This window comes from Podarcis muralis, chromosome 5, assembly GCF_964188315.1.
Source record: "Podarcis muralis chromosome 5, rPodMur119.hap1.1, whole genome shotgun sequence".
Classification (NCBI taxonomy): Eukaryota; Metazoa; Chordata; class Lepidosauria; order Squamata; family Lacertidae; genus Podarcis; species Podarcis muralis.
In genome coordinates this window covers 96,564,744-96,635,635 of record NC_135659.1, presented here as the reverse complement: position 1 = coordinate 96,635,635, position 70,892 = coordinate 96,564,744, and the positions used below count along the sequence as shown (strand labels likewise).

General features: G+C 48.0%; 2 protein-coding genes across 4 annotated transcripts; one reads left to right on the top strand and one right to left on the bottom strand.

The window, feature by feature from the left end:
* The first annotated feature begins 2,901 nt into the window (after nt 1–2,901).
* On the top strand, nt 2,902–8,115 carry FNDC11 (fibronectin type III domain containing 11). The gene is made up of 2 exons (XM_028735510.2): nt 2,902–3,047; nt 7,087–8,115. Exons 1-2 carry the CDS (start codon nt 3,034–3,036, stop codon nt 8,036–8,038), a joined length of 966 nt encoding a protein of 321 aa, XP_028591343.1. The 5' UTR covers nt 2,902–3,033; the 3' UTR covers nt 8,039–8,115.
* A 4,229-nt stretch (nt 8,116–12,344) lies between these two features.
* HELZ2 (helicase with zinc finger 2) lies at nt 12,345–63,962 on the bottom strand. 3 transcript variants are annotated; one of them, XM_077929410.1, is made up of 21 exons: nt 63,725–63,962; nt 50,057–51,175; nt 48,844–49,027; nt 47,899–48,006; nt 46,183–46,709; nt 44,681–45,313; nt 42,897–43,683; nt 40,367–40,414; nt 39,314–39,389; nt 35,139–38,655; nt 33,448–33,533; nt 32,068–32,202; nt 31,552–31,710; nt 28,860–29,004; nt 27,709–27,825; nt 24,451–24,646; nt 22,812–22,946; nt 20,459–20,680; nt 18,775–18,931; nt 17,014–17,181; nt 12,345–16,407 (listed from the first exon to the last, which is right to left on the bottom strand). In XM_077929410.1, exons 2-21 carry the CDS (start codon nt 51,055–51,057, stop codon nt 16,283–16,285), a joined length of 8,526 nt encoding a protein of 2,841 aa, XP_077785536.1. In that variant the 5' UTR covers nt 51,058–51,175; nt 63,725–63,962; the 3' UTR covers nt 12,345–16,282. The 3 variants fall into 3 exon arrangements, with proteins under 3 accessions (XP_077785536.1, XP_077785533.1, XP_077785534.1); XM_077929407.1 differs by lacking the exon at nt 63,725–63,962 and adding an exon at nt 63,373–63,674; XM_077929408.1 differs by lacking the exons at nt 40,367–40,414; nt 63,725–63,962 and adding an exon at nt 63,373–63,674.
* Between the last annotated feature and the right edge of the window lie 6,930 nt (nt 63,963–70,892).

Below are 70,892 nucleotides of genomic sequence, written 5' to 3'. Positions count from 1 at the left end.
CTTTAAAGGTCAAAACCAGCACCGGGAGCCAGTGCAACTGGTAAAGCACTGGGTGAATATGCTCCCATGGCAGGGACCCCGTGAGGAGCCTCGCTGCTGCATTCTGCACCCGCTGGAGTTTGTGGGACAGTTTCAAGGGCAGCCCGGCGTAGAGCAAATTACAGTAGTCAAGCCTGGAGGTGACCGTCGCATGGATCACTGTGGCCAGATCGGGGCAGGAAAGGTAAGAACATCCAACCCCTTTTGGATCATGCCAAAGGCCCATCTGGTCCAGCATTCTGTTTTCACAGATGCCCCAAAGCAAAGCCAAAAAGCAGCGCATCAGTGCTCTATGGTTCCTGCCACTGCTGAAAACCCCAGCAGATTTTGAACCCATGTGTGGGACAAGGCTTCCCAAGGATGATGGTCCTGGCCAGCTCTTGTTGTTGTTGTTTAGTCGTTTAGTTGTGTCCGACTCTTCGTGACCCCATGAACCAGAGCACGCCAGCACTCCTGTCTTCCACTGCCTCCCGCAGTTTGGTCAAACTCATGCTGGTAGCTTCGAGAACACTGTCCAACCATCTCCTCCTCTGTCGTCCCCTTCTCCTTGTGCCCTCCATCTTTCCCAACATCAGGGTCTTTTCCAGGGAGTCTTCTCTTCTCATGAGGTGGCCAAAGTCTTGGAGCCTCAGCTTCAGGATCTGTCCTTCCAGTGAGCACTCAGGGCTGATTTCCTTCAGAATGGATACGTTTGATCTTCTTGCAGTCCATGGGACTCTCAAGAGTCTCCTCCAGCACCAGCTCTCACCAGGTCCTAAATTTTGGAAGTTCTTAAAGCACAGCTTTTCCCAGGAGGTTCATTGATCATTTGAACTCCCCTTCATGAGGATCAGAGAGATTCCTAAAAACACACAAAGAGCTCTGCAAGATCACACCGAAGATCCATTTTGTCCAACTTCCCGTTTCCGCCAAATGCTTTTTGAGAAACTCCAAAAGGCATGAAAGGAACAGGTCGCCCATGCTGTGAGCCCTCTGACAAATGGTATACTGAACATGGAGGCTCCATTTCGGTGTCATGGCTAATAGTCACCTGTCCTTCAGGAATCTGTTTGTCTAATCCTATTGTGCTAAGCAGGTAGTCTAATATTTTAACCAGGACACAAATGAACTACTTCAGGGTGGGAATTATGGATTCCCACATTTCACATTCTAACATGTAAAATCCATCACTGAAAACACTCCTTTTCAAAATGTCCTGGATTTAAAACTTATGCGAAATGTCTGGCTCCCCGACATTTAAGGCTGCTTCTTTTTGGGCCTGAAGCCACAAAATCATTAAGGCTACAAGAACCTAGAAACAACCCAACATTCAAAGCCAGTTCAGAAGTGGAAAAAGACAACTTTGCTGCCCTCTCGTGGGAGAAAAAAACGTCCTTTTGTAAGTCAGGACATGGGAATCCAGAAGGATTTGCACAGAAAAATGCTTTTTGGGCACAAAGGGACCCTTCTACCTTTGCAAAAGGTTTTGGTGTGGGGATTGAGGGGGCAGTTGCCCCCCCTTGGCTAATCCCATGATGATGATGATGATGATGATGATGATGATGATGATGATAGGCGTGGTCAGGATTTTGTGGGGGGGGCGGGCTTTTCTTAGGAGGGTCAGAACCTCAGTTAAGGATGATGATGATTATTATTATTATTTACAGATATTTATTCATTGATTGGGGGGCACTTGCCCTCCCCGACTAATCCCATGATGGTGGTGGTGGTGGTGATGGGCGTGGTGAGGATTTTTGTTGCAGGAGCAGAACCTCCCTCAGTTAAGGATTTTTATTAATTGTTATTGATTTTTATTGAGCAGTCCCCCCCCCCCCCCACCGCTTGGCTAATCCCATGATGATGATAATAATGAGTACCGGTAGTGTAGTCAGGATTTGGTGAGGGGCAGGCTTTTGTTAGGAGGGGTAAAATCTCAGTTAAGGATTTTTATTATTTTTTAACTGGTTTTAATTGATGGAGGGCAGCTGCCCCCCCCCCCCGGCTGATCCCATGATATTGATGAGGACAACAACAACAACTGAATTTTCCAGTGATGATGATGATGATAACTGAGTTTTCCAGTGAGTCGTAAGTCAAGCGACCTGCATAATAATAATAGAGTTTTCCAGTGAGTTGTAAGTCAAGTGACCTGCATATTAATAATAATAATAATAATAATAATAATAATAATAATAACTGAGTTTTCCAGTGAGTCATAAGTAAAGCGACCTGCATAATAATAATAATAATAGTTTTCCAGTGAGTCGCAAGTCAAGCAACCTGCACACCACCAACAACAACAACGTTGGTCTGTAAGGTGTTACCGGACTGCGTCACATCATAGAAAGCACCACACTGAGCTGCATGCTGCCTCAGTGTATCTGAAGAAGTGTGCATGCACACGAAAGCTTATAACAGAACAAACATAGTTGGTCTATAAGGCGCTATTGGACAATTTTTAATTATTTTTATTTTTAATAATAATAATAATAATAATAATATTTATTTATATCCCGCCCTCCCCAGCCGAAGTCGGGCTCAGGGCAGCTAACAACAATCAAATAATCAAACAGTCAAATAATCACACATTCTAAAAATATTTCATTATAAAAATTAATTAATTAATTTTAATAATAATAATAATAAGAGTTTTCCAGTGAGGCGCAAGTCAAGCGACCTGCATAATAATAATAATAATAATAACTGAGTTTTCCAGTGAGTCGCAAGTCAAGGGACCTGCAGCGACACAGACGGACGGGCCCCTTCCTCATGTCGCCCCCTCTGAAGCCTCCGCTCTCCCCTCTTCCCGCCCCCCTCCCCCGCCGGCCCCGGGTTCAAGCGCGGGCCTCCCTCCTGGGCGCGGCCTCGCGAGGCCTGCGGGCTCCAGAACGCGGCCGCGCGGAACAATGGGTTGCCATGGCGACGGGCGAGGCCTGCGCGCAGCCCCGAGCCTGGCTCCGGCCCCGGGCCCGGCAGATGGGGGGTGTCGGGTGAGCGGCTGCCCCGGGAGCAACCATGCTAAGCCACAGGTAAGGCTCCCGGGGGAGGGGAGGGGGAGAAGCCTCGGGACCCGGGGGGGGGGGGGCGAAAACGATGGGGGCTGCATAGGTGGAAGGGAGGGGAAAGGGGCGCCTCCCCCCCACCCTCATCCCTGGGGCAATTGCCATGGGGCTTCCCAAATTTGGGTCTCCAGCTGTTGTTTTGGACTACAACTCCCATCATCCCTAGCTAGCAGGAGCAGTGGTCAGGGACGATGGGAATTGTAGTCCCAAAACAACAGCTGGAGACCCAGGTTTGGGAAACCCTGCTTTATGGCGCCTTTGCAGGTGTCCCACCTCTAATAATAATAATAATAATAATAATAATAATAATAATAATAATAATTTAATAATAATAATTTATTTATACCCCACCCATCTGGCTGGGTTTCCCCAGCGACTCTAGGCGGCTTACAGCAAAATATTAAAAAAAATTAATTCATCAGATATTAAAAGCTTCCCTAAACATGGCTGCGGGCGTCTGAAGTGGAAGTAAGGCCGCCTTTTGCAGAAAGGAACTCACCTGTCTCACAGGTAGGGAAGGAGTCAGGTGAGGGAGAATATCTCTTGCCACCTCCGCCCAAATCCATCGAGGGGTTCAGGGGGTGCAAAGTGAGGTACCCACTGAGCCGAAAGCACAGCGGGGCTACAGAAAGGAGTATGGACCCTAGGCTGCAATGTTCTGTTCGTTTAATTTCATAAATTGATATGCCGCTTGGTTGTACTGGGGGGGAAGACGGCGGACCTCAAAGCGGTTTGCAAAGAAAGAGGAAGCTCTTTTTTTTTTTTAATCACACACACAAGAATTGCAAGCATAATTTAAAATGTACCAAAAGGTTAAAGCCACAAATGGCACGGACTAAAACAAATTAAAACTCATGCATGGAATGGTAGATAGAGCCGGAAGAGGAATCCCAGGGTCCTTTAGTACAACATTGCAGGAACTGTAATTAAATCATGCATTACACCTGGGCAGGCTTGTCTAAATGAGAAGGCCTTCAGCCCATGCCAAAAATATATATTGAAGGTGACTGCCTATTATCAATAGGCAGGGAGTTCCAAAGTCTCCGTGCTGCCACACTAACAAGACCACACACCAATATATGGGTAAAAGGAGGGAGGCTCAGGTTGGTTCATGCAGTCATTTTGCCCGCTGTACTCATACAAACACCTTGCATCCATTCTTAATGGGGAAATGTGCCGTGTGAACAAGGTGTGCACCAGAGAGCAGCAGCGAGTACACCTTGGGTATGATTTTCACATTTCACAGTTTTGCCAAGGTTTGGCTGCCAGGCAACCAGCTGTCCAGTTGTGCTTTTGCACACACTACAGTACTTTCTCCCCCTATGGCTGTAGTTTTGATGCACAGAGGAGCCAGGCTGAGAAAGTTCAAGGGTAAAAAAAAAAAGACTGCAGGCAGGCCCTGGGCGCTCTCTGGTTAAATGGCCATTGATAAACCAGCAGGTTCCAGTCTGGTTGTTTCAACAGATCACAAGCTGAAGCGTTTGTGATCTTTAATCTTTAATTGGCCTCCTCCCCCTGCCCTGAAGGTTGAGGAATGAGAATATGGGACATCCTGGGGGATGAGAAGAAGGGGTTCATAGAAGTCCAAGGAACAGGAAGGTTCATGGTTAAGTCAGCTTTCAAGTTCTTAGGATTTTAAAGGCTCAGGATATAGCCAAAGGCAAATACAGCATTGAAATTAAAGTTATTTTGGGGAACCCTCAAGCTGCCTACTATATGTCCCCTTGGCTTTCACAGCTCTTTATTAGTGCTTTATAATTGGCATTGGACACATTTAGCCTTAATTTATCTCTTAAGGCAGATGATATTTTAAGTAGGTTTTGGGATCCTTAGCTAAGGAGCTGAGCTATGAACCAGTTTACCATTCGAGTTTTACCGAATGGTGATACGCCATCTTACCAAAAAAAAATACTGCCTTTGACTTTTTTTTTTTAAGGGAATACAGTATGTCTCTAGAGATCATGGCTGTGGAGATGAGTAAAAAGCTGAAAATAGTGAGAATTGAGAAGGCCTGAAAGAAAGTCACAGAGTGACCATGCAGATGATCCTTGTTGATCTCCCTAGGCTAGCTGTTCTCTACATACCTAGACTTCATCATCTTGTTTATTTATATGCCACTTTCCTGCACAATTGTGCCCAAAGTGGCTTACAAAATATCAAATGAACAATAGCAATTCAAATACATGAAATAACCATAATCTTTATAAGTTAACGCAAAAGAAAACCCCACATGCAGCATTGCATAAAATAATCTGAATGACCTAACCTAATTTATTCCCACAGTTTAGCCAGAGAGCACTTTCCACAGGCCCAGGTAAACAGCTGCCACAGAACGCCTCTAGTTTCAAGGTTATGGTGCATCTTTGCATGATACGCTCATTTTACTGGAAAACCTGCAGAATGTGTCATTCAGGGTCATGACATCTGTCAGGCTTGCAGGAAACTACTAGTGCCTGTGTTTCAACTGAGCTAAGTGCTCAAGTGTGTGTGCCCCTGGCGCTGCCAAGAGAAGGAAACATGCTGTCACAAGAAGGTACATTAGAAACATCTTGCAGCCATTCAGGGATGTCTCATGGCAGGGCTCCCTGTCCTTACGCACGCTTCAGATTTCCTGAGAGTTCTGCTGTACAACAAAAACACGAGTCCATCCACCATTTTCAGGCTTTGGGTCACACTGACATATTCCTACTCCCAAGCGCCTATGTGTTTGCCTTGATATTGCACTCCCTGACAGGCACTCAGAAAGGCCAACATAAGTGGATTCCGCCCCCGCCCCGAAAATGGAATAATATAAAGAGGAGATGTCATAAGCATAACCCCTGCTTGGTAAAGGTAAAAGGACCCCTGACTATTAGGTCCAGTCGTGACCGACTCTGGGGTTGCGGCGCTCATCTTGCTTTATTGGCCGAGAGAGCCAGTGTACAGCTTCCGGGTCGTGTGGCCAGCATGATTAAGCCGCTTCTGGCGAACCAGTGCAGCACACGGAAACGCCGTTTACCTTCCTGCCAGAGAGGTACCTATTTATCTACTTGCACTTTGACGTGCTTTCGAACTGCTAGGTTGGTAGGAGCAGGGACCGAGCAACGGGAGCTCACCCCGTCGCGGGGATTTGAACCGCCGACCTTCTGATCGGCAAGTCCTAGGCTCTGTGGTTTAATCCACAGTGCCACCCGCATCCCAGCTTAGCCATACCTCTTAAATAAAGCAGAGTGTAGCGCCACAAAAGTGTGCCAGGGAAATACCTTGTTCCAGGATGAGCAGCAGACATTATTGTAGCCTTGAAGGATTGTTGCATCTTGTCTTTCCTCCTGCTGCTTTCCACACATACACTATAAATGCACTAAGGGATTGTCTGATGGTGGTAAGGTAGCCTCCGGGAGGAATTAGCTTAGTTGCCTGCTGGTCACTGCAGAGCTACATAGCCAGAAAGCCTCTAGCTCCCATTGGTGCAGATTCTCTTTTTCCTAAGGATGTCTGGCTGGACTATCGACTGGAAGTATGCATTGGCAGAACTGCTCAGATCCTAGAAAAAGGTATGCGTGGCTTTCCATGTATATTGTTTTACTCTGGCTCCCATCAACCACAGCCAGGATGGCTCAGTGGTCAGAGATTATGGGAACGGCAGTCCAACAACCTGTGGACAGCCACAGGCTCCCTATCCCTGCCTTAGGCATATAGACTAAGCAAGAGCCCTGGAAAGGAGAACAGCAGCCAGCCAAGGAACCCAGAGGAGTCTAGGAAAGTAGGGTTCCCATAGGGAGTGATCCAGATGAATAAAAGGGTCAGTGGGAGGAGTTTGAGAGGCGGAGGGAAACCAGGAGAGGAATGGCAAAGGGTCCAGGAGCTTCAGAACAGAGGAAGACCCTTATCACATTTGTAACTGGACAAACTTTTGGCTGCAAGCCTCTGAGAACCAAAATTAAGAGGGGTTAAGAAGCCGCCGCAATGGCAGTCTTTCAGCTGACCTGCTCTTCCTTTGTGTGCCTGTTTTGTTCTTGTGTTCCAGCCCAGGCATGATGAACATTGGAACTATTGATGTCTATTTGAACAAGTTAGGGGCCAACCTCCAGACGGTGGTGTACAGCGAAGAGGAGCAGGAGAATGAAGCCTGGAGGATGTACATGGAGAGGAAGAATGTCGTGCTGGAGTTCCTGCACTCAGACCTCAGCCTCCACCTGCTCAAACGCCATCACAAGAGGATTGAGCTTCTGAAAAAGTGCTCCTACTACATTGAAATCCTGCCTAAGCACTTGGCACTGGGAGATCAGAACCACCTGATGCTCCCCACCACCATGTTCCAACTGATAGACCCCTGGAGGTTCCAGAGGATGAAGAAAGTGGGGACCATCCAAACCAAAATCCAGCTGCTGCTGCTGTCTGACCTGTTGGAAGAGCTGGAGAAAGGTCGGGAGGAGCTGGTCCACTTCCTGGAGACCCACGACATGATGACTTTCCTCTCCAGATGGGACGCTGTCAAACCAAGGCTGTCGAGTCTCTCTGAGCAGATGGATTATTTCCTTGCTATGCTGGTACCTGGGAGGCTGTACGTCAAGCACCGCCTGGTATCGGACGTCGGGATTACGAAGATCCCTCACATCAGGCTTGTCCTGAGCACAAAGATGCCCGTGATGTTTGACCGGAGGGAGTCGGTGGCTCACGAGGACTGGGTGAGTCTCAAGTGGTTTGTTACCAGCCAGCAGCCGCAGCTCGAACAGTACGAACTCAGCTTTAAGCTGCTGGAGCCCAGAACTCCCCAAGAGCGGGTCCACTGCGGAATCATGCCGGTCACGTCGCACACCTGCGAAATCCACAACCTGTTGCCCGACCGTTTGTACAGGTTCACTGTCAAAAGGGCAGAGACTTACACACTTGTCTATGAACAGTGGCACGATTCCATCCTGCTTAAGACAAAACCGTACCTTGAGGAAGAAATGGAGACTTCTATGTCTGAACCCTGACTTTCCCATCGTAGCAATTCACAAGGAATGTAAAATAAGTCAAATTAAAAACTTATTTTTAAAGGTTTTGCATCAAACCACCAGCTTTTTCTGGTCTTGGGTGGAAATTTGGCAAGCCTTCAGCTGCCAAAACGGTAGTCTGTAGACCACTGAGGTGCCCACAGCAGTGGGGGAGAATGTCGCCCAGTCCAGATTTACCGCCTTTAAGGCACCAGACCCACATCCACCAGCCACCCACAGGCAAGAAAGGAGTCAGTAACAGTGTACCTATGAAGGTAATTTTTGGTAATCTCATGGTGCTGACTGGTGATTCTTAAGGTTTTAAGGGGGACAGAGAGAAATGAAATGAACTTCTGACATTTCCCCAAAACTTTCAAAACTTTACTTTCGGTGTAGGTCCAGATATCATCCTTATTTCTATTAGGAACTGGCAAAGATGTAATTGGCAGAAAACAAGCTTCACGGTGCATTTCTAACATTTCCTTCTGGACTTCCTGAAATTGTACCAATTCACTTTTTTCTTTTTTTTACTAGAACATGTAGATAGCAGGGAAGACCTGGCTTTGTCTTCTCCAGTTGGATGGTTGGCCAAGGAAATGCTATCCAAAGGGCTTTCAAGTTAGGGTCCTATAGATTGGGTTGCGGCGGAAAGAGTTGATAGTAGCCCTGGTGGATTTCACTTGTGGGCCATATGAAGACATGCAGCTCTTGGTCACATAAAGAGATATTCTTGGTCTCACCTAGTGTAAATGGAACTCAGCAAAAGCCAGTGTCTTTTGTTCTGCGAACCCACCACTGCCCCCAAGATATAAAGGTAAAGGTACCCCTGCCCATACGGGCCAGTCTTGACAGACTCTAGGGTTGTGCGCCCATCTCACTCAAGAGGCCGGGGGCCAGCGCTGTCCGGAGACACTTCTGGGTCACGTGGCCAGCGTGACATCGCTGCTCTGGCGAGCCAGAGCCGCACACGGAAACGCCGTTTACCTTCCCGCTAGTAAGCGGTCCCTATTTATCTATTTGCACCCGGGGGTGCTTTCGAACTGCTAGGTTGGCAGGCCCCCAAGATATAGCAGTGGTCTTTAAGATGGCTACTAGTGGTTAGTTTGATGCTCAGAGGCAAAAAGCCACTGAAACGACAGATGAGGAGGCTTATTGTTTTCACAACCCATTTTGAGACTTTCCACAGACATCTCAGTTCTTGGCAACCATGACATTTTTTAGCCATGATGGTATTTGATTGTTTTCAATTTATTTTAAAAATATTTGTTTGGTGTCACCTTGGGCTCCTTTGGGCAAAAGGGCTGAATAAAAATCCAATAATCTAGTTTGCCATAGTGAGAAACGGACTTGATCTAAACCATCAAGGCTCATCTTGGGCCACTGCAAGCCTCCTTTGAACTAGCAGCCCAGTGTTTCTCAGAGAGATGCTGGAACTCAAACTGATAGCCTGGCTTGCCTCAGGGCCACTGCTCTTTTCTCCCAGGCATGGGGAACATCCTCCTGACATGCTCTAATGCAGGGATGGGAGAGCTGTGGACCCTCTGGTGTTATTGGAGTCCAGCTCATCACACCAGCCGACATTGCTTATGGTCTGATGATGGCGGCGACATCTGCCTTTTCCTTGCTGTCCAGGAAACAGATGGTGGCTTGTGCTCCCTCTGTCAGCCATATTTAGACACGCGGTTCTGTTTATTCTGCCTTCTCTTGGGTCTCCTCCAAAATTCGCGCCAGCTTTATATGCAACTATAATTTGGAGCCTGGACAGCTCAGTTGGTTAAAGTATTGTGCTGAGAATGCCAAGGATGAAGGTTCGCTTCCCGTATGGGACAGCTGCATCATGGGGTTGGATTGATGATCCTTAGGGTCCCTTCCAACTGCACTTCTATGATTGTTGGGTCCTTCCACCCACTGTGGAGTGTCAGGCGTTTCTTTTATTTCTGAGCTTCTCTAGGCTCCAGACTGCAGGAAAAGAAGAAAGTTTTACTTGAAACACCTCTCTCTTTCACTGGCTTCCTACAAATCACTATTGTTGTTGTTACTACCCCAGGGCACCTGAAGAGCAGGCAGGTCACTAGCTCTAAATACTGAGAGCCAAATTCTTAATACAGATCTGGTTATATCTCCAGTCCCCAAAAGCCTCCATGGGGCTACAGGGGTTAAGTAATTCCGTTCCAGCTAAACACCGGGAAGAACTTGCTGGCAGTAAGAGCTGTTTGACACCCCCCACGAAACCCACACCGTGTTTCTGTTGTTCATGATTTTGCTGTCAAATCACTTGGTGATGTTTCATGGGAAGGGAAATGAATAAGTAAGAGCTGTTTCACAGTGGAACGGACTCCCTCAGGAGGTGGTGGACTCTCTCCTTCACTGGAGGTTTTTAAGCAGAGGTTGGGTGGCTGTCTGTCATGGATGCTTTAGCTGAGATTCCTGCATTTCAGAGGGCTGGGCTGGATGAACCTGGGGGGTCCCTTACAACTGTAGGATAGAATTATTATTATTATTATTATTATTATTATTATTATTATTATTATTTATATCCCGCCCTCCCCGGCCAGAGCCGGGCTCAGGGTGGCTAACACCAATAAAATTACAGTAAAAACTTAATGGGGGGGACCCCAATTTAAAATACAGTTTAAAATACAGGTTAAATAAAAGGCCAGGCGGAACAGCTCCGTCTTACAGGCCCTGCGGAAAGATGTCAAGTCCTGCAGGGCCCTGGTCTCTTGTGACAGAGCATTCCACCAAGTCAGGGCCAGTACTGAAAAGGCCCTGGCCCTAGTTGCGACCAATCTAACCACCTTGCGACCTGGGACCTCCAAAATGTTGTCATTTGTGGACCTTAAGGTCCTCCGCGGGGCATTCCAGGAGAGGCGGTCCCTCTAGAGAATAAGGAGAGGGAGATCAGCCCTTTCGCCCAGCATCATTTTGCCCCTGAAGATGCTCATAATTGTATGTGTAAATTTCCCCTAACTGGGCCAACAGCAGTTTGGGGGACAAGGGGATCACTGGGAATATGGTGGGAGGGATTCTCTTATCCTCCCCCAGGGCCATAGTCCCATGCCACATGCCCCAGTCCAGCTGCTTTTTGCAAACATCCAAGGAGGCCAAAGCTATCAAAGGCTATGCCCTCCATCCATCCATTATGCTTCTGAATCACAAGTGGGCAAAGTGCATGCCCAGCTTGCAGGCTTCCCTCGGGCATCAGGTTGGTCACTGCGGGAACAGGATGCTGGACCAGATGCCCAATGGCCGGATCCAGCAGGCTCATGTTCTTGACATGTACAAGAGCTCCCAAAACCCAATCACAAATATCTATTGTATTGTGGGGCTCTTGTGTAGTTGTCTGCCGATTAACAAATAAGCCTGTGTGTGCTAAGGGCATAAATTCCGTAGCTTGGAGTTCTATAGTTTCCTGCTTGGCAGGGGGTTGGACTCGATGGCCCTTGTGGTCTATTCCAACTCTATGATTCTATGAACTATGAACTTTGTAAAGAAGTATTCTTTTATCCTGGTTCTTCCAACATTCAATATCATTGGATGCCCATGAATTCTAATTTTACTTTCTCTGTTCCATGCATGATTTTATAGACTTGTGTCACGTTCTCTCTTACTTGCCTTTTCTCTAAACTAAAAAATTTCCCCCAAAGCTGCAGTTTTTTCCTCATAAGGGAGTTGCTCCACCCCTTGGATTATTTTCGTTGCTGTTTTCTGAACCTTTTTCCAACTGCAATACCCTTTGATGCTTTTTGAATGGTGCTGGAGGAGACTCTTGAGAGTCCCATGGACTGCAAGAAGATCAAACCTCTCCATTCTGAAGGAAATCAGCCCTGAGTGCTCACTAAACAACAACAACAACCTTTTATAGGTGGGGCAACCATTAGCTTTCACCTTGTGGGGGTTTATTTAGTTGGGAGCATTTTTTTAAAAATGTGATCCCTCAAGTGAGGGGGCCATAACTCAGAGGTAGAGAGAACGCTCCTACCTTTGTATAAGGAAGGTCTCAGGTTCAGTCTCTCAGCTCTCCGGAGTTTGCTGGGAAGGACTCCCCAAATAATTCACCACCCCAGTCAGAATTCAGAAAAGTTTTATTTCGCATAATACAATCAGCTTCATTGAAAACGTTAAAAGTTCATATAAACATCACAGAAATATTTTAATCAGCCTGTAAATTGAAACACACACAAAAAAATAGTACAAGGAGCCATAATTTATAGACATTAAAGCTTCAAATCTATTAAACTTAATTTCAGGCCCTCAAAATGGGTGCTTAAGAAATTGTACATGCAAATCCAGTTTTTTTAAAAAAAAAAAAAATTACAGTGCATCCTAAAAATGGAATCCAACAGATACAATCAAAGCCAACAAGTAAAGATAGCAGTATATGTATAAAAACAGCGTGTCACTTGTTTCCTGTATTTCAGGGCGTTGGGCTAATGACCCTTTGGGTCTCTTCCAACGCTTACAATCCCGATTCTATGGTTACGGCTCATCTGTCTTTCAGTCCATTTCACAGAAAAGCAACATTTCATGCGTTGGAAACTCATTCAGCTGGAAACTCATGAAATGCATGGGGGCTGTGCAAGAGCTAGGCCCCACTCAGTTCGTTAGTGGGGCAGGGCTGAACCGTGCACTTCATTTGTGTTTAAACTACATTATTGCACTAAGTTTCTTGTTTTGTTTTCAAATTGCCTCTGCATTTATACTGATTGTCTTAAGTAGAAATGTATTGGGACGATACACGGCACAAACCTCTAAATACTTAAAAAAAATACTCAGTGTTGAACATTTTCTTGAAGCCACGTACGTTGCAGCTATTTGAAGATAAAATTCTACTGGCGAAAAGCAAGTGGATCACTTGCAGTCGCTGGATGCTGAGGCTAGGATGCAGCCAATTACTGCAGCGTTTGCAGGAGGAGGTTCTCCTTCGCGAGCCCCACTGAAATGAATCAGACTTGGAATCACAGAATTGTGGAGTTGGAAGGGACCCCTGAGGGTCATCTAGTCCAACCCGCTGCAATGCAGACCTGTGCACAGGTCCACTTACATACATCCCATTCATTTCAGCAAGTATGTGTAGTAGAAGAGCCCAGGGGTTTGCGCCTAGCAGTACCTCTCCAACAATCACCAAACACAGCCACGTAGAACTGTAAAAGGTCCCGACTACAGACCTCCAGCAGGAATGGGTACCTGAGGTCACTGCTACAGGGGAACAAAGATTTTACCTTGTATTTCCTTGCTGTAACCTAGCTTGTGCCCTCTGGATAAAGATATTGGTCAGATAGGGGAAAGCGGGAGTCAACAGCTTGCTAACCTAGCAGAAGGGCGAGGGAAAGGTGAGGCAATTGTGGTTTGGGAAGGAGCAACAGTGCAGGTTGTAGATTTCTGCCATGTATGCAGCAGCTACTGTATAAGGCACAAAGTTGGAAGTGGAAGAAAGGAACAGAATTGGCCAGGAACAGAGTACCGTATTTTTTGCTCTATAAGACTCACTTTTTCCCTCCTAAAAAGTAAGGGGAAATGTGTGTGCGTCTTATGGAGCGAATGCAGGCTGCGCAGCTATCCCAGAAGCCAGAACAGCAAGAGGGATTGATGCTTTCACTGCACAGTGATCCCTCTTGCTGTTCTGGCTTCTGAGATTCAGAATATTTTTTTTCTTGTTTTCCTCCTCCAAAAACTAGGTGCGTCTTGTGGTCTGGTGCGTCTTATAGAGCGAAAAATACGGTAGCTAATGTAGAATGGGCAGAAAGAACACAACCTGGTGTCTCCCATAAGAACAGCCTTGCTGGATCAGGCCAATGGCCGATCTAGTCCAGTATCCTGTTCTCACAGTGGTCAAACAGATACCTTTGGGAAATCCTGAAGCAGGATTCGAAAACAAGAGCCCTCTCCCTTCCTTTGGCTTACAGCAACCAATCTTACTGCCTTCCCAAGAACTCCACCTTTGGGGCCGCAACTCTCACTGGCCATGTTGGCCAGAGTTGCCAAAGCACAAGATTGTGGAAGGGAGACAGGATGCGGGCGGCGAAGATATCAAGTCAGGGCACAGAGGTGGGAGAGTTTAAAATGAAAATGTAAACAGCCATATGCCTAGTCACCTGTGGCGAGTAAGGATCGCCCTCTGGGTAGCCTGCAATGGAAGCTTTATTATTCTATGTAATAAAATGTGGAGCTTATTTTCTTTTTATGCCACTTGCTACCCATGTGGTAAGCATGAAGGCTAGTGAAAATGGGCTGGCAGCTTTAATTTCCAAGGCTGGCTTAAAAGCTTCCATCACCGTTGCACAAAGAAAGGGCGAGTGAGTGCCAGGATACGATTATGTCTGTATATTGACTTGCTCTTTCTTTATACATCCGCTGCTGTTATTATAAGATCAGCACTCCTGTCCAAAACTTCCTTCCCGTTCCGGAGCAAAGTGATTCATGAAGCTGCATTTGCACTAACAAAGTTCAAACATTCACATTTAAAACAATCGAGGTAGAACTAAGGGGAAAAGAGTCTCCCCCCCCCCCCTTTTTTTTTATTGCTATTAAGACTCCTGACAATAAGTAAACATTTCTAGGGGGGGAAACCCTCATGCTAAGAGAAAGGGGATTCCAAAGGTTTGCACAATAATTAGGTTTGCTGCTTGCAGAATTCTAAGACCCTCATCCCACCACACCTGCTGTTAAAAAGCAGCCCCATATATACATCACGACAATATAAAGACAGTGGAGAGGTGCCGGAACAGAAAAACAGTCCCCACAACCCTCGTTATCGAAGAAAAAGTAGTCTAGCTTCAGCAAATTACTACAAACACGGCTCAGTTCACCTCCATGGGCTTTGCAGAGCTGGATGAGGCCAGGCCAGAACAGCCGAGTCCAGCAAAAGCTGACTGGCAACTCGTTTTGAGCATCAAGGTCCCTGTGCATCAAGCCTCATGCAGACTTTCTGTTTTAAGGTAGGCACTTAATGGAATGATAAAAGGTAAGCCTCTCCTCTGGCGCAGTTCACACAACCCGTGTGGAAACAGTGCAATGCACATGGATCTGCTGAACTAGGTTCTCAAAGCCATGCGATATTGGGAGACGGTACCCAGCAAAGCTGGGCAGCTACATTCAGTTATCCTAGCCTGACCAGGAAACGACATCATCAAGGCCCATACAGAGATCATGGGCGGTGTGTGTGGAGAAAAAGCTACTTTGCAACACCTGGTCATTCTCGGCATGCCAGGTTATTTTCTGGAGACTTGCACTGCATGTCCAGAACTGCTGGTGGATCCAAAAGCACAAAGCGTCACAGGGTTTGCGGTTCTACAGTAAGTGCAACTTTTTAAAAGCAAGCTACAAAAAATATATATTCTTGCCAGGAGGAAACACTTTTCAAGTAAAAAATTTAAAATGGCCACCTTAAAAACATTTGTACAAAAAAGTTCCCCAGGAGAGAGGCCACCTTGAGTAAGCGATTTGGGTTTAATGGCTGTGATGGCCTCATTGTTAAAAAAACAAAAACTTAACTTGGGCTTGGTCCTCTGTACATTGCGGTGTCTCTCTTCCCCAAATGCACTAAGCTGGCCTGCTCGCTTTGAGAAAGGAATTGGTGCGGCAATTGCAGCAGGGCTGGTGCAGTTTCCATTGGCAGATGGGTGGGATCCTGAACATCCTGTTTTGGATCTCCTTTTGGTTTTCTACAGCATCCATTTGGACCCCAAAGCAAAAAGCTAAGATGCACATCCCAAACTGGACAGAGCCACAGAGCCACCCAGCATTTTGCCAACCCGCATTCTAAAAGATTCTCTACACATATACACAAAATCGAAAGGAATGCATTCAGAAAACAGCACAGTGTGGCAAGTGGTGCCATCCAGAGAAGTCCAGCGTCCAAGACAGCACCACTGACGCAGCCCCCATGTCCCTTGGTTTACGAGAAGGCAGCATGGCAGAGTCAGGCCCACCCAGGCACATCACAAGCTCATGCTGCCTGAGCCATGTGGTGCTGTGCTGGCCACAGTCTAGTGCAATCACCAAAATAAGGTTGGAGGTCGGTCGTTGTGCTTTCTTCCCGGCTGAATGGCTAAAACGGTAGCGCCTTGCATATCATCCCAGAGGCGTGTTCTTTACACAGTAGCTTCTGAGTAGCCATTCCCATGAGCTAGACAGGCCGCTGGTTCTGCCTCTGGCCAGCAATTATCGTGTCAGTTAAAAAGGTGCCTGTGAAACAGGTGCCTTAAAAAAGAAGAGGGGTTCTCCCCCAAGAGCCGTTGGTTCTCATCGGCGAATTGCCTGGACCTTCATGACCTGGATCTCAGTGGCATCAGTGAAACATCTGCGGCTCCTGTAGTGTTCGAGGAGTCTACGCCACAAAGGGTTGCTCTCCAGGAGGTAACGGTTTCCTGTAAGCAAAGCCGGGGGGGGGGGGGTTGGGGGAAAGAGAGAAGAGTTAAGCAACAATGAAAAGCAGTCCATCCCTCTCTTTGCAGCTTCATCCTCTGAAGAAGGCATCTTTTCCAGCAAGAAAGGGGCTCCACAGCAACGGACTTGCCCACCTCTCACTGTTTCCCTTAAGCCACGTACCTTTAATAATAATAATAAATTTTATTTATACCCCAGCCAAGGCCGGGCTTAGCGCAGCTAACAAACAATAATAAAAACAAGTTGAGTGAATACAACTTAAAAACAAGATTAAAATACAACATTAAAACATTAAAAAGCGGCCTCATCAACAGGAGGAGAAAGGAAAAAGAAAGAGGGAGAGGGAATCAAATTGACTCCAAGCCAAAGGCCAGGCGGAACAACTCTATCTTACAGGCCCTGCGGAAAGAAATCAGATCCTGCAGGGCCCTGGTCTCATGAGACAGAGCGTTCCACCAGGCCGGGGCCAGTGTTGAAAAGGCCCTGGCTCTGGTTGAGGCTAATCTTACTTCCCTAAGGCCCGGGACCTCTAGGGTGTTGCTATTTATGGACCTTAAGGTCCTCCATGGGGCATATAGGTCACCTACCTATAATGCAGAGCCCTTCCTGCGCCCGAGTGATGCAGACGTTGATCTGGTTCGGGTCGGTCACAAAACCCAAGTGTTTCTTTTGCCAGCTTTTGGTAGGCTTCCGGTCGACCTCGGAACGGGAGCAAGACCGCACGGTGGACACCAGGACGTACTTCCATTCGCTTCCTGGAGGCCAGAAATTGCAACATGGTTAAGCCCTGCTCCACCCAGGAACCTTGTAGGAACACAAGAAGAAAAGCCCTTCCAAAGTTCGGACCACAAGTGCCTTCTAGCCCAGCGTCCTGGTCTCACAGTGGCCGAGCAGGGGCACATTATGGGGAGCGCATATGAGTGCAACAGCATCCTCCTCACTTGTGATTCACTTGGTATTCAGAGGAGAACTGGATACCGGCAAGCATGATGATGATGATGATAATAATAATAATAATAATAATAATAATAATAATAATAATAATATGGATTATGGAAGATCCTAAGGGATCTAAAGGGATGGAAGGGAGGAACAGAGGCAAAGGAGAATTAAATAACAAAAGAAGTGTGGTTTAGGCGGTGGAAGTCTTTTAAGATATTTTAATTCAGATTTTTATTTTATAATGTATGTAAGTGTAATTCTGGAATTACTGTTTATGGAAAACAGCATTTTCTTTTTTCTTTATTTTCTTTTTTCGTTTCTTCTTATTTTCTATCTTCTTTCACAGTTTATGTTTGGCAAATATGTAAATAATTGTGTTTTTGCAGATATATCTGGAAATTTGATTGTATTATTCAATAAAGTTTTATTTTAATAAAAATTATTTGTTTGTTTGTTTGTACCCCACCCATCTGGCTGGGTTTCCCCAGCCCCTCTGGGCGGCTTCCAAGAAAGATTAAAAATACATTAAAATGTCACACATTAAAAACTTCCCTGAACAGGGCTGCCTTCAGATGTCTTATAAATGTCAGGTAGTTGTTTATCTCTTTGACATCTGATGGGAGGGCGTTCCACAGGGCGGGCGCCACCACCGAGAAGGCCCTCTGCCTGGTTCGCTGTAGCTTTGCTTCTCACAATGATGGAACTGCCAGAAGGCCCTCGGCGCTGGACCTCAGCGTCCAGGCAGAATGATGGGGGTGGAGACGCTCCTTCAGAATACTGGACTGAGGCCGTTTAGGGCTTTAAAGGTCAGCACCAACACTTCCCAGGCTCCTCCCTTTTCCTTGCGCTATCAGACAAAGATAGCCCCAAGTGCGGTGCACTTCACCTTATCAAGAGCAGTTCCTTGCTGCAGCAAACGGAACTTACAAACTTCGTTCCTTTGCACCGCTCACACAGCTAGCCGTTGGGAGTGGGAAGAGCAGGGAAGATTAGCCGTAGGGATAATTATAAACGCTTGTGTGCAGACACAGGATGTTTTTCCCAGTGCAGGGTGGCTGCTTCTCAGGTCATAAGAGCCTACTGGGCCAGGCCAAAGGCCCTTTTAGCTCAGCATCCTGTTCACAGATGCTCGTGCAAAACCTGCAAGCAGAACTTAAGCCCAAGAGCCCTCTCTCCCCTCCTGTGGTTTCCAGAAACCGGTATTAATAAGAATTGCTGCCTCCAACAGTCATCACGGCTAGTTGAATTTGTCTAATCCTCTTTGAAAGCCACCTAGGCTGGTGGCCATCGCTGCTCCCTGTGGCAGAGAGTTCCACAGTTAACTCTGCACTGCGTGAAGGCCATCAACGCCCGGCAGGTCGTGCTGGCTAAAACACAGTGCCCCGTGTCACACGGGCGCAACTTACCTTGGCTTTTCATGATGGTGCAAACGGTGACATCTCGCAGCCCTGCCTGGAGAAGAAGTTTCTTGATTTCGACCACCTGGGCATTGTAAGGAGTCAGGATGGCAATCTCGGCAGGTTTGGTGGTTCTGTCCAGTGTCAGCTGCTTCGCTATCCTCACCTGAAAGGCAGCGAAAAGACAGCATCTTTGTTTACTTCAACCACAGTAGTGTGACTCAGAAACAGAAACCAAGATGGAGACCTGCTTCAGTCTCCAATTTAGGGCTGGCTCTCCAGATGTCGTTGTGACTACAAAGCCCATCATCCCTGACTGCTGACTGGGGTTGATAGGCAATGCAAGTCCATCAACATCTGATTGCCCCTGCAAAGCTATCCCGAAGCTCAGTTTATTTTTATTCATTTATTTTGACAGCTTATATACTGGCTAATTGCAATACTCTCTAAATGGTGTACAAGGAATTTGATGAAGATAAAAATGAGTCAAAACGGTAACAGTGGAGAGCCTGCTGCAATATTTAAAAACAACAACAAAAATCAAATCACGCAAAGAAATAAACTGTGATCTTAAAAATCTGGGTTCTTATCTTTTTCTTTGCAGGCTGAAAAGGGTTTATGCTGGCACAGTCATACCTCGTGTTACAGACGCTTCAGGTTGTACGTTTTCAAGTTACAGAATCGTGGAAACCCAGAAGTACCGGAACAAGTTACTTCCAGGTTTCGGCACTCGCGCATGCGCAGAAGCGCTGAATCACAACCCGTGCGTGCACAGATGCAGCGCCGCGGGCTGTGAACACTGTGGGTTGTGAACCTGTCTCCTGCATGGATCACGATTGCAACCCGAGCGTCTACTGTATATACTTCTTTGGTTCTTCTACTTTAATGTCTTATTTCTTGCGAGTCACAGAAATAGCATGTTACTAGACGACCTGTATAAATACAGCAAATAATACAGTGGTACCTCGGTTTAAGAACAGTCCTGTTTACGAACGATTCGGTTTAAGAACTCCGCAAAACCAGAAGCAGTGTCCCAGTTTGCAAACTTTACCTTGGTCTAAGAACGGAATCTGAACGGTGGAAGGGCACCAGTGGCGGGAGGCCTCATTAGGGAAAGCGCGCCTCGGTTTTAAGAATGGTTTCGGTTTAAGAATAGACTTCTGGAATGGATTAAGTTTGTAAACCAAGGTGCCACTGTCTTAATAACTGCTGGATGGCGGATAGATGTGGGCATTCGAGGCTGAAGTCAAACCGCTGGAGAATCACAGCACCTGCTGTGGCTGTAGAGGAAGGTAACTTGTAACTGCCGCCTTCCGTGCTGTTTTTGCTGCAATTGGCAGCACCAAGGACACCTCCCTGGGGTGCAAGGCTGGGCAGTTTGTCTGGAGGTCCTAGGCTGCCTAGATAACAAGACCCCCCTTCTCAGCCTGGCTGATGGGGTCCAAAGGAAAGCAGAGCAAGACGTTGTGGCACCAGCTTGGCTGCAGGAGTTGCTGGAAGGAGGCGGACAAGGCGCCGTCCAACCACCTTAGGGACTTCACTCCAGATCTGTGCAGGGTTTATTCCTTAGCCTTATCTTCTCCCGAAGATGTCCCATAAGGGAGGGTAGATTTTTTCCTCCCTTGGGGTTTACTCTCAGTGCATTCCTTACGAGGGGCAACTGAAGGGAGCCAAACCTTTACTCCTTACTCACCACTTGCTCCGCTTCTTCCAAGTTGGCCCGAGAGTTCTCATTGCCGTCCTCTGTGGAGACCACGAGACTCTTCTCTCGCCCCTCTATGTGGCCAAAGATTATGGCGCAGCAGCCGGCCCTGTCCTTGTGGAAGAGGGTGCTGTGGCCGCGGGCAGGGTTGGCACAGGTCTTTAGCCTCCTGTTGTAAAACTCCTCAGAGGGGAACTGGCAGATGTCCTGGTGCTGACGGGAGGAAAAAAGGCAGGCGTTTGTTGTTAGTAACAACAGCAGCAGCAAATTTATAAGCCGCTTACGTGCCAAAATGGCTTCTAAGCAGTTTACAAGTCTAAAAATCAGTTATAAAATATCCACATCCATAAACTATAGGGTAAAACAAGAATGTTGAGGGAAAACACACACTCATAACCACCAGTACAGTTAAAGGAATAATTAAAAGTATTATATGGGAAAGTCTGGTGTAGATTCACCACAGGGTTGTATAAAGGCATCAGTAGTTTTATTTCCAATCTCTCTCCTCAGGATCCCAACATGGAACCTGCCCTTTCCACGATGCTGGGCATCTCTTAGCCATGACCGCTAAATGGAACTGCCATATATAGTGACATTCTACTTCTGAATACCAAATGTTGGGGAGAGTGGTAGCAAAGGGCTGCAATAATTCATTTACCGTATTGGCCCGAATATAAGCCGCACCCACAAATAAGCTGCACCTTTAAAATTTGGACGTTTGGGAGCAGCAGGCAAGCTAGGCGCCATTGCCCCGCACTCCCGGGCTGCTTCGGGGGGTGGGGGTGGCGGAGCCGCATCGCTTTGCCGGCAGCGTAAGGTCAAGAACGTAAGCCGCACTTTAACTTCCTTTTCACGATCAGAATTTGGGGGGGGGGGTGGAGTGTGGTGTGGGGAATTCCCTGGTCCTGAATGGGGTAATTGTGCCCCTGAAGGACCAGGTGCGCAGCCTGGGAGTCATTTTGGACTCACAGCTGTCCATGTAGGCGCAGGTCAATTCTGTATCCAGGGCAGCTGTTTACCAGCTCCATCTCGTACACAGGATAAGACCCTACCTACCCGCAGACTGTCTCGCCAGAGTGGTGCATGCTCTGGTTATCTCCCGCTTGGACTACTGCAATGCGCTCCATGTGGGGCTACCTTTGAAGGTGACCTGCAAACTACAACTAATCCAGAACGCGGCAGCTAGATTGGTGACTGGGAGCGGCCGCCGAGACGACATAGTACCGGTCTTGAAAGACCTACATTGGCTCCCAGTACGTTTCTGAGCACAATTCAAAGTGTTGGTGCTGACCTTTAAAGCCCTAAACAGCCTTGGCCCAGTATACCTGAAGGAGCGTCTCCACCCCCATCGTTCTGCACAGACACTGAGGTCCAGCTCCGAGGGCCTTCTGGCAGTTCCCTCATTGCGAGAAGCAAAGCTACAGGGAACCAGGCAGAGGGCCTTCTTGGTAGTGGCGCCCGTCCTGTGGAACACCCTCCCATCAGATGTCAAAGAGAACAACAACTACCAGACATTCAGAAGACATCTTCAGGGAAATTTTTAATGTGTGACATTTTAGTGTATTTTTGGTCTTTGTTGGAAGCCGCCCAGAGTGGCTGGGGAAACCCAGCCAGATGGGCAGGGTACAAATAATAAATTATTATTATTATATTATTATATTCGGGCCAATATGGTATTTACTGGTGTTCACCTGCCTCCCCCCCAAAAAAACAAATGTGCCCAGGGCAGCTATCAGCACTAAAACTCATGCAGAATAAAGAACCATATTGGAGATAATGTGAGAAACAGATTACAGTGGTGCCCCGCAAGACGGAAAACCCGCTAGACGAAAGGGTTTTCCGTTTTGGAGGCGCTTCGCAAAACGAATTTCCCTATGGGCTTCCTTCGCAAGACGAAAATGTCTTGCGAGTTCCTGCGGGTTTTTTTCCCTTCCCCCCCCCTTTTTCTAAGCAGCTAAGCCGCTTATCAGCTGATCCGCTAAGCTGATAAGCCGCTAAAAGCCGCTAAACCGCTAATAGCGCTAATCCGCTAAGCTGTCAATGGGCTTGCTTCGCAAGATGAAAAAACCGCTATACGAAGAGCCTCACGGAACGGATTAATTTCGTCTTGCGAGGCACCACTGTAAAACAAACAAAAAAACCCCACACCAATTATCTAGCACAGTACCCCCCAATAAACCAGCACAAGGGGGACAGATCTAGCAAGAAACAAAAGGCAGAACAGGTGAACAAACTATTGTGCATCTTGCTGCAATTCCTCCTTTCCTCCAAAGAACCCAGGAGGCGGCACGCCATGTTTTGCCAGCCTCGCCTCAACTTCGCAACAAGCAGCTGTGTCCCTTACCATGCGGTACTGGATATCCAGCATCAAAGCCCAGTCTTTGTAGCGTTCAAAGAGCGACGTCTCCATCCCAAGGGTCTTGCAGAAGTCACTGTGGACCACGGGTCTCAGCTGCTTATGATCTCCCAGTAGGACCACCTGGAAGGAAATAATTGTGGTGATGCCCGCTATGTTGAAGAGGAGCAACCGGGGCAACTGCAAAGCGGGCGAAACTTGTTGGTGTGATGTGAATGGTTTTTGGGACTAGGGGGGAGGTTGAGGTTTTGTCGATTTGCTAATTAGTGAGTCAGAGTATCGCTTTGTTTATTATTTGAGCGCTGCTAGTGTTGTTCTTGAGAGTCCCATGGACTGCAAGATCAAACCTCTCCATTCTGAAGGAAATCAGCCCTGAGTGCTCACTGGAAGGACAGATCCTGAAGCTGAGGCTCCAATACTTTGGCCACCTCAGGGGAAGAGAAGACTCCCTGGAAAAGACCCTGATGCTGGGAAAGATGGAGGGCACAAGGAGAAGGGGACGGCAGAGGACGAGATGGTGGGACAGTGTTCTCGAAGCTACCAGCATGAGTTTGACCAAACTGCGGGAGGCAGTGGAAGACAGGAGTGCCTGGCGTGCTCTGGTCCAGGGGGTCACGAAGAGTCGGACACGACTAAACAACAACAAAGCTGTTCATTACTATTTATATGGCTGCTACGGGGTCTCTCTCCCCCCCCCCCCCCCATGGAGTTATGTGAAAAAATTAATGGATTATATAAGTTGTTCGCAATTGGCGAACCCCCAACTTCTGAAAATATTGATACCTCTGTGGTAGTTTTTGGTATGTGAATATCTTGATTTTATTCTGTGAACCACCCTGAGACCCCCGGGGTATAGGCCGGTATATAAATTCAATAAATAATAATAATAATAATCTCCAACATGTCCAAGCACAAAACAGTTCACGTGAACTGAAAGAGAGCACGAAGCCCTAAAACACACATTTTTGGGTGCTGCGATCTCAGAGCCCCTCAAAACAGGAAGTTCCGGACAATAGACAGGTATCTGTCATGGATCCCTGTGGTCTGCGGACCACCAGTTGAGGACCACTGTATGATACGATTCCTTATCCATCGTATTATGTATCGTGCCTTATTATTTGTTGTAAGTCACTTGGATACCTTTGAGTGACAAGTTTAATTATTTTGATTCTGAATTAATTTGATTCTGAACTGATGACAGAATGAATTGATTTTAGAATGTATTCCTATTAATTGATTGTGATTTTATGTAAACTGTGTTATGTAAACTGAGCCCGGCTTCGGCTGGGGAGGGTGGGATATAAATAAAATTTATAATAATAATAATAATAATAATAATAATAATAATAATAATAATAATAATAATTTGAACAAATGAATGAGTAAATAAATTGGCGGTTGGCAACGTGCCACCCGTGCCCCCCCCCAATTCTGCTGGACTCCAACTCCCACCAACTCTCAAGCGGCTTGGTCAGTTGCAGGAGCTGCAGTCCAGCAGCAGTCTGCAGAGGACCCTGGCGGCAACCTCGTGAAATAAAACAGGAGCCCGTCTGGGCGTTGAGGGATATCTAAATAAACGAGCCATCAGCATAACCGCCGTGGCTGTAATCGCAAGCGGTCGGCTCACCTTCTCCATCTTCTTGTAGCTCACCAGGGGGATGAGGGTCTCTGGCTCGGTGGACATGGCGCACTCGTCAATCAGCACCTGCTTCACCTGCAGGTGGTCGATTAGGGATGTGGCGGAGGCCGTGGTACATGTGCACAGGATGACATCGTGGCGCTTCAGCTCATGCGACCGGGCTTTGGTTAGCAACTGCTTATAACTGCAAGACCGCAATGGAGACAGCTCAGTACCTTGACATGACCCAAAACCTTACAGGGAGGCAGATGCCTCTATATCCCCTTTAAATCCATTAATAAATAGTAATAGTAATACAATTCTGCACTCTGGCAGTCTAGCTTCCCCTACCCCAAAAACCTCTCCTAACTGATTCCACTCATTTTGACCATCTTGCCCAACTTTTTCTAGACTGGTGACTGGAAGTGGCTGCTGGGACCATATAAACATCGGTCCTGAAAGACCTGCGTTGGCTCCCAGTACGTTTCCGAGGAGTGTTGGTGCTGACCTTTAAAGCCCTAAACAGCCTCAGCCCAGTATACCTGAAGGAGCATCTCCAGCCCCATCGTTCAGCCTGAGGTCCAGCTCCGAGGGCCTTCTGCTGGTTCCCTCACTGCGAGAAGCGAAGATACAGGGAACCAGGCAGAGGGCCTTCTCAGTAGTGGCGCTCGCCCTGTAGAATGCCCTCCCACCAGATGTCAATAAACAAATATCCGACTTTTAGAAGACATCTGAAGTCAGCCCTGTTTAGGGAAGTTTTTAATGTTTGGTTTTATTCTATTTTTAGTGTTCTGTTGGAAGCCGCCCAGAGTGGCTGGGGAAACCCAGCCAGATGGGTGGGTTATAAATAATAAATTTATTGTTATTGTTATTGTTATTTTTCTGGCCAATGGGACTTCAGCAGGCTTCACTCACACACTTTGAAGCCTATCTTCGTAAGGCTTAGAAACTTGAATTTAAAAAGGGGGAGGGGAGAGATCCAGAAAGTGGGAAAAGGGAAGCTGAGAATCTCAAGAGTAGGATTCTGCATCCGGACCCTGCTTTAGCTTTGCAAATGTGCTAGCAGTTTTATTGCTGCGCCACTAGGAGGGGAGCAAAGTCTGCACATTTTGTACTTTGGCATGTTTCTGCCAGATGGGAGCATAGATACTATTTGGAGAGCAGATTAAGAGCCCAGCTCCATGAGAATGCACTTAGCTTTCCTTACAGCCGCCCACTGCATGAGAGCCCTGGAAGGAAGAAGGCAAAGTACTGTATTTTTCGCACCATAGGGCGCACCTGACCATAGGGTGCACCTAGTTTTTAGAGGAGGAAAACACAGAAAAAAATATTCTGAATCAAATGTTGCACTAAACTATTTAAAGCAGCAAAGCGGGCGGCTCCTGTCCGCTTTGCTGCTTTAAATCGAACCTCAGAGGAGGGTAGGAAGGGGAACCATGGCTTATCTAAGTCCAGTTAATAATGCTGAGCCTGACTTATGGCCATCGAGATTAGCCTGGCCGTCTCAGTGGAAATCTGGGGAGGCTGGGGTGAACTTTCAGTGGTCAAAGTGTGGTTGTGTCTTCCTGCCCGGCATCTATTTCCTGCCCTCTTTCCCCCCTGCACCCCCGCACCCTGCTTTGAGCGAAGGAAGCGGAGCCATGGATCCTCTGCTCACAACTGCAGTGGATTCCCTCCACTTTGAAGCAGGAAAGTGGGAGACGAGCTGCTTACACGAGTGTAAGCTGCTCCCCTCCCACATTGCCGCTTCAAAGGGAGCCCGGGAGGAGGGAATCTGCTGCAGCTTCCCCCACCTCCCGCAGAAGCCGCACGCTCTTTAAAGGGGCTGCGCGGCTTCTCCTGGCTTTCCTGGGAGGTGGGGGGGATTCCCCCACCTCGTAGAAAAGCCTGCAAGAGCCGCGCAGCCTTTAAAGAGGGCGCCGCTTTTGGGGGCTTTTCCCCGAGGAGGGAGAAGGGACTGATGCGGCCAGTCAGTCCCTTCTCCCTCCTGGGGAAAAGCCCGCAAGAGCGCACGGAGCTTGTGTGCCACTCTTGGGGGCTTTTCACGCCTGCCTCCCCCCTGCATTCGCTCCATAGGATGCACACACATTTTCCCTTGATTTTTGGGAGGGAAAAAGTGCATCCTGTGGTGTGAAAAATACAGTAATATGTTACGTCACCAAGATACAAGGCCACCATGTTTGTGGGCATGGGAGTATATTTTTGACTGAGGCAAGACACAGATAAGCGGCTGCTGGTTCACGTATTAGTTCTTTTATGAAATTGTAGCAACAGGCCCCGTCCAAGAGTGGAATTTTGAACATACGAACCAGGGGTGCGGAGAGGCTGGACAGAATGAGGTCCCCAAATCCAAACCCCCATAAAATCCAGCCTGGTGTGCCCTTTCCTCTCTGAGACTTCAGCAAACCAAAGCATCAGAACTTTTCCTGCACCTCTCGAGGGCTAGAATGTTTTAAAAAGTTTGACATTTTTGAAAGAAAATGAAGACTCAGGGGACTTCATCACAGTCAGCTGAGAGCAACTTAAGAGTGCTGTTGAATTACAGAAAAGTCCATCTAGCCCAGGGGTCACCAACCTAAGGCCCATGGGCCGGAAGCAGCCCGCGGAGGTCGTTTGACCAGCCCACGAGCCACCCCCCAACTGAGAAACCCGCTCGCACGCTGCGCTAAACTGGTGCAGCACAGCACAGGGACTCGCTTTCGCAGGTGCGCATGCACAGACGCTGAAAGTCCAGCCCACAGAGAGATCTCCGCAGGACCAATCCGGCCCAGGCAAGATCAAACTTGCCGACCCCTGATCTAGCCCATTATCCTGCTTCCCCACAGGACCACAGTTCTTTGTGATGTCCATGTTTGGGAAATGGTGGTTTGCTGAAACTGGATAGTGAGAACAAACCAGAATCAAACCGAGGTTTAATAACCCGGCTTGTTCTCCAACCATAGTTCAAGGAAACCATAGTTCAAGCAAACCGTACTTCTCCGAGTAAAGACATCACAGGCTACTGTGGTTTGTTACAAATCAAAAGCAGGAGCTTTCAATCTCCTATTCTGACACACACTGGAGCCGGGAGAGTGCAAGGCCCCCATGGCTTATTCACATAGTTATGGTTTACCATTACATTTGAACTGGGCCCATGAGACTGCCTATCACCAAAGGACTGTCTGAAGGGCTGATTCTGAAATCTCAGAATGCAAATCAAAGCAATAATAAGATAAAAGGTTTCTCCATCGAAGGCTTGGCAGGAAACTAGGTTTGTGTTGCACTCACTCGTTAATTTCATCCTCTGTTATCTCCTCTCCTCTGTTCACACGTGCATCGAATTCACAGATTTGTCTCGCAAAAGGGTTCGGTGGACGGCGGATCAGGTAGTGTAGAGTTATGTCCCTGTGCAGAAAAGTATTACCTTTTAAGTTAAAGACTAAACACAATGCACAAGCAATGAGCTTTCCCCCAAATCATTCCAAGTTACTAGGGCTACAGACTTTAAGATCACTTAATCACTCAATTAAAGCTTTAGTCAATCAACAGGACAATCAACAGGACAATTTTATTGACAAAACAGAATTCAGGCCCCCTTTTCATTTTGTTTAGGGCCGTTTTCGGTTCTGATGTGTTGCTACTAGACAAAATGGAAAGATATATAAAGAGGGCCTTTGCCTGTAACAAGTTGGTAGCTTGGGCTCATTAAGCTTTTTCCAACTTAAGTTTTCTCAAAAGCACCTCCATTTAGTTTTGCTAAAATGTTATTTGCTTTAATTTGATCTGTAAACATGCAGAGGCTGCAATCATAGCACACGTACGTGGCAGAAAGCCCCAGAAAACTTGGTAGAACTTGTTTCCAAATGAACATGTGAAGGGTTACACTGCAAATCAATTAATTATTATTTATTCACAAGTATGGAAGGAATATTGGGCTCATTTGCAACACTCTCTTTCCACCCTCCTCTCTCTCTTCCCCACCCAATGTTCTTTGTTTCCTTGACTCCTTCTTGGTTTGCACCAAAGTATAGCTTGCCACAACATCCAGATCTGCAGACTATTGTTTGGGCTTGCTGCATCAAACCAACTTCAAATTGCAGTTGCAATCCTAGTTTCCAGGGTAGGCACAAACCAGAGTTTGTCTCTTCAGGCGCAATGGGAAACCATGGTTTGCCAGAAACCAGGAAGGAACTAATTCAACACAGGGCCAAGGAAAGGAAAAGGGGAAGTGCACAAGCCAAATATTGCATCCAGGATCATTCTTGTAGCACCAAACTATGGTTTGGTATCCCATCTGTTTTATATATATTATTCCCACTAGAAAAGAAACAACATTCAGCTGTATCAAATCGTATAAATAAGCAGGTTTAATTTCAAGCACTGTTATTTTTCTAACAGTGTCTACATATCTGATTGTGTGAGGAAATTGAAGTTCGAACCTGATCTCCGGCTTGGATTTCGCGTCCCGCTGGGATTTCCGGGACACATGTAGGCTGCTTCCTGGATAGGGGAAATCCATAGTCTCTATAGTTTCTCCATACACCCTCAAGGGCCTCAGAGAATTCTTCATCTTCAACAGCATCTCTGCAGAGGCAGCAAAACAGCTAGGCTGAAAAATGAACTCTGTGGCCTATTAAAAGCAACCCAAAACTTAAGATGCTACAGACACTAGGCTGTTCCTATGCAACAAATTAAACTCGGCTGTCAATTGAGAGGCCCTGCTCATACAATTTGCTATGAAGTCATGGAATATTCACAAACATTCCAACAGTGCAGTCCAAAGTCACCAGCACGAAATTGTTGGGAATTGGTGGATCTTGGGCTGTTGGGGATAAACTGGGGCCCAGCCAGGGCTACATTAGCACAAGTCCCTCATTCCAGCTCCGTCAGGGAAATACCTGTATACCTCCCTCAACTTGGCTCAGGCATAGCTTTGCTGGCTCACCTGGTGCTACTAAAGTGGGCTGAATTTAAGTCACTATAAATTCTGGCAGCTTCTTATACTGAGGATTGCTCTGCCTGCGTTGGAGGAGGCGGGGAAGAGTCATGGGAAGTTGATAGCCAGCTTACTGTTGCAGGAAAACCAGAAGGCTGGCTTGACTGAGGAGTGGGGATCCATTTAGGGCATAGGGTTAATTTCATTGTACACAGGTTGTAAAGGTAAAGGGACCCCTAACCATTAGGTCCAGTCGTGGATGACTCTGGGGTTGTGGCGCTCATCTCGTTTTACTGGCCGAGGGAGCCGGCGTACAGCTTCCGGGTCATGTGGCCAGCATGACTAAGCCGCTTCTGGTGAACCAGAGCAGCGCACAGAAACGCCATTTACCTTCCCGCTGGAGCAGTACCTATTTATCTACTTGCACTTTGACATGCTTTTGAACTGCTAGGTTGGCAGGAGCAGGGACTGAGCAACAGGAGCTCACCCCGTCGCGGGGATTCGAACCGCCAACCTTCTGGTCGGCAAGTCCTAGGCTCTGTGGTTTAACCCACAGCACCACCCGCATCCCACACAGGTTGTACATTGACAATATTATTATTCTTAACAGTATTATTATTATTATTATTATTATTATTAGGAGCAGGACAGGCAGCAAACTGCTGCTCCAGCCTGGAGTTCAGGGAGAGTGTCTTATGCAGAGCAGACACCAGACAATTTTTTAAAGGACTCTCCCTCCCTAAAGACGCCAGACCGTGTCCTTCCTTGCTGTCTTTCTGCTGGCAGGTGAAGATTGCAGTTTTAAGGAATCTCCTTTTAACAGTGCTGTTTTTATTGTTTCTGTTATCTGCATCTTAATAGATTTGCTTTCAAATGTTTTTATTTTATTACAGTTTAATAATTTTTTAATGATTCTCTTTTATTTGTTTTTTTGCTTATCGTATTTTATCTGTGTTGTTTGAAGTTGTGTAAGCCCCTTTTGAGTCTCAGTGGGACCTATTATTATTAACAACAACAATCCAAGTTTATTAAACTTTGCATTATTTGTTTTAAACACTTTTTTCTTTCTTTTTGCTATTCCCTGCTTGTTCAATAACGTTTATTTGGGATTGACTATCGGGTCGACACTCTTCAAGAAATTCCTCCTCACTGCAGGTCACATCCTGAAAAGTGACGTTTCAGAGAGGTAGAGAGAATTATAGGGGATTTAAAGGCATTCAGGAAATAGCAGAAGGGTGTCAGTTATTGCAGAAAGTATTGATCTGATGTGAAGAGATCTTTCCTATTCTATTTAATTCATGAGGGTTCTGGAAGCTTCTCTGTGTGAAAGGAACAAGCAGAAGGTTCATGATGTTTGGGTTATTCCTTAAGAAGCTGAGTATAGCTGGTGGAAAATGATTCTGTAATCTCTTCTGTCAAGTTCATGCTGACTATAATAAGAGGCCAGAAGGAGCCTGGGTTTCACTTTCTCTTTCTGTCTCTCTTCCTTCTGGTGTGGTGTTCTGTATACAGTGGTGCCCCGCTAGACGAATGCCTCGCAAGACGAAAAACTCGCTAGACGAAAGGGTTTTTCGTTTTTTGAGGTGCTTCGCAAGACGAATTTCCCTAGGGGCTTGCTTCGCAAGACGTTTTCTTGCGAGTTTGTTTCCTTTTTCTTAAAGCCGCTAAGCCGTTAATAGCCGCTAAGCCGCTAATAGCCGCTAAGCCGCTAATAGCCGTGCTTCACAAGATGAAAAAACCACAAGACGAAGAGACTCGCGGAACAGATTAATTTCGTCTTGCGAGGCACCACTGTATAGTATTATGGTTTAGTCTTATTAAAAGTTATTTTAAGTCTGCTGCAACTGGATTTCTTATGGACAGGGCCAATCCTGAATATATTGGATTTGTGACCATTATGCTCATTTGCCTTCAGTAGAAGCAAAGCTCTGCTGGATGAAATATTAATTGCCTCTGGTCTATTTTTGGGGGAATCTTGCAACGTATTTAAGTTGCTACTCTGCTAACTATATGTCAGAGTTCTACCCTGGATCAATATTGAGTAGACTTTCAATGAACAAAGGGGTCTTAGCAGAGGGATGGAGCACAGCTGTGATGGAAACAGCCCAACCAAATTTACACCCCAGACAATCTCCACTTTGACTGCTTCTCCATGATGTAAGAATGGATCTTCTTTACTCAACAAAGACCATTACCAGCAACAACATCGACGGATTTGTTTGACGGCCCACAGTACATGATGTGGCTCTTAGCTTTTTCAGGATCATCCAGAGTTGGATCCTTCCCTTTTTCTTCCAGATTCAGCTGATGGAACCAGTAGACAATATGGACACCAACCACGGTCTTGCCAGTCCCTGGACGAGGAGGAGGGGAAATAGCAGTGAGGGGCCTGCCGTTACAGAATCATAGAGTTGGAAGGGAAAACAAGGGTCATCTAGTTTAACCTCCTGCAATGATGGAACCTTTTACCCAACATGGAGCTGGAACGCACCACTCTTTCAGATGGAAGAGTCTCATGCTCTACCGACTGAGCTACCAGCGCAGATATCCCTGACTTGGCGCTGGTTCTACTGAACTTCTAATGGGATTTTTAATGAGATATGTATAAATAAAGTCATGGAACAGTTGGGGCAGATTTAATATCAGCGACACCCCAACCCCCACCCCGCCAAGAATCAACTACGCACCCCCCCCCCATGCTGTCAACTCACCTGGCGGGCCTTGGATGAGTGTGAAAGGCTTTCTCAAGGCCTCTGAAATGGCACGGTTCTGGCTCGGGTTGAGTTTCCGGACGCTTCCAGGAAGATCAAAGCTTTTGAGTGCCCAGAACTTAGACTGCCTCACTGCTGTGTATTTTTAAAACAACAACAACAATGTAAAACAGACGTCCAATCACCAAAACACCAATTGCATCATTTTCGCCTGCACTCAATCATAAATCTGCTCAACCCTGCTTTTCGTTTTCTGATTTAAAAAAAACGCGTGAAAAATTCACATTTAAATGGTATCACTCATTTCTAAGGTATCCCTCAACACTAAAGTATGCTGCATCTTGAGGACTTTGCATGTTATTCAATGCATTATTACATTATATTGCAACAGCCCCCACTGTTTAAGGTGGTGGAAGGAGCTAATTGCAAAAAGTAACCAAGGAGGCATACAGCAGGGTTTCCCAAACTTGGGCCTCCTGCTGTTTTTGGACTACAACTCCCATCATCCCTAGCTAGCAGGACCAGTGGTCTGGGATGGTGGGAATTGTAGTCGAAAAACAGCCGGAGACCCTGGTATAGAGCAGGAGTGGACTCTTTAAACCCTTTGGGCTTTGTCCTGTACAGTGGTACCTCGCAAGACGAATGCCTCGCAAGACAAAAAACTCGCTAGACGAAAGGTTTTTCCGTTTTCAAGTTGCCTCGCAAGACGAATTTCCCTATGGGCTTGCTTCGCAAGACGAAAACGTCTCGCGACTTTGTTTCCTTTGTCTAAATAATAATTCGCAAGACGAAAAATTCGCTAGACGACAAAACTTGCGGAACGAATTAATTTCGTCTTGCGGGGCACCACTGTAATCCGTTACAAAATAAAGTCTGACCAACTGCGAAATGGGTGTAAGCCTCTGTGCTTGAATCCCCACGAAAAAATTCTCCCACACTGAGCAAATTTCCCCCCCACCCCTAGTTCCGAGTTGCTGCCTCAAATTGACAGCAAAATCCTGATCAGCGTGCATGCAATTGCACCTTGAATCTTGCAAGCCCTAACAAAAGCGTTAAAGGTTATTATTATTTTGAGCATCTCAAAATAACAACCAATATGAAGGTTCTGGTGATATGCAAACTCATATGTGTAGATAATCAACTGGTCAATCGGTTAAAAGGCACGTGACTCAATCAACCCTAGTTAATTATTGGAAAATATAGACAGTGACAATATTGGATTAGATTTCTTATGCAAACTTCAACATAAAAATCCCTGGGCATGTCAGAACAATGTAAATATACAATGTTGAAATAATGTACAATCCAAATCATGATTGCTTTTGGAGCAACAAAGCCTATTATGGTTATTATAAAACACTATAGTTTGCTTCCACTTACGTTTTTCAGAGATTTCCTTGCCGAGGGCAATTTGCTGAGCAAGCTCAGTCGCGTGCTCCAGTTTCCAAATGGCGGTCTCCTTCCGGCTGCAGGAAAAGGAAGAAATGTGTGAGGTTAAAGCCAATGAGAAGCAGGACGGCATGGAAGTTAAAAAGGAAGTGGAGAGTCTGGAGAGGTTCCAGCTAGGGGTGGGAGAATGTGCTGATTTCTCAGTTTCCCATTTTTCTAATCTTGTACTGTATTTGGTTCCTCGCATTCCCTGCGTCAGTGTGTGATTTCAAAAGAGCTCTTCGTGAAAATTCAGCAGCAATTTAGCGTGAATTGCACATTTGTGTGTGCAATTTTTGCATAAAAGGCACCTTTGTGTAAACTTACTTTTCTCTAAGAGCATACATTTGAGAATGTTACCTTCACCAACATATGCCCTTCTCATGCACATGCTACTTTGCTGGAAAACAGCATTGCACAATTAGGAGAAGTGCAAATTTTGAAAGCTGGCAGTTCTCAAACTGTTCTGGAAACTGCTGATTTGTTAGGTCTGGCTTTAAGTGCCAATAAAACGGAGATCCTCCCTTGTGCCAAACTCTCCCTGTGTTAAAATAGCCATAGAATGGCCTTGGAAGTATAGCAGGAGAGGGCCAATGTTGCTTTTGCATAAAGAGAAAGAAGGAACAATCACCATATGTGGTGGAAATGTCTCAAAAGTGGGGAGATTTTGCTTCATGGTCATAGGTGCCCGTATGTGAGGTGGGGCCCTGCTGTTCTGCTGGACTCCCAGCTGTGACAGCATCACTGCTCACCATGGCAGTGAAGGCAAGGGAGCACCACCATGGAAACTGCACTCTCTCGACTTTGCTGCAAACCAGTTGTGCCACGTACTGGCAAGTTGTGCCCTTTGCTGGCCTAGTGCCCACCCCACATTTTGGACTACAACTCCCATCAGCTCGGCTGGGGCTGACGGGAGTTGTAAACAATTGGACAGCACCAGGTTAGCAAAGACTGCTGCAGCGAGGTTCCTCACGGGGTCTCTGCCATGGGAGCATATTCACCCAGTGCTTTTCCAGCTGCACTGGCTCCCGGTGAAGTACAGGGTCAGATTTAAGGTGCTGGTTTTGACCTTTAAAGCCCTTCACGGCCTAGGACCCTCGTACCTACGGGACCGCCTCTCCTGGTATGCCCCGCGGAGGACCTTAAGGACCATAAATAGCAACACCCTAGAGGTCCCAGGCCCCAAGGAAGTTAGATTAGCCTCAACCAGAGCCAGGGCCTTTTCAACACTGGCTCCGGCCTGGTGGAACGCTCTGTCTCGTGAGACCAGGACCCTGCGGGATCTGATTTCTTTCCGCAGGGCCTGTAAGACAGAGTTGTTCCGCCTGGCCTTTGGCTTGGAATCAATCTGATTTCCCCCCCTTTCTTTTTTCCTTTCTCCTCCTGTGATGAGGCTGCATTTTAATGTTGTGTTTTAATCTTGTTTTTTAAGTTGTATTTCAATCAACTTGTTTTTATTATTGCTTGTTAGCCGCCCTGAGCCCGGTCTTGGCTGGGGAGGTTGGGGTATAAATAAAAATTATTATTATTATTATTATTATTATAGCATTGTGAACTGTTGCCTATCCATATGATCCGCAATGATAAAAGTTCTTGAAACTCAACCGTAGAACAACCAAAATGGTTCGGAGCAATGGACTTACATATCAGGCAGCAACTTTGGAATCAGCTCCACGGTGAACCTTGACATCTCCTGGGTGACCTCCACGGGGATCTTTTCCATGGACATAAAGTGGATGCTGAAACGCACCATCGTTGCACCTCGCTGGTCAGATTTCTCGTTGTCATCAAACTCATCGGTCCGCCCGTGGGCCACCCAGGTGTATGTAGCAGGGTCGATCGTGAATTTGCTAGCTTCGGCGCTTCCCTTGGTCAAGCTGAGCTGCTGGAGGCCACGGCTGAGGGCGTCTGCATCATCCTGGGCCCCATCAGCTTTCAGGCCAGAGAGGCGGACGCAGAGGTAGCAGTGGCTCAGGTGCACTTCAATGGCACACTCCTTCATGAACTCCTTGGTCAAGGAGAACGTCCCCAGGAGGTGTCCTTTCTTTGACCTCTGCTTCTCCCAGGAGATCTTGACGTCGTGCAAGACGATGGAGTCATTTTCTGCCACGGCACACGAGGCGGCTTCCATGTCGGAGATGGGCAGCCACACCCTGCGATAGTCGGAGGCATCCTTGTAAATCTCCTTGGAAGCCAGAGTGGCATATTTGGAGAAGCAGTCGATGGGCTTCTCAGAGTGCTGCAGACATACGTCGAAGCCTGGGGCCACAGTCCACAGTTGCAAAGACGGCACCAGGAAGCCCCGCTGGACATCGGTGGTGAGCTGGAGGCACAAAACATCTCCGGCGCTGAGCTCCAGGGACAGTTCTACGTAGTGTGAGCACTTGCTTCTCTCCATCCGGCCCATAGTCCTCAGCTGCGTGCTGTGGCCCTTCTCAACGAGGGAGATCATCTCCTCATAATCTTTGTTCCTGACAGCTGCGAGGAGGTTGTGCCAGGCCTGCACGTTGAAGAGGGAGACACTCTTGTCCCACAGCACTGGTGACTTTGGAGTGCACTCCTTTGAGGTCACCACAGAGTAGATCCTCTTCTTCCACATCAGCCTCACGCTGTTCCGTTCCTCGATGAAGGCCGGTTGCGCCACCAGCTGAAGAGCTCTGTAGTTGACGAGTTGAGGGTCTCGAAGGGTCTCCTTGTTCAGAGGAAACATGATTCTGAAGTTCTTGGCCATCCCTTCCACGCACATCACAAAGGAAACCTTCTGCTGGGCTTGTTGCTGCAGCTGAGTCGCCATCTCCAGGGAGTGGGCCTTCTTCTCATAGGCATTCGCCATGCTGTTTTTCCTGTTGAAATCGTGGCAGAGGAACTCAATGTCCTCTGAGGAGTACTGCACTGGCTTCTTTAAAATCACAGACAGGATGTGACGCTGGAGGATCAGGTCCATGTAGCGTCGGATGGGGGAAGTCGCCCAGGTGTAAGAGTCCACGTGCAAGGAATAGTGGCCCACTTTGGACTGAGGAGACGAATTGGAGCGAAGGAAAAAGGAGCGGGACAGAAGCTTCCGGAACTCCATGTTTGCCGGGGCCAGCTTGGGATGGATGTCGTCCGTCGTAATAAGGTCAAGCATCTTGGGGACATCGCAAGCACCGGCAGCTGACTTGAGGTGGTCCCACAATGAAGTCAGGAGGGTAAACTTCCCGCTGGTCCCCTCGTGGACCCCTGTGGCTGGAGCTCCCAGATGATGAGAGAGGTGGGTGGACAGAGGAATTATATCACGGTATTTGTCCCTCATCTGAGCCATCTGTTGTGGGTTGGGCTCCACCTGGCAGCGCAGAGGGGTTCGATCTCTGGTGGAAGCCTTGTTGGTGAGGAACTCGCCCACGGAACTGTTGAACATGATCATGAACTCCTCAACCATCTGGTGGGAGCACCTCTGGCCCAGAGGGCATTCCTCGTCCAGTTGATCATAATAACAATCTTCATGAAGCCGGGACAGCCGATGTACGCGGGAGAAGTGGTACGCAACCGCAACACAATCCTCCAGGGTATCAAAGCGTAGGGATGGCGCCTCCGCCTTGTAGCAGTTCTTGATGATACCCTCTGCCTCCTCATAGGTCAGCTGCCGGTCTGAGCAGATTGTGGACACAGCAAAGGAGACATTCGCCATCTGGTCCGTCTTCTTATCCACCGTGACGAAGAGAGAGATCACAGGCCTATCTTTCTGCGGCAGGAGACTACAGAGGTCTTGGCTTAGCTGAGGCGGGAGCATGCAAACCGGCTCCTTTCCGGGAGCGTAATAGGTGGCTCCCCGGTTCTTCGCCTCCGTATCGAGAGCGCAGCCTTTGGGGATCACAGAAGCGACGTCGGCAATGTGGACCCCTATCTCATATTTGTCACCCAGGTCTCGGACACTGATGGCATCGTCCAGATCCCTTGCACCTGGGGGGTCAACGGTGAAGGTGAGGTAAGCCCGAAGGTCTTTCCGGTTACCCTTTGTAAGAGAGAGCTTGCTAGAGGAGATCGTGGCCACCTCTTTGTTCACTGAGGGTGGGTGTTTGCTCCTGAGGCAGTATTCTGTGTCAAGGATATGCAACCCTTCCTCTAGGGTCTTAGCCAGAGGAAGAACCTCCGTAATAATCCCTAAGGGGAAGTAAAAGCCGTTCCGCCAATTCAGGACTTGGACCACAAAGAGGAAGTTCCTCCTCAGTTCTTGGGTTATCTTCTTGCAGGTCTTCAGCTTGATCTTGCCCCCTTGATCCACCCTGCGGATGGGAATGACATTGGGTTCATCTCTCAGCCCCGGGACGAAGATTTTGGTGACAGTCTGGTCAATGGGGACCATGACGCGGGGATCGAACTCGTCCATCATGCAGGTGAAGATGCGGTCCCGGTCAGCCTTCTTCAGAACCCCCACCACTTTCCCACGGAGACTTCCCTCGCCCGTGGCCTTCCCTGGGCCGGGCTGCAGGATCTCCACCAAGACCTGGTCCCCAGTGAAGCCCATCCCACAGTGAACCCGGCCTTTGATATGGATGTTCAAGGGAGGCACGTCGTCCAGAGTGAAGGCAGAGGCTCGGTCGTATTTCTCCTTGATGAACTCGCATCGCTTGTACATGTTCGGGTTCATGCGCAGACACTCCTTCATGGTTTGCAGGTGGAAGCTGACGTACTCCTGCCTGCCGCTTTGGACGGTGGCCACCTCGGACTTCACGTTCATCAGCCCTTCGTCGGAGACCGTCACCACCATGTCTTTGCTCTCGTCCAGGAGCTCCTGCAATATGGGGTCGTCGACGTTCAAGCTCTCTGCATCCGACAGCCAGGATTCGGTGTCGCTGCCCTCTTCCTCGAGCTGGGGGCTCCCCCTGTTCCAGCTGGCCCGGTCACACACCGCCTGCCTTATCTCCTCCAGCGTCAAGGTCTCAGGAGTCACGGTCTTCTTGTCAATGCACTCCTTGAGAAAGCCTTTCCAGACTTTGCTGCACTGCCCAAAGGAACACAAAGCCACTGCGTCCCCCACAACAATGACCTGGGACTGGGCCCTTGTCATGATGGTGTTCAGCATCCGAGCATCGTTGAAGAATTCCAGGTGGGAGCAGTTGACGTGGCAGAGGCTCTCCCTGGTGTGAACGGTGCTGATGATGATAACGCGGAACTCCCTCCCTGTTTTAAAAACAAGACAGAATTGCAAGGAAATGGAAAGGGTTGCGGCTTCCAAATGGAGACCATGAAGCAGAGGTAGATACAGTCAAGAGTCCCTCAAACGGGATCCAGATTTGCCACAATCTGATCATGGAGGGAAAGGCTAAACGTGGGAACTGAGAGGTGGTCTGAAACATATAATTCGATCCAACCAAGTCCACTGCAACCTAGACTTGTATCGCAACTAAACCCTACTCACAGGATTTCCATTGATTTCAGCAGGACTTAGCTGGATCGAGACCACCGGGTTCACATAGCTCAGTGATGTCTACTCTGACTGGCAGTGGCTCTCCAGGGTTGCTGGCGGGGGATGGAAGCTGCTCCAGCCCTACTTGAAGGCACCAACCAGGGTTTTAATCTGGGACATGCAAAATGGGATGCTCTGTGACCAAGCTAAGACCTAGGACCATAGGAAGTTGCCTTAGATCAAGTCAGGTCCGTGGTCCATTTAGCTACATTGACAGGCAGTGGCGAAAGGGTGCTGTCACTGAGCTCTGGCCCATCCCTGTGACAGGGAGTGGCTGCTTGGAAAGGGTTATGGGATAGCGTCCTTATTTCTCGTAAGCTGTGGTTCCCTTCTTTGGCTTCAAGCACACCTGGCAGCTGGGCAAGTACCAACCTGGCAGATTCTCGTAGCCCTCCACCACCACGTCCCCCAGGCGCTTCTTCCTCAGCTCCTGCCTTATTGCTTTCACCTGGTGAAAATAAAGAGGAGCCGGTCAGTTCACCAGCAGGCAGGTGGCTTTAACAAGGCTGGTTGCGTCCTTCTGCAGCAAGGCTCCCTTGCATAAGGGATGTACGTTTTTTGCCATTACGGGTCCTGCTGCATTTCTGCCTCTCATGTAGCTGTTGGAAGCATGTCAAGAGAGTGGGGAGTTGGCAATGTTTGCTACCGATTTATTGCTTCAAAGAAGTTCTAAACTGATTGCACAGTAAATTATCAGAGCAGTGCACAGGGAAACAAAAATAAACATGCAACACAGAACATAATCACAGTTAAAATAACAGCACAATGCCCAAAGAGAATCAGTGGGCAATAATTAAAAATGTTGTTGAGAATAGGCTTGGGCAGAGACTTCCGGGTTAGCGCCTCCGGCAATGGCGGATTTCCTCTGATCGGGAGGAATCCGCTCCGTGGAAATCAGGGTCTGGACCGCCACGGCGAGGCGGAGACCCATTAAAAACCACAGGCGGGAGAAGCCTGTGGACGTGGGATTCGGCTGGCACCTTTTGTGCCTCCCCTACTCGCGGGGAAACCCGGTTTCAGGGATCCAGAGCGACGTGGGGTGAGCGGCGCGGTGCTTCGAATCGACTGCTTTTTTCACGAAGTGAAGCCGCATTGCTGTTGCCGGAGAGCGCTGACCTTTTCCTGTGGACAATTGGACTTTAAACAACTACCCGTGAGTAGAACAGAAAATTGGATTACGAAACATCTTTAATTTGGCACCGAAGCGGGAAGGTTCCAAACAGGAAGTCCGCCTTCCGCTTTTGTAAATAGATTGAAGCAAAGACATTGCAAGCTAAAGTCTGGAAAGTCTTCTGTAAAGGATTAAATCTCCATCGGTTAAAATTACTAAACCCCGCTTGGAAGCAGGAGAAGAGAGGGAAAGTTTAGATTGTTTAAGCCTGCAGGAGAGAGAGTGAAGAAAGATAAATTACCACCGTTTCGAACCTGGGAAGGGGCTGCCAGGAAGACCGATCTTTTGGGAAAGTTCTTTGACTGTGAATAAAACGTATGTTGACAGATAGTTAAATAAGAGAGACATATTGATTCCAATGTTTCCTTTTGCACTTAAAAGGAGCAAAATATCTGAAAATCGAAATTAACTTTGTTGCTGGACCTGCTTTTAAAAGGACGGATACAAATAGAAATTGTTTCCCCTAGAGGGAGTTTTTGAAACTGTTGCAAGAGTGGAGTTGGGGAATTCTCCAGCTGCAGAGATTAAAGACTGTGAGAACTAGACATTGACCTTGGACAAGAATGTGGACAGAAGAAGCCTTAGTGATTGCTTTTTGTAAAACAAGTGCCTTATTGGAACAGCTTCATGAGAAGATGGATGCGATGACTACTAACATTGACAATTTTGGACAAAAAAGGATTGATTTGGGACAAAAAGTGAATACTTATACAGAAACTATTAAGGAACCGACCCAGGAATCTGCTTTGACATGGCAAGCTGTGGAAAAGACAAAGGAGGAGGTTGTTGTTGAACCTCAAGTAATACAAGTGGAGAGAGCCTCGGCCTTGTACGAACATAAGGTGTTGTTTTTGAAGAACAAATCTGGAGAAAGCCAGATTTGGAGAGATGGAGTCCCGCTTGGATTGGAGAAGGAAAGTTGGAAAGATCCCCTTATGCAGGGATGTTCTGGCTTTTGGGATCTGGTTTTGGGTCAGGGGGAGATTGGAGTGGCGGGGGCCTTTAACTTTGGAGGGTTTTTGAAACATGTTCTGAAATATCCTTTGGATTTTAGTTCTGTTTATGGAGAATGGGCTGATCTGTCGAGAAGGGATAAAGACATTGTTAGGTTGGAGTCTCCCCGAGATCTACTCCTCAGTGACAAAGGAAGGAAATTAAGAACAAGATCAGCAGAAGACAAAGTAAAGTGCAGGTATAAATATGAAGATCTGCAGAAGGGACATGGAAAAGAATTAAGAGCCTCGGATAGAAGATCACCAGGTTGATGGACTAGATGGAATGGATAGAAAGGACTGACAGAACCCGAGACCAGGGAGAAGAGACGGTGGATGAAGATTGGAAGAAATTTTAAAAATTTATTTAGAGAAATATTGTAAAATTAATGAGTGTTAGAAAAATGTTGGAATCAAACTATATGGCTTTAGTAGAAATGTTATAAGGAGTTATGTACAAATAAGTTTTAAGTTTTAGGGTTCTTTATGGTAAGATAAGGTTAAAATAAATTAAGACAATTAAATGACAGAAAATAGTGAAAGATGGAAAGGATTTGCTGAAATAATTAATAACTAGAATACAAAAAAGGGAGGTGTGAGGAGGTCGATGAAACAAGTTAATGAAAGATAAAGATATGGGAATATTGGATTTGTTTTTTAAAAAAATTTTGCTTTTGTTTTTGGTTTTGATGTATTGTGTTTTGTTCTTTTATTCCTTTTTTATATGTATTGACTTGTATTGTTTAATTTTCCCCCCTCTTTTTTTCTCTCCTTTTTCTGTAATCTTAAACTCTCAATAAATATTATTTTTTTTTAAAAAAGAGAGAATAGGCTTGGGCAAATAAAAAGGTCTTAACAGGAGCACTTGTAATTAGCAGTCTCCATATCGATGTTTGGAATAGTTATCCTCATCTTGCTGGCTACTGTTGGGTAGGATGGAACTTTGCTCTCACCTGCAATATTTTCCCAATTTATTTTGCATGTGGTTATTTTGCATGCTTGCGAGATTTGGCTTTGGAGAGCTTTAGCTTTGGTCTTGCTGCATACAAACCTCCTGGCTTATAAAGCAAGCATTTTTGGTTTTTTTTAAATGTCTTGGTGACCAGGCAATAAAGTTCCCATCATCCCTGACCACTGGTCCTGGTAGCTAGGGATCATGGGAGTTGTAGGCGAAAACTTCTGGAGGGCCGAAAGTTGGGTAAGTCTGGTGTAAATGTTATATGTAAAACTGAATTAAAAAATTATAATAATAAAAAATGTGCTCTGTCACTGAGCACATAATAAATAATAATAATAATACAGTGATACCTCATGTTACGTTTGCTTCAGGTTGAGCGTTTTCAGGTTGCATCCCGTGGCGACCCCGAAGTACTGGAAAGGATTACCTCCGGGTTTCGCCGCTCACGCATGCGCAGATGCGAAAAAGGATGTCACACACATGCGCAGAAGCGGCGAGTCGTGACCCGCGCAGACGGGGGTTGCATTTCTTTCAGATTGTGAACGGGCCTCCAGAAGGGATCCCATTCGCAACCAGAGGTACCACTGTAATACCTTTATTGTCAATGTACAACCTATGTACAATGAAATTAACCAAGCCTCCCCCCTACACACAAACACTCAATCCTTTTGCACTCTGTGTGCTTGCCGCACAACACACCAACCCCAAAAGTCAGTTGCACTATATTATTTTCCGTTCAGCAGCCTAACAGCCCACGGATAGAAACTGTTTTTTAGCCTGTTATTATGACTGATTACGCACAGTCCCAACCACGCAGTAACCCTCATGACGCACCTGGATCCCATAAGAGACCACGCATATCCTCTTGAAGTCCCTCTCGCCCCATTGATCCGGCCACCTCTGGGCCATCTCCTCCACCTTCTCCACCACCTGCCCGATCTCTGAGGCGTTGCGCCAGGAGCTGATGGAGGCATCCCACTCGGCGGAACCGGCGACATGGCAGAACATGAGCGGGTGGAACTCGGGGTGCGGAGGGATGTTCCCCATGGCGCGGATGGCGTCCCCTTTCCCAACGTAGAAGTGCCTGGAGACGAAGTCGATGATGCTCGCCGCGGAGCGATAGTTCTCGTTGAAGATGATCCTGCTCTTCAAGGCCACCTCGTGCTTCTCCTTCTGGTAGTACTGGAAGAGGCGGTTCAGGAGCGTGTGGTCGGCTGACTGCTCCCCGGCCTGCAGGCAGAAGAGTTTGGGGGTCGTCTGCATGTGGTCCCCCGCGAGGATGATGCGGGTCTCGAAGGTGGCCAGGGAGAGGGGGACCAGGGCCTCGCACTCCAGCATCTGGGCAGCTTCGTCGATCAGGATGTGGCTGAAATAGCCAGGGGTCAGCCCAAGCTCCCGGGACTGCATGGCAGTGGTGATTATGATCCTGTGCCGACCCAGTTCTTCCTTTGTGGGGAGGCGGAAGGAGTCTCGGTTCTGGGAGAAGCAGCAGTAGAGCTTCACGGTGGGGTCTATCCCAATGATATTACGTTTGATGTACACGGCCCTTAACGGGACGGCCTCGGGGTGCCCGGATGTCACGTAATCGTGGAAATACTCGCGGATGTATATATCGGCGGCACTGGGAAAATAAGATGGGTTTACTGCAACCATTTAAAAACACAGAGCTTGCAACAAATCAGACCGTTGGTCCATGCAGCTCCATGCTGTCTACACGGACTGGCAGCAGCACCGAAGGATTTTGAGCAGGAGTTCCCAGCAGGGAATGAACCTTTTGCTTCCAAGGCAGACACTCTCCATGTGACAGCCCTTTAGGTAAAGGTAAAGGGACCCCTGACCATTAGGTCCAGTCGTGGCTGACTCTGAGGTTGCGGCGCTCATCTCGCTTTATTGGCCAAGGGAGCCGGCGTACAGCTTCCGGGTCATGTGGCCAGCATGAGTAAGTCACTGCTGGCGAACCAGAGCAGCGCACGGAAACGCCGTTTACCTTCCCGCTGGAGCCCTGTTCAGGGAAGTTTTTAATATGTAACGCTGTACTGTTTTTAACACTGATTGGGAGCCGCCCAGAGTGGCTGGGGAAACTCAGCCAGATGGGTGGGGTATAAATAATAAATTATTATTATTATTATTATTATTATTATTATTATTATTATGGCTGTGGGGAGGATCCTTGCATTGCTGGGGGTTTGACTAGATGACCCTTGGGATCCCTTCCACCTCTGCCATGCTGTGATAATATCAAGCAGCTAAAGCAACAAAAAAATGCTTCTGAAACGTTGTCACATGGAGGATGGAGCAAGCTTGCTTTCTCCTGCTCCAGAGGCCCTTAGGGCCTGAAGCAGTGACTCTCCTTCCTTGGAGGTTTTTAAGCAGCGCTTGGATGGCCATCGGCCATGGATCATCTAGGTGAGATTCCTGCATTGCAGGGGGTTGGACTAGATGACCCTCAGGGTCCCTTCCAACTCTACAATTCTGTGATGCTATGTTTTAAAGAGCTTCCAATGCGCCTTTAAAGCACATTCAAAAGGTAAAGGGATCTGATCCCCTGAATTCTCCTGTGGTTTCCACCCCCTGGTATTCAGAAGCAGAGCCCTCTCCTCTCCAAGGACCCAACTCACCTGTTCGTGTGGGTGCAAATCAGGACACGGGTCTTTGGCTGTTTGATGATCTCCAAGGTCGCCATGGCCAAGGTGTAGGTCTTCCCGGTCCCAAACGGCCCGTAGATCAAGAGAGGCGGCACTTGCCGGACTCCAGCCGCCTGCCCAGTGATGAAGGAGATGGCTTGGCTCTGTTTCTTGTTGGCCCTCTGCAGGAGAACCTGATCGAGGGGTCGTGGGATGGAGCAGGCTGCGACGTCGGGGAAGACGAGCTTCTCGTCCTTCAGCTGGTCCACGGCCCAGTGCCACTGCCGGAACTGGAGCTGGTCAATCTGGAACTGGACCTCCACCTTGAGGGACATGCCCGCACGGAGACCCAGCTCGACGCAGCAGCGCTTGGGCAGGAGAAGCCAGATGCTCTTCTCTGCCTTCATCTCGACGGAGACCTCAAAGACGCGGTTGTTGGCCGGAGGGTCCGGGGCCAGGAAGGCAGTTTTGACCAAGCGGTAGAGGAGGTAGCCTTCGTCGGAGTCCGGGGTCAGGGAGTAAGGGGTGGGGAGGTGGGCAAAGAGCTCTCCTGGGGGTGCACACTTCATCCCCATGGAAAGGGTCTCCATCATCTGATGAATGGAGATGGTCACTTGGAAGTTGAGCCTGTATATCAGAAGAAGAGGGGGGGGGTCAAAGAGTAGGGAAAGAGGTTGGGAAGAAGGGGAGGAGGAGGCAAGATGGGCAAAGAGGCATGAATTTAATATCTTGAATGATCAAAGCTAAATGCATGCTAAATAGTAATAATAATAAACAGGTAGACAGGTCGGCCCCCGGTTGTCAGAAGTCGATCACAGGCTCATTTTTGTCCACGGGTAAAAAGGGACATGGATGGCGCTGTGGGTTAAACCACAGAGCCTAGGGCTTGACGATCAGAAGGTCAGCGGTTCGAATCCCCACGACGGGGTGAGCTCCCGTTGTTCAGTCCCTGCGCCTGCCAACCTAGCAGTTTGAAAGCACGTCAAAGTGCAAGTAGATAAATAGGTACCACTCCAGCAGGAAGGTAAACGGTGTTTCCGTGCGCTGCTCTGGTTTGCCAGAAGCGGATTAGTCATGCTGGCCACATACCCGGAAGCTGTCCTTCGGCCAATAAAGCGAGGTGAGCGCCGCAACCCCAGAGTCGGTCACGACTGGACCTAATAGTCAGGGGTCCTTTTACCTTTACCTAAAAAGGAGCATTTGGTCCCCCTCCCTCTTTCGTTTATCTGTGTACAATTTGAAGAGCGGAAGGCGGAGTCTCCGCTGGCACTATGACTTATTGTTTATCTAACCCCCCCCCCCCGCCAAAAAATGGGTAGATCACTCCCACTTTTTTATTCTGTGAGTAGATCACAGTCTCTTGGGAGTTGGACATCCCTGTATTACATTATCTCCTAGAGACAACAACCCTGTATTATTATCCCCATAATGCAGAAGGGAAAGCTGAGGCTAAAAAAAGCAAGCCGCACGCCTCAGGCCACCTTGGCCTCACTCACTTGGCGATCAGCGCTTCCTGCGCCTCTTCCTCCCTGAACAGGAAGTTGTGCATCTGCTCGCGGTAGTTCAGGCGGGCGATGGGCTTGCCCTGGGCACCACGCTGGAAGTCCAGGGAGAGGGACGGGGCCTTGTACTTGGCCAGCAGCTCCAGCTCCTGCCCGGTGCGCTCCACGCTGGGCACCACCACCCGGTTGCCGCTGTGCCACCGCTCAAAGTCCACGAAGCGGCTGCTCTGCCCCACGGACGACGGGTCCACTTGCCAGGGGGCCTCCCTCTGCCCCACCCGGGCCTGCAGCTTCCGGAGCAGGACTGGGCGCGCGCCAAAGTCGAACACCAGCCACTGCTCATAGACACCGAAGGTCTGGCACTCCAGGCACACCTCCACCTCCGTCGCCGGCGGAGACGCCCGTACGGCCTTGAATCTTTCTCCCGAGGCGTAGGTGAGACCTCGCTTGAGCCCGCTCCCTGCCAGGTAGAAGGCAGCGCCAGGAACGCGCTTCAGCAGGGCCACATGCACCAACGGCTTCTGAAATTGGAAGGCAGCCATGTTATCTCACGTCAAATAATAACAATAATAATAGTAATAGTAATAATAATAATAATAATAATAATAATAATAATAATAATAATTCATTATATATACCACGCCCATCTGGCTGGGCTTCCCCAGCCACTCTGGGCGGCTTCCAACCAAATATTAAAATACAGTAATACATCAAACATTAAAAGCTTCCCTAAACAGGGCTGCCTTCAAATGTCTTCTAAAAGTCTGTTCTCCTTGACATCTGGTGGGAGGGCATTCCACAGGGCGGGCGCCACTACCGAGAAGGCCCTCTGCCTGGTTCCCTGTAGCTTTGCTTCTCGCAATGAGGGAACCGCCAGAAGGCCCTCGGCGCTGGACCTCAGTATCTGGGCTGAACGATGGGGGTGGAGACGCTCCTTCAGGTATACTGGATTGAGGCTGTTTAGGGCTTTAAAGGTCAGCACCAACACTTTGAATTGTGTTTGGAAACGTACTGGGAGCCAGAGTAGGTCTTTCAAGACCGGTGTTATGCGGTCTCAGTGGCCACTCCCAGTCACCAGTCTAGCTGCCACATTCTGGATTAGTTGTAGTTTCTGGGTCACCTTCAAAGGTAGCCCCACGTAGAGCGCATTGCAGTAGTCCAAGCGAGAGATAACCAGAACATGCACCACTGTATGCCTGTAAGACAGAGCTATTCTGCCTGGCCTTTAATTTGAATTAAGCCTGATCTTTTATTTCCCTTCTCTTCTCTTCCCTCCCTCTTCCCTTTTATAAAGACCCCACAACTAATTCTCCCCTGGCCTCCTCGCTGGCCCAAGTAGGACCAATTCAGCCAGCTAGCCCTTGGGATTATCTAATGCTTATTTCCCCTAAATTGATTTCTGAATTTTGAATTTTATTGTTATTCATGTTTTTTACATTGTATTTCATGCTGCTTTTACAATTAAGTGTTTTAAATTTGTTGTTAGCCTCCCTGCGCCTGGTATTTGAACCGGGAAGGGCACAGCATAAATAAAAAATTATTATTATTATTATTATTATTATTATTATTATTATTATTATTATCACCACTCTGGCACTGACTCCCACCTGCAGAATGGGGTGGTTTAATCCAGCCCTATCTTCCTAAAGTAAGGATACGAGACTCCCTCCTTCAACATCTCTAGGATTTATTTTGCCTTCTCAAGCTTACCTTGGAATGAACAGTGAAAACCCATCGATAGCGCATCTTCTTGTCCTCCGACTGCACGCGCAGAGGTTGCGGACAGGTGACCTTAACGCCGTCAACATCCTCGGAAATCTGGTGAGAGAGGTAACCAGATGAGCCAAGCGGCCAGTAGGCAACGACCTGGCCAGATGAGATGGGAGCCTTCCCCCTTTTCATCTGCATTCAGAGCAAAGATCCCTCTGGGACTACTTATAGAAATTTATTAAAACAAGAGGGAGGAGAGCATGAATTAAAAGAATTTAAGGAATTATCAGGGAAATAAACAACACGGTTACAATATCATCATTTGAATGAGGTATTTAAGAAAGATAGGATATGAGGGTTTGGGGAACCAATATCTCAACTTGAGAGAGAACTGTTGGAATGTAATGTAAAAGTGCTGTCTAAAAGGTATAAAATATTACAGGAATGGGAGACAAAGGATGAGCAAGTAAAATACTCAGTGATACATTGAGCAAAAGATATTGGTCATAATATAGACATGGAGGCCTGGGAGCGATTGTGGAATATGGATATAAAATTTACAGCATGTTATCGTCTAAGAGAAAATGATATGAAAATGATATATTGTTGGTATCTAACACCGAGTAAACTGGCAAAAAATGTATAAATCTAAATCAAATAAGTGTTGGAAATGTAAAGAGAAAGAAGGTTCTTTTTATCATATGTGGTGGTCTTGTAGTAAGGTTAAAGCTTACTGGGAAATGAATTAAAAGGATGTTTAAAATAACCTTTGCAAAAAACAAACAAACCCAGAAGCTTTTCTTTTGGGAATTATAGGGACCGAACTACCTAAATTGGACTCCAGCGGCAAGAATGTTACTTGCTAAAAAATGGAAAAGCAGAAGTCCCAGGAAAGGAGGAATGGATACCAAAACTTATGGAATATGCAGAAATGGTGAAACTTACGATTAAGACTTCGTTGTGGCTTTCCTGGTATTCAGCAAGAAGCCGGTCCTGATATGAAAGGAGGCCATACTGCTTGGCGGTCTGCTTGTTCTTCTCAGAGACCTTTGCCCGCTGAATCCATTCTTCCAGCTCCTGGGCAGAATGGGCGTAGATGCAGTCCTCCCCATATTCACAGACATCAACTCTGCAGGAAGACACCAACCCAGGGTTGACTTATATGGGATAAAAGAATCAAGACAGGTGCTTTTGGCGCAGCCATGCCCTTCAATTTGTATAGCCACACCCAGGGGCACCGAAAAATCATAGGTGGCTGGGTCACCTTTTGAGTGATGCAAAGGTGGAATGGGAACTAATCTGCAAACTGTTCTGGGTAATCTGAGTTAAATCCATCATTCAGTCCAGACGCTGAGGTCCAGCTCAGAGGGCCTTCTGGTAGTTCCCTCCCTGCGAGAAGTGAGGTTACAGGGAACCAGGCAGAGGGCCTTCTCAGTGGTGGCACCCTCCCTGTGGAACTCCCTCCCATCAGATGTCAAGGAAATAAACAACTATCTGACCTTTAGAAGACATCTGAAGGCAGCCCTGCTTAGGGAAGTTTTTAAAGTTTGAAGTTTTATTCTGTTTTTAGTGTTCTGTTGGGAGATGCCCAGAGTGGCTGGGCATAGTATAAATTATTATTATTATTATTATTATTATTATTATTATTATTATTATTATTATTATTATTATCACTCTGGCTTTTTCCCTGACAGAGCATCAAGGTGGTTTACAGTTAAAATAATTACCGCTAAAAACAAAAAAACCCATCATTAATAAACAATTAAATATGTATGCATGCTGAGATTCATGCATTACAGGGCCTTGGACTAGATAAGGACCCTTGGCGTCCTTTCCAACTCAACAATTCTATGGTTCTACGCATGTCATACATATAAGTGCAATAATGCCAGTCATTCTATTAAAAGCAGTCGGTCCCCCCAAGCCACTTAGAACAAGAAAGTCATCACCTGCCATCGGAGGGACAAGGAGGGAGCCAGTATGGTTTCTCAGGGTGGGAGGAATTCCAAAGTTTGGGAGCAGCCACCGAGAAGGCCCTGTCCTCCATCTCCACCAAACATACCTTATTGCAGTAATCTAATTGGGATGTAACTTTTAACTGCGCAAATGCACTCCTGGCCGCCAGAGAGACCCAGGAAAGAATAACTGCAGCGCTTACCTTTTGCAAAGGGCGAAGGCCGTCAGGCCGTAGGGAGGGGTGCGGTGAGCCCACTCGGTCACGGGGTCCGTGGCAATCAGTTGCGTGTGCTCCACAGAGGAGCAGTGGTTCTCAAAGGACTCCTGGGAGCTGCAGGTCACCAGGCAGACCCTGCAGTAGAACTGCACGCTGGGCTGCAAGACCTCCTCGCCCGGCTTGCTCTCCACCGCTGGCAGATGGAGGAGATCTCTGCGCACCAAGCCCCGGTTCGCCTCCGCCTCCCAGACGCCCTGCTCCACGTCGCTGTGGGAGTAGTTGCACCGGTGAACAGTGTGGCGGCAAGGTTTGCCGGCGGAGACGTATCTGCAGTAGCTGAACTTCTTCAAGCCTCCTGGGCAGGGCCGGACTTCCGTGTACTGCTCCTTCTTCTTGCCGTCGGAGATCACGTGGACCAAAAGAGATCCCCAGTGCCCCTGGCAAGCTGGCGCCGAGTCCTTAACAGAGATCCTCTGTGGGGTCTGGTAAAAGCAGACCCGGCAGATCTCCTGGAAACGGCCCCCGAACTCGCTCCGGATTTCCTCCGAGATGCTGAGAGCCGGAGGTCTGGAAAGGCCGTTGGCGGAGCTGCCGACCTGTGCCTGCTGCACCAGCCTCTTCAGGGCCCGCCTTTCCATGTTGTTGGCGCGCTCGAACGTCCACACTAACACCTCCTCCCAGCTCCAGGCGAAGGTGCAGCGGTTGCGGTGCTTTGTGCAACCCAAACCGGCGATGTAATACCTGCAGACGTCGTAGTGCGTGGGGTTTGGGAAGCTGGGCCGCCTGTCTACCTTTCGCCACAGCTTCCCCCGTTTGCCTCTGCGCCGGCCCAGGAGAATCTCCATCATGCAGCGGTGCGCCACCTCCTTCAACCTGTAGGTGCTCTCGTTCTCCTGCTGGGCACATTTTGAGCAGGCCAGGTACAAGGTGAGTTGTTGCTGGAGACCGTCCAGCGGTGTCGCAACCGCCCCGTTCAACAGGGGCATCTTTTGAAAGGGTCCTATGAGCTCAGTCAGCAGAGAACAATCAGCGCCGTGAGATGTCGATCCAAGACAGCTATGGATGCCCAGTGAAGGGTAGCTCCCGTCGCAGCTCTCAAAACTCCTAAGAATTAACAACAAGAGGAGAATAAGGAATCCGCCTTGCAACAAGTCAGCCCTTCTTTTTCATAAGCAATTAGCGTTTTATTCAGAACTGTTTTTAAAAGTCCACAAGAAGCCCTAAACAGCCTCAGGGATAGAGCGTCTCCACCCCCATTGTTCAGCCCAGACACGGAGGTCCAGCTCCGAGGGCCTTTTGGTGATTCCCTCACTGGGGAAGTGAAGCTACAGGGAACCAGGCACAGGGCCTTCTCAGTAGTGGCACCTGCCCTGAGTAATGCCCTCCTGTCAGATGTCAAGGAAATAAACAGCCAGATGGGTGGGGTAGAAGTATGTTGTTGTTGTTCATAGAATCATAGAACAGTAGAGTTGGAAGGAACCCTTGGGGTCATCCAGTCCAACCCCTGCAATGCAGGAATCTCAACAAAAGCATCCATAACAGATGGCCATCCACCCTCTGCTTAAAAGCTTCCAAGGAGAGTCCACCACCTCTCAAGGGAGTCCTTTCCACTGTCAAACAGCTCTTACTGTCAGAAAGTTCTTCCTGATGTTTAGTCAGAATCTCTTTTGTTGTTACTTGAAGCCATCGGTTCGAGTCCTACCCTCCAGAGGAGGAGAACAGAAGGCCAGACAAGATGGGCTCTCTTAGGCCTAATCCAGAAGTCAGGCCCTTAAGCCCTTATTTGTTTTCCTTCTGTTTTGCAAGCAACTTTGATTTCCCTAGATAGCAGAGCAGGGCAGCAGTTCTTTGAAATACAGCGGACGCTCGGGTTGCGAATGTGATCCGTGCGGGATGCACGTTTGCAACCCACAGCGTTCGCAACCCACACCTGCACATGCTGCATTTCGGTGCTTCTCCGCATGCACAAAGCGCAATTTAGCACTTTCGCTCATGCGCGGCCGCCGAAACCCGGAAGTAACCCGTTCCAGTACTTCCGGGTTTCGGCGGTCCGTAACCCAAAAAAATGCAACCTGAAGCAGCTGTAACCCGAGGTACAGTGGTGCCCCGCAAGACGAATGCCTCGCAACACGGAAAACTCGCAAGACGAAAGGGTTTTCCGTTTTTGAGTTGCTTCGCAAGACGATTTTCCCTATGGGCTTGCTTCGCAAGACGGAAACGTCTTGCAAGTTTGTTTCCTTTTTCTTAAAACCGTTAATACAGTTGCGACTTGACTTTGAGGAGCAACTCATAGCACGCGGTGTGCGTCTCCGTAGGGGCAAGAAGGCGGGTTCTGAGGGAGAGGGAGCTTTGTTTCGGCGAAAAATAGCAAGGCGCGCACACTTCCCTCCCCACAACTCCCAGTTAGGGAGGCCAGGCTCCGGGGCTCTTCGGACGGGGCTCCTTCCTTCCCCCCCCCCCAGCGCCCCGGCGGTGACAAGAGCGCCTGCCCAGGTCCTCCGGCGCTCGCCCTGCGAGGGGCGCCCCCTACCTGCATCTCCGCGCTTTCCAACCCCGCGACGGCGAGGGCTGTGGCAAGTTTGCCTCTCGGTGTGTGTGTGCGCGAGTGTGTGTTCTCCTCGCCCCGCTCGAGTTAGTCCCGGCGCAGCGCAGGCAGCAGGTGAGTCGCCCTTTGGCAGCGCGGAAGGCGCCGAGCCAGGCAAGGTCAGCTTGGGAGCCACCGGGGACGCGCCCCCGCGCTCCTCTCCCAACGGGCTGGATGCGCCCCTCTCCGCTCGCGCGCTTTTGGCTGGCTGGCCGGCTGCAGCAGCAACAGGGGCAATAGGCATCCACCGTCGCTGACCCTCCCTCCCTCCCTCCTGCCCGCGGCGGGCAGACAACTTTTAGGCCGGTAGGAGTTTTCACTACCGACACCGTGCTTCGCAAGACGAAAAAAATCACAAGACGAAAAAACTCGCGGAACGAATTAATTCCGTCTTGCGAGGCACCACTGTATGACTGTGTTTTAATGGAAGTATTGAGAATGGCCAGCCGTGGGTTGGAGGGGTAGAATTTAACAAACCTTGTTTATGGACTACAAATTCATCCAGAGGCACCTTTAAGGGGTAGGCAGCACACAATACGACGCAGTTACCTTCTCTCTCTCTCTCTCTCTCTCTCTCTCTCTCTCTTGTCTTGCCAAGTACAATATCGGGATCCCTGCTGTGACCGAAAATCCTCTCCTAAACCTTCCTTGCCCCCAAACCTGGCTGACTTCCACGGGCTTCTCAGAACCTTGCTCCACCAGGCACTGGTTTCTCTGCCAACTGCGTTGCACCAGCTCATCATCAGAGCCACGTCCTGCTTGCAGCAAAACAGGAACCAGCTCTCCCAGCTCTCTTCCTCGCTATACATCGCCCTAAGCCAGCAATGCTGATTTGCTCCATTGTGCTAACAGGCTAGCGTTAGAAGCTCAGATATGTAACCCAGGTGCCAAATGGCTCCTTAAACCAAGGTTACGGTAGCCAAAACGGAATGTCTAGCGGCCATTTTGGGGCAAGGTGGCTCTAAAAGTCTTATTTTTCAAAGGATGGCTATGAATGGTTATCAGTTAAACATCTGGCTAGTTCAGATGGCAACCGTGAGCCATCTTAAGAACTTTGAGAACTCAAAGAAGAAAAGGCATTTGATCCAGGGATAGTCCACATGTCTATCGGCCTATTCCGACCTCTTTTCCTTAATGGTGCCTGCTCCTGCTGAGGCTGAACAGAAAAGGCATTTTGGTACCTGGAATTCAACAGGATGGGGTCTTGGTGTATGAAAACAGTCCAGATCTAATGATCCCCAGAAGGTGGAGATGTCAGGTACAATCCTGGCACCAGGCATCTTCACTTGGTGGCAAGTGCTTGGTAGCTAGCTGCAAAATGGGCCTGGCGCCCAGATAATTTTGAATACTGCAACAGAGATATTTGCGCTGGAGGGACCGAGGACTTCATTTGGACTTTCTGCGTGCCAAACACCTGGTTCTGCCCTCTCCAGATGTTTTGGACTACTGGTCTCATGAGCCTCAGCCAGCGCAGCTAAACTTTCCACTTCTCCTCCAGCAAACCATGGGATGTAAGCCAAGAACAAGCCATGATCCCCAAATCAGACATAACGCTAAGCAGTGTCAGGGAAAGCAAAATGTCACTGAGATCTGAGAAGGTTGGATATGTTTTCTTCTGGATTGTTTTATTTGATGTTTCAAACCGCTTTGAGGTTTTCTCTTTAAAATCTAAAGCGGTATAGAAACAACAACAAACAACTTATGGGGGGAATGGCACCTAAAAACTCTTGTTGCGGCGACTGTAACTTGGCTTAAGGTGCCATTTGGTAATTCGCTGATACAGTGGATGCCCGAGTTGTGAACATGAACCGTGCGGGATGCACGTTCGCAACCTGCAGCATTCGCAACCCACAGCTGCACATCTGCGCACACGCGGGTTGCGATTCGGCGCTTCTGTGCATGTGCAACCACCGAAACCCGGAAGTAACCAGTTCCTGTACTTCTGGGTTTCGGCGGTCCGTAACCTGAAAAAATGCAACCTGAAGCGTCTGTAACCCGAGGTCTGACTGTACAGTAATACCTCCATGAACGTCCGCCTTGTCTAGCGCCCATTCCGGCGAACGTCCGTGGAACGGGTTACTTCCGGGTTTGCCACTTACGCATGTGCAGAAGTGCTAAACCGCGCTTTGCGCATGCGCAGAAGTGCAAACTGCTCCGCGCACATGCACAGACATGGCGCTTTGCAATGCATCCGTTTCGCCTAGTGGCCGGGGCTCCGGAACGGATCCCAGTTGCAGAACAAGGTACGACTGTATACCCGAGTTTCTAACACTGTTAGAAACTAGTCAAAGTAACTAGAAGAGGACTAACACCTGCGAGTGGCTGGCATTCCCCTTGGCCCAGCCCTGGGGAGAAGGATGGCTGGTTGGGGAGGAGGAAGAACAAAGTCAAGGAGACCACGCAGAGTGGGCGTCGGCGCTGCATCAGCAGATGTGAGCCTGAAAGAATGACTATCGCTCGAGTCATTCTCAAAACCGAAAGGGAAATGTCTTCAGCAAACAAAACAAAAAAATTTGAACAAATAGGGAGTCCCAAGAGAAGCCCTCGAAAGTTAAAATGCAAGATCTGTGAGTCACTGGCAGCTTGACCCAGAAACTGGGTGGGGCAAGACCACAACATCATTTGTTTGTAGAGATACCGTGCGATGCGAGATGAGATTTGCTCTCCAGCTGGGCAAACAGTCACTCCCAGCATCGCTCTCCGACAAATGCAAAGCACTCTTTTGAGGGCCCCGGAGAACTGGACAAAAACTAAAAACAAAGGTGGGCATTCGCATCTGCTTGGCACTGGGGCATCCCCAATGCCAAGGAAACACACACACACCCCATGCTAGAGAAACAAAAAACCATGGATTGCCAACGTGGCACTTGTGGCTGCTCATGTGCTTTCATAGGCAGTGCTAGAAACTCAGACATAAAAGCTAATCGACAAATGGTGCCTTATAATAATTGTTTTTCATTTCATTTCTATACCGCTTTATATTTTAAAGAGGGGGGAATATCACACTGGTTTGCAACACATTAAAACATCACATAAAACATTCCAGAATAACACAAATATTTCAGATCTTTCTCTAAATGACATTTTGCTTTCCCCATGTTTATTTACCTACTCAGTTTATAGAGTTGCCCCCCTAGCAGGAGGACTCTAGCAGTGTGGTTAGAGTGTTGGACTAGGGCCTGGGAGATCTGGGTTCAAATCCCCACTCATTCAGGAAGCTGTCTGGGTGACCTTGGAGTCTGATGCAGCCCCTTAACCTATCTCACAGGGTCGTTGCTGTTGTAGTACAAAACATCTCCAGGGCACCTGGTTGTGGGGAAGGCAGGTTTAGTGCCTCAGTGGTTCTGGTCTGTATACTGGGCACAATACAGAAAGACCTAGCCTCTAAAACTCTGAAAATGTGGGCTTCTTTGTTTTTCATAGACCGAAGAGGCCTAATCGTGCACTCAAAGAGGGCAGCCAATGTAAACTGAATCCTGGTCGATAAGTACCGGGCAGTGACATTTCAACCCAAAATGTCACAGTTCACCAGGCAAGCTGCCCTTTTTGATAGCAGCCTTTTACCAAGTCAACTCTGCCAGTTTAAACTAGTTTAAGGGACACCTCTTTCCCCGCCAAGTCCAAAGGAACTCGCCAGCTTGCCCTTCGCCACTTTCAGAATACATGCAGGGACTGTCATTTTTTTACAGAAAGACTCGTTCTTGCTGGTATAATCTTAACATTTACAACCAGATGAAGGTTTCGTTTTTGGAATAATAAATTTTCAGAGTAATTTTTACAATTATATCAAAAATTACTGATTTGGTTATACTATTAGAAATACATAGACAGATAACGATGAAATTATTGTGAGGTTTATTAAGCTAACTGTTTATGTTTGGACAACGTTTCTGCTGTTCTTTATTGGAAGGAGAAAAATAATCATTTCCTTAATAACAATTTATTTAACTAAAACAGTAATATTATAGCATATGTATCCATGTTTGTTAATGTGGTTAAACGATTAAAAAAAACCTCAAGACAGTTTTAGCACACATGAAAAACTTAAAACAAATCCTTATTTCCCGATGAATAGCCTTTCTAAGTCAAAATATGTGGACTCCTAATTCTGGTGCTGGAGGAGACTCTTGAGAGTCCCATGGACTGCAAGAAGATCAAACCTCTCCATTCTTAAGGAAATCAGCCCTGAGTGCTCACTGGAAGGACAGATCCTGAAGCTGAGGCTCCAATACTCTGGCCACCTCTTGAGAAGAGAAGACTCCCTGGAAAAGACCCTGATGCTGGGAAAGATGGAGGGCACAAGGAGAAGGGGACGACAGAGGATGAGATGGTTGGACAGTGTTCTCGAAGCTACCAGCATGAGTTTGACCAAACTGCGGGAGGCAGTGGAAGACAGGAGTGCCTGGCATGCTCTGGCCCATGGGGTCACGAAGAGTCGGACACGACTAAACGACTAAACAACAACAACAACAACAACAAGGTAGCAGCTGGGACACGGGTGGTGCTGTGGTCTAAACCACAGAGCCTAGGGCTTGCCGATCAGAAGGTTGGCAGTTTGAATCCCCGCAACGGGGTGAGCTCCCGTTGCTCGGTCCCTGCTCCTGCCAACCTAGCAGTTCGAAAGCACATCAAAGTGCCAGTAGATAAATAGGTATCGCTCCGGCGGGAAGGTAAACGGCGTTTCCATGCGCTGCTCTGGTTCACCAGAAGCAGCTTAGTTATGCTGGCCATACGACCTGGAAGCTGTCTGCGGACAAATGCCGGCTCCCTCAGCCAGCAAAGCGAGATGAGCGCCACAACCCTAGAGTCGTCCGCGACTGGACCTAAAGGTCAGGGTACCTTTACCTTTAAGGTAGCAGCTACAGAAAGAATCTCACCAACTGCACTGCGCTATCTATGGACCCTTTTGCCACATTCACACCTTCCCCTGTGCCACACTGTTCTTATTTCAGGCTAAGATTCCACCTGGGGCACTGCTGCCCAGACACAAGCACTCCTCTCATCTCACAAGGTGATAAATGCCACTTTATTTTCACTTCCTGATTCTGACTGCTTTGCCTGGGAGCAGCCAAAGATGCAAATCGTTTTTGTGTGATTGGGACACTAATAAACTAATAAATGCTCTTTTGTTTCCAAGACAAACTTGGATAATAAACCACAGCAAACCTGCGGTAACATAGCAGAGAGAGGCGGGGGTGGCATTTGAGGACACTTGAGGAGGTGTCTTATGGGATTGTAAGCAAGGTGTTGCCAGAATCCCAACTCCCATCAGTCCTAAAGCCACCCTGGCTGAGGCTGATGGGAACTGCAGTCCTTCAACATCTGGAAGGGCAAAGTTCCCCAGCGTTGCTTTACAACAAACTTGTAACGCCAGACCGCATTTTTAACCTTATCTTGCAGAATGCGGGCGGATTGCTTAAGGTCGCCTTCTGGGCTCACGGCACAAGCAAGATCTGAAACAGAGACTTCCCAATTCAGAGCTTACACACTTTTGCCGCTATTTCACATGAGGTTCCACCCCACCTTTGTCACAAGACCAAGGACAAATATACGAAGCCACGCCTCTGCGCAATGGTGCAATAAGGGAGCCCGGGCGAAGACCCACAAACAGCCACAGAATGCAGGCTAGGAATAAAATGCTGTCCGGTTTGCAAATATTAACAGCTCCTGTTGCATCAGGGAGAGCACTCCTGGAACTGAGCTGGCAGTCGCTGTGTTTCCAAAGAACCCTGCCCCATGCCAGCACATGCCTCTCCCCCAGTTCCATCCCACCTCACTCACCCTCTCCCTTCCCAGCTGCTTTGACTGTTATCAGTCCTGCACCAGGACAGGGTTAGAGGACGGCTGTCACATAGTCTGAACAGATGCAGGGGAGCGGATCTGAGTGGCTTCTGTTTGTCAAGGCAAGAGGTGCCTGGAACCTGGACTAAATCATAGAATTGGACAGCTGGAAGGGACCCTGAGGGTCATCTAGTCCAACCCCCTGAACGCAGGAATGTGCAGCTGATTGAACCTTATCTGTTCACAAGCATCAGTCAGACACAAAGCCTTGTCTTCATCGCTGATGATTCTATCCAGTGTTGGAAATTAGCCAGGCACCAGGCATGTTTTACGACTGGCGCAGGTCCAACTGCAATCACGCGGAGATCCCTGGATGCCTGGTTGGCAACAGACATCTCCATCTGGTTGGCCCCTCCAGCTTTCTTAAGCAGCTAAGCAGACGAGCTTATTTATTATAATAATTATAATAATAATACATTTTTATTTATACTCATAGAATCATAGAATCATAGAGTTGGAATAGACCACAAGGGCCATCGAGTCCAACCCCCTGCCAAGCAGGAAACACCATCAGAGCACTCCTGACATATGGTTGTCAAGCCTCTGCTTAAAGACCTCCAAAGACGGAGACTCCACCACACTCCTTGGCAGCAAATTCCACTGTCGAACAGCAGTTCGACTCCACCCTTCCCAGTTAAAAAACCGGGCTCAGAGCGGCTAACAACATTGCATTCATATCCCACCTTTTTCTCCAAGGAATACATGGTTCACCTCCCATTCTCAGTTAATCCCTACGACGACCCTGTGAGGTAGGTTAAGAGGCTGTGACTGACACCAAGGTCACCCAGTGAGCTTCGTGACTCGAGTGGGGAGCCATGCAATCTCCTGGGTCCTAGTCTGGTGCTCTAACCACTATACCACACTGGTTGCCTAAAGTACTTTGGCTCTATAAATTAAGTAGGGAAATAAATATAGGGAATGCAAAATGCCACTTAGAGAAGGATCTGAAATATTTTCCTGGAAGCTTGAATTTCTTTTATTCTAGATTGTTTTTATTTGATGCTTTGACGTGCTGTAAACTGCATTGAGATTTTATCTTTAAAATATGAAGCAGTATAGAAATTACATGAATAATAATAATAATAATACAGTGGTACCTCGGGTTACAGACACTTCAGGTTACATACACTTCAGGTTACAGACTCTGCTAACCCAGAAGTAGTACCTCAGGTTAAGAACTTTACCTCAGGATGAGAACAGAAATTGTGCGGTGGTGGCATGGTGGCAGCGGCAGGCCCCATTAGCTAAAGTGGTGCTTCAGGTTAAGAACAGTTTCAGGTTAAGAACGGACCTCCAGAACGAATTAAGTTCTTAACCCGAGGTGCGACTGTAACTCTAAGATTCTATGATATGATTCTATCCTAGTTTCTAACACTGCTTCCCTCCCCTACGGTCCCTGAATTCAAATCGTTGTCAAGCGGCTTCTCTTTGCTACGATACGGAGGATTCCCAACGCTTCCTTCCTAACTTATCACCCTCTGGCACTCGCATTCGTGCTGCTGAGCACCGCTGGGCCCAAGAGTGGTGCATAAATAATCAATAAGAAGTAGCTTATAATAAAATCTCTGCAACACTCTTCACTCTCCCCAGGGTGTCTCTCTGTCCAGCACACAGAGAACGGCTCCTTTCGCTCTGGAGAGCAGATAACAGAAATATTGGGTGTGGAAACACAACCCTATTTAGGCTTTGAACTTGAAATATCTTAGCTCCTGGTCATCTAGCGGAAGTAACTTAAGGAACAATGGGTGTTGTGCAGGAGGGGGAATAATAGGATCCCGAACCTTATCTTCTTTGTGGTGGAGAGAGAAAAGGAGGGTGTACATTTCTGGAACTCAAAAGTCAGCCCCCCTGTTTGAAACTTAATTGCGCACTGATAACTGGTAGGTGTGAACAAGCGCTCACTGTTTGGCACACCCCAAAGCAGAACTTATCAGCACAACCACAACTCTTTGCAAAGCCGCAGCTGGGCATCCCAAAAACAGAAGCTGCAATTTTGTACTGGTTCCCACGGTACGCGATGTCAACATTCAGAGCCATGAGTGACACCTTTTGCTCGCCTCTGGCGCTGCCTCCCCCTGGGATTTGCCCTTAGGGCTGAAATAGTTTCCCACACCCTGGTCTAGAGAGCCCCTCATTCTGGCATTCCCCACCCCCAGGCTAAATTTCCCCCCTTCTCCACACACACAAAGGCCTGCACATGGAATGCAAACAGCCGAAAAAATGAACCCCCTTACATCCTAGTAATGCAAAGCGGGAAAAAGCCCAGGGCTTCTTTTTTCTGCGGAAGGTTTCCCCGTTCCTTAACTTCACCAGTCAGCGATACTGAGGATCGGGTGGCTTTGCAAACTGCAAATACAGCGTTGTGCAATCCTAGCAGTCTCCGGGTTATTAGCTTCACTTGGGGGAAGACAAAGTAAAATAAACATGCTGTCATTTTCTGATGCAACCGCCTGCGTTTGAACCGGGGGAAAGAGAGGAGCAAAATGGCAGGGAAGTCAACTGCTGCGCGATTGCACCAGCGGAGCCACGTATTCTACCTTAGATCAAAATCTAGAAATTAGCTTTGTTGGGTTTCCATATTGCTATCTGTATCTCTCTCTCCTCCCCACCGCCCATGATTGTGGGGGGGGGGGGATTCCTCCCCCCCCCCCGCTTGCATTCACAAGCAGAACCAGGACTAAGTTCATAGTGAAGTTACATCTTATGTGTCTTGTTAGTTCTCATGCAATTTTTGTTTAACTGAAAAACCTCCGCTGCTGGTGGGGTTAGGTGGACAAAGGGACTCGATTCCTGCAATGCACAGGGTTGGACTAGATGATCCTCAGGTGTCCCTTCCAATTCTACAATTCCATGATTCCCCACTGAATCACTACTACTGCCAGCAGTTCAGCCTCCCTCCTGCTTCAACACGTCTGCCTGTGCATTACACGCGAGTAATGCACAAACAGAAATTATTGTGTGGGGTGGGGGTACATTTGCAATTCATTTCAGACGCTTCAACCTGCATTGCAAACAGCTTTTGAGCTTTGTTCAAATACAGGCAGTATTAAAAAAAAAAACAACTTTCCACATAGCGTTTAAAAATAGGATGAGCCCTTTTGTGATCACTGTCTAGCAACCACGTCAACCGGCAACGTCAAAAGTCTGAAAACTGAGAAATTCATTGTGGATTTCAGGAAAGGGGGAAGAGTCAAGGGGTTTGGGGGCAATTACTTTTGTGCTTTCCAGCCCTCCAGATCCACGGGGAAAATGTTGAAAATAAAGTTTTTGTCTGCTCCAGCAAAGCTAACAACTGGACACCATAGTAAATATATAAGCCTGTTGCCTTCATGATTTCTTATGGCAGCTTGAAGACTGATATAATTATTGTGGCATCTGGGTCTGTGGACTAAAAAGCCCACTTTGCCAGATGAAAGGAGAGAGAGACAGGGAAGCTTCGCAGCTGGCATGCTGGTCTAGACCCCGATTCGAATTCCCACCTTTTTTGTGAGAGGCAGTGTTGTGTAGTGGTTAGAGCAGTGCTTTCCAAACTTGGTTCTCCAGCTGTTTTTTGGACTACAACTCCCATCATCTCTGACCATTGGCCCTGGTAGATAGGGATGATGGGAGTTGTAGTCCCAAAACAGCTGGAGGACCGGGTTTGGAAAGGGCTGGGTTAGAGTGCCAGGACTATGACCTGAGAGACCAGGGTTCAAATCTGCACTCGGCCATGAAGCTGGCTGGGCAGCCTTGGGCCTGTCACTCCCTCTCCACCTAACCTACCTCGCACGGCTGTTGTGCGGATAAATGGGGAGGAGGAGGATTATGCAAGCCACTTTGTGCTCCTTAAAAGTGGGGTGGAAATGTAACAAAACCGCAAACCAAAAAAATAAGCTCAGGCAGCAGTTGGGTGGGTGGGGAATACATGAAAATCCTTCCTGCCGCAATGTGCAAGCTTTCGGGTGCCACAGAAGTCCTTGTTGCTAATGGAGCAGCAGCCCAGCCAGACTCTGCTACGTCACCCTGTTGTTGTTCAGCCTTCAGAATAAACACTAAGCCTTGGAGGAAGGACAGCCCTGAACAGATGCGGGCAAGTCTTGCCTGGCAACCTGAGCCACCTCGAAACCTGGAGGCAGTTCCAGAGGCGGAGAAAAGCAAAAACAAACCCAGATTGGGGGAGGAAGGGGGGGGGGAGTGACCTTGGAAGGCTCACAATGGATGGGGCTGGAGCGATTTCCTCAGATGCAGGCAGAGAGGACCAAAGTCTGGCAAAGTCCACAGGGGCAGAAGCACACCTGGCAGGTTTGCAGGATCTCCGCCCCCCAAATGGATTGTGCCCTCCCGATGTCTGGGCCCCGGGGGGGGGGGACGACGACTGGGGGAGTTGTGTTCCAAAACATCTGAAGGGAGCCAGCTTGGGGGAGGCTGAGGGCGCAGGAACACGTATCTACATGAATAGAGACCAGTATACATATTTTCTATTTAAAAAAATATATATTAAGGACGGCAAAAGGTCAAGGGGAGAGAGAGACGGTGCTGAGAAACACCTCTCGCTCTGCGGAAAGATGAGAGAGAGGCTGTCTCGGGGAGTTCCGCCGGCTGATCTCATCACCCGCATGGAGACTAACACAGAGACGCGCTGGGAACTCCGCGCGCCCCGAGGGCGCACCAGCCTCCCTTCCTCCGCGCCATCCTCGGGATTGGATCGGCGCAAGCAAACCCGCTTTGCCGGATCGCGCCTGGCGCTCTCAACTCTCCCTTCCTTTGTCTCTCCTTTTCTCTCTTTTGTGGAGAGGCAGGGAAGGGAAGCAGAGACGCGGCAGATCCCTGGAGTGGGGATGGAGAGCGCATCCCGGCACCAGGCTAGAAGCGGCACCGTCCATTCCCACGTTCATACCTTCTCTCCCTCGCCCGCCACGGGGTCCGCAGCAAGCCCGTCCCAGCCTGCGCTCGCCACGAGGGGAGTCCCGACTCTCCCCCTCCCCATCCCCGCAACAAAAGCTCCCCGATCCGCAACTCCCGAGCAGCCAGCAGCCTCGCGATCCCCGTTCCAAGCCCCCGGGGGAGGGTTGGATTCAGACGATCGGCGGACACGGGTCGTGCCGCCGCTCCGGTTCCCACGCGAGATCCAAGCTCCCTAGGAGCAGGAGGGTGGCGGGGAGAGATGGGGGCGGTTGAGATCATGCCCCCCCCCCTGGAAACGCCGGCGGAGGAAGCGCCCGTTCAACCTGCCCCGCGCCGAGCCTTACCGTGGGAACGCGTCCGAATCGCGATGCGCGTCCGATGCCCGCGACCAGCCTTGGGATGAAGTTGAGGGCGGACGGAAAGATGCGCCGGTGGAGGGGGAGGCAGCCGGAGAGTTATTTAAAGCCCGGCCACGGTTTCGTTTTCTGGGGCCTCGCCGCCGCCAAACCTATGGCAGCGCTTCTCGGAAATTACATCAGGCGGTGCTCCAGCCCCGGGGCGGGGCAGCCCGGCAAGCCGCGCCCGCCCTGCTCGGCCCCGACGGCGCAGCCAGACCCGCGCAGCCGGCTGCCTCTGCGCGCGCCTCCGCCTTTCTGGAGCAAGTCGGGGCATTGCGCGGACGCGATGGGTTCTCCGCGCCAGGATAACACGGGAGGCCTTGCACCGTGCTTCGGCGCGTGGCCCTTGACTCTCCATCCTATGTCTTCTTTTAAATGGATAGATAGCAAACTTGCAGTGCAATAATAAGAAGTTAATAATAATAAGTTGTAGGTCGAAAGCTCATACTGTACCAATAACAAACTTACTTGGTCTCTAAGGTGCTACTGGAAGGATTTTTTTTTACTGTGGTACCTCGGGTTACATACACTTCAGGTTACAGACTCCCCTAACCCAGAAATAGTGCTTCAGGTTAAGAACTTTGCTTCAGGATGAGAACAGAAATCATGCTCCGGCGGCACAACAGCAGTGAGAGGCCACATTAGCTAAAGTGGTGCTTCAGTTTCAGGTTAAGAACGGACCTCCGGAACGAATTAAGTACTTAACCCGAGGTACCACTGTATTTTGTTTCAACTACGGTAGACCAAGATGGCTACCTACCTGTAACTAGGTCTCTCCTGGGTCTTTGTTCCAGTATATGGTGGGCTGGTGGGGGGGAGTGATCAGCATTCAAATCAAACAAGGAATAAGCAAAATGACCACATGATATGTTCACAGTGGCCATAAGAGCCAACTCCTAGGGGCTGGGGTCCCTTCGCCGCCGCCCCCCAATAAAATACTTGGCCCCCAAAGTTGATGGGCATTGCCATTCAAATAGCGTGTGCTCATTGCATCTTGTGATCAATTGTTGGGGGGGCGGCAATATTTTATTCAAGTTGGCTCCCCACGTTGGGGAAAAGATTCCAGCAATACAGGGGTTGGACTAGATGACTCAGGAGATTCCCTTCCAACTCTTCTTGTTGTTTACTCGTGTCCGCCTCTCCATGACCCCCCGGACCAGAGCACACCAGGCACTCCTATCTTCCACTGCCTCCCGCAGTTTGTTCAAACTCATGCTGGTCGCTTCGAGAACACTATCCAACCATCTCGTCCTCTGTCGTCCCCTTCTCCTTGCGCCCTCCATCTTTCCCAACATCAGGGTCTTTTCCAGGGAGTCTTCTCTTCTCATGAGGTGGCCAAAGTCTTGGAGCCTCAGCTTCAGGATCTGTCCTTCCAGTGAGCACTCAGGGCTGATTTCCTTAAGAATGGAGAGGTTGGATCTTCTTGCAGTCCATGGGATTCTCCAGCACCATAACTCAAAAGCATCAAATCTTTGGCGATCAGCCTTCTTTATGGTCCAGCTCTCACTTCCATACAGTACATCACTGCTGGGAAAACCATAGTTTAATTATATGGACTTTTGTTGGCAAGGTGATGTCTCTGCTTTTTAAGATGCTGAGGAAAGGCATAAGCAGGGGCAAAAGCCAGTGTGGGGTAGTGCTTAGAGTGTTGGACTAGGGCCTGGGAGAAAGTGACCCATGGCGAACTGTAAGTGGGTTTGCTGCTATTTTCCACATTAGAATGGAGGTGATAGGCAGAGCCAATTAATTCTGCTCTTGTTCCCATTCCAAGTTCTCTCCCTACTGAGCTCTACAAGGGCAACACTGTCTCTAAGGGGTATCATAGAATCACAGAACTGCAGAGTTGGAAGGGATCCTGGGGGTCATCTAGTCCAACCCCCTGCAATGCAGGAATCTCAACTCAAGCATCCATAACAGATGCCCTTCCACCCTCTGCTTAAAAACCTCCAAGGAAGGATGGCCCATGTTCAATACAGTGGTACCTCTGGATGAGAATGGGATCCGTTCCGGAGCCCTGTTCACATCCTGAGTAGAACGTAACACGCGACTGTGCGTCTGCGCATACGCGGGTCACGATTCACCACTTCTGAGCATGCGCATGACATCATTTTGAGCATCTGCACATGTGCGAGCGGTGAAACCCGAAAGTAACGTGTTCCGTTACTTCCGGGTCGCTGCGGAGTGTATCCTGAAAACGCTCAACCTGAAGCATATTTAACCCGAGGTATGACTGTACCACAATGGGGAATAGCTCAGAATAATATGTGCATCTATCGGGGCAACAAGAATGACTTAGCTTAGTGAAAAGTCCTTTCTCTTGAGAGAATTGGCAAGATAATTATAATCACGGTTAAATACACACACACACAACATACGTGGAAGAGCAATCACGCAAGGCGTAAGAGAGGAAGGGTGAGCCTATGACACAGGAGGCAAAGTGGGATTTCCGAAGGGAAGCCCCCTCACCTGTTCTCTGAGCTGACATTGCAGGCTAGGCCTCAGTCATGCATGGCTGGCATAATAAACTCAGCGGAAAGCTGAGTTTCAGGAAGACCAGAATGCTTGTCTAGTAACAGGTTCAAAATACTGCAACCCCTCTCAAAGATAGGAAACAAAAAACTGTATCTAAAGCACAGCCATGCACAGTTAAAAATAGGAAGAGGGAGCAAGACGTGAAACCTACGATTGACTAATCACCTCCAGCAAGTTGAAATGTGTGTGTCAGGCGGGCAGCAACAGCAGCAAGGAAAGGAGCCCTGAGAAGGACTTTGCGAAGGAAGCAGCAATGGGCAGAGAGCCCTGGAAGGGACGGCAGCAAGGATCTCTGCTTCACTGGGCAGGTACCCAGAGAGGCAGGAAGACAATGAGGCAAAGCAGGAGAAATAATGGAGTCAGGACCCCCAATAGCTGGATAGCTGATAATGCCAAGGTTGCAAGTTTGATCCCCGTGTGGGACAGCTGTGTATTGCTGCATTGCAGGGAGGGGTGGACTGGATGATCCTCGGGGTCCCTTCACTCTGCGATTCGATGATTCTAATTCCGTTCTCAAACTTCAGGCAGCAAAGTGGTTCTCAGCAAGGAATGCTTCAGCCAAGCAAATGGTATTGCAGTCAGAACGGGGGTGGGCTTCAAAGAACAGAAGCATTGTATTGTATAAGTATAAGTTTGTAGGGAGGTAAAAAGAAATATGTAACTGTTCGGTATAAAGTAATAGATGGACAAAGTACAGTGAGATTAATTGGAAGTCAGTTTTAAAATTTCTTTTCTATAAATTTTGTAATTCTGTTCAATACCAGGAGTATACATGATGATAATTATATTAATCTTTTATAATGTGGTGGTTTGTTTGATTTTTCTGTTATTTGTTTGTTTGATTGTATGTTCGTTTACTTGTATGTACGTCTGTTTTTCATAAATGTATTTATTTTAAATTAATAAATATATATTAAAAAAAAGAATAGAAGCATTGGTACCCATTCCCACCCCACTTCACCATTCCCCCCCCTTTTCTTCCTAGCCTAAGATTGTATGCAACACTAATGTCTTGCAACAAATGAAACTGATCTGTAGAAAACACAGCTTGAAAAGAGAGACCACACACGTATTTTTGCAAACTAAGAAATCTTTAATCATTTTTTTTTTAATCCCTGCACTTCCTTTAGGCTAGCATCCTTTGGCAGGATGGAGAGCCTCTCCCCTCCCCTTGGCTGGGCTACTCTTTTGTTTCTTTATGGAGACGAGTGGTCTTAACAATCCTTCCCCAGTGTGATTGAATTTCGGCTCTAGGTTAATGGGCCCATCACTGGGAGGGGCACCCTATTGTTATGTTGGCTTGATGGGATTACCTTTGAACCAAGGTGACCTTGAATGACCACATCAACTTCCATTTAACTATATCTATCTCTCTTGGGACTTGTTTCCTCCCTGCTTTGACTGTAGACTGGAAGCCAAACTAAAGCCTTTTAAACTAGTATCTGGATGGAGTTTACCCCCAGGCCAGCAACCAGCCAATAATTTGCATCGCAGCAAATAAAGAAATAAAAAGGGGAGGGAATAAAAAGCATGCTGTTTCTAAAAGTTAGTTTGCCTTGCCTTGCTTCAAAGGAAGAAATGTGGTGGGGGGCACCTTGTGATGGTCAGCTGCTTATTGATAGGGTGGGGGTACAACCAGGGGTACCTTATGTGAGGATCAAGAAGGTGATTCTGCAGAAATAAACTGTTGTCTTTACAAGGAGGAGAGATAAGCAACTGCAAGAGAAACACCACCCAAAAGAGGTTTGGGAGTTGCATCTACTGAAGGCAACTAGTTGGATGTGAGAATTTTTATTCCTTTATTTTTTACACTTGAACATCAAAATCGCCAATCACTTTACATTATAAAATATAAAACATTAAAATTATCCTGCTCAGTAGTTTTGGGCTGTGATCCTCACTGACCTGGGACTGATCCCCCTTCAAATCTACAGGACTCCTGAGTGGACACAATCAGAATTAAAATGTGGTATCATCTGAAGGGACGCAGGTGGCGCTGTGGGTAAAAGCCTCAGCGCCTAGGGCTTGCCGATCGAAAGGTCGGCGGTTCGAATCCCCGCGGCAGGGTGCGCTCCCGTTGCTCGGTCCCAGCACCTGCCAACCTAGCAGTTCGAAAGCACTCCCGGGTGCAAGTAGATAAATAGGGACCGCTTACCAGCGGGAAGGTAAACGGCGTTTCCGTGTGCGGCTCTGGCTCGCCAGAGCAGCGATGTCACGCTGGCCACGTGACCCGGAAGTGTCTTCGGACAGCGCTGGCCCCCGGCCTCTAGAGTGAGATGGGCGCACAACCCTAGAGTCTGGCAAGACTGGCCCGTACGGGCAGGGGTACCTTTACCTTTACCTTTATCATCTGAAGGGTGGCAATACAAGAAGGGTTCTTTTCTGCAACGACTCCCCGTTTGTGGAATTCTCACCTTCATTACATATCTTCAAAACAAAAAAACATTCCTTCCAGTAGCACCTTAAAGACCAACTAAGTTAGTTCTTGGTATGAGCTTTCGTGTGCATGCACACTTCTTCAGATACCGCATGCACACGAAAGCTCATACCAAGAACTAACTTAGTTGGTCTTTAAGGTGCTACTGGAAGGAAATTTTTTTGTTTTGACTATGGCAGACCAACACGGCTACCTATCTGTAACTACATATCTTCAGTTACATTACATATCTTCCTCTATAACCAGGCCTTTGGCTAATTAAACAATCGATGACCTTTTAAATTGGGGGTGGGGTTCTTGTTATGTATTTTTGTGTTTTTATACTGTGAACTGCCCTGCGATCTAAATTTAATAATAATGTATTTACTTCATTCCGATCTTTGGTTGCACTACTTTGCTTTACTCCAATTTTATAATTTCCGTAAACCGCTTAGGGATTCTTGCTGAAACTGTTAAGCACAATTAAAATACTGAAATATAACATGAACAATGTTCCAATTCATTGTACCTAGTATAAAATCCCCCCAAATAGCTCACAGTCCACATTAGATGAAAGAAAAGTGGGGGAGCGAGGGGGTTTGCAAATGAATAATAGAATCGTAGAATTGCAGAAAACTTTTGCCTAATGTGGGGTTCAAACCCCAGACCTTGAGGTTAAGAGACTCGTGTTCTACTGACTGAGTTACCCCTTAGATTGTCATTCTGAATCTGATCAAAACATTTGCATGGATCTGAGTGGTCACTTGGGTCCTGGATGCTGAGATGCAGTTGCTGTTATTTATTCCGGTTCATGGAATAAAATACAGGATAAAAACAAGTAAATGGTTAAAACGAAACAGCCAAACAATACCCCTTCCCTTTCCACACATTTTAAAGACTGTAGAATATTAGTCAGCCAAGTCATTACTGACACATCCAAACTGTTTTGATCCATTCCCTTTCTTCCTGCAGGGCTGGGTTCTATTTTCCCTTTCCATTTAGTAAGGCAAACCACCACAGCCCTAGTCCATTTCGCTTTGTAATTGTCCTGAACATTCCTTTCTCCCAGGCATTCTCAAACTGTTGCAAGGAATTTCCCGCAGAGGAAAATGTCGGGACTCTGATGCAAGAAACCTTGAAAGTGACCTGAAGACTCTCAAAAGAAAAGCAAACGCAATCCAGTCCTGTAACCTGCGAATTTATTTTATGCCCATTTCACTTGTCTTTTCCTGCTGCGGATTTAGCTAGTGTCCTCTGGTAGTATTGCTAACCTGCTCATTTATAGACATTTACATTCTGCTTTTCCTCCAAACTACTGCCACAGGCAGAGAACATCGTTCTTCCTTTCCCCTTCTATGCCGACAAGGGCTGTGTAGACACACTCACTGATGTTTTGGGAAGCAGGGAGCCTATAGGGCCAGTGCTAGCTGCCCTCCATATTTATCCTGTTTTTTTCTTATATGTACCACATTTCAATGTGTTCACCCCAAAACCAGCTTCGATCTGAATTCAGAAAAACGAATTAGCACGTTAAGCCTTATACTATATACGGTGACACGGTGTCTCTGAGCTGGTTAGGAGAGAGACCGTCTATTGAGGATCATGAGGTGGCTAATATTTAGAGCCCATTTTTCAGTTCATGGCGAAAGGTCTGGAGGCTGATGGCGTAGTAGCAGAAGGGAACAGATGTTCAACCTGTTACGTTACCTGGGAGTAAGCCCCGTTGGATTCAGTGGGATTGGCGTTTGCAAAAAGAACAGACACACAAAATGTCCACGACTCACTCCTCCCCTGAAGGAATGGGGAGGGAGGGGAATAAGCTTTTCTGTGGATCCTTTCTCAGGTATAATCTTAACAGAGGAACCCAGGTGAAAACGGCACCTTTGATAAAGCTCAAGGGGCACTCTGCACATGTTCAAAGCAACTTAAGATTCCTGCATCGCAAATCTACAATTCTATGAACTCTGCATCAATGGTTATTCCTGGCTGAGTCTTGGCATTGAAGAGAGATTTTGGAGGAAACCCAATTCTCAAGCGAAGCTCCATCCTTATCTCCCCTTTTTTATCTTGCCTCCTCCTCCTCCCTCCAGGTGTACTGAGAAAGCCCCCCTGGAAATCCATTGCCAGGTGATACTGGTCTGGAGAGACGGACAGAGTTTCACCCGG

Excerpts from the sequence above, each read along its gene's own strand:
- HELZ2 (XM_077929407.1), bottom strand. The coding sequence starts at position 63,659 with ATGATCTCAACCGCCCCCATCTCTCCCCGCCACCCTCCTGCTCCTAGG. Across the intron at positions 43,684-44,680 it reads ATTTGCACCCACACGAACAG|TGCCGCCGATATATACATCC; the intron begins GTGAGTTGGGTC and ends TTATTTTCCCAG. Across the intron at positions 39,390-40,366 it reads TCCTGGCAGCCCCTTCCCAG|GTGAAAGCAATAAGGCAGGA; the intron begins GTTCGAAACGGT and ends TATTTTCACCAG.